This window comes from Gigantopelta aegis, chromosome 6 (genome assembly GCF_016097555.1).
Source record: "Gigantopelta aegis isolate Gae_Host chromosome 6, Gae_host_genome, whole genome shotgun sequence".
NCBI classification, from domain to species: domain Eukaryota; kingdom Metazoa; phylum Mollusca; class Gastropoda; order Neomphalida; family Peltospiridae; genus Gigantopelta; species Gigantopelta aegis.
This window is the reverse complement of record NC_054704.1, coordinates 73,937,269-74,009,357: the sequence shown is the minus strand read 5'-3', so window position 1 is coordinate 74,009,357 and position 72,089 is coordinate 73,937,269. Positions and strand designations below refer to the sequence as shown.

The following is a 72,089-nucleotide window of genomic DNA, read 5'->3' as shown; positions in this document are numbered from 1 at the left end:
AATAAGAAAGTCTATTAACAATTTCAAGTAGACAATCTCCATATTTAAAATGTATATCTTTAGACAGTCTTCCTCCTTTACGAAACACCATAATCTTAGTTTTCTCGATATTAACTTGAAGTTTCCAACGTATGCAGTAGTCATGAAGAGTATTTATACATAATTGTAAATCAGTTTTACTTTCAGCCATTAAAACTATGTCATCTGCGTACAAAAGTATAAATAGTTTCATCATTCCTATGTCAATTCCATCTACACCTTTAGTAATTAGTTCCTCTTCTAGGTCATTGATATACATTGCAAATAAAAACGGAGAAATACATTCCCCTTGTCTAACACCAGTTGCACATAGGAAAGGTTCTGACAATGAACCGTTGACCTTCACAAAGGATTTTGTACATCTATACATATCGCGTATTATATTTAGCATTTTTCCTCTAATTCCTAATTTTATTAATTTATACAACAAATTGTCTCTCACTACATAATCGAAAGCTTTAGAAAAGTCCACAAATGCACAGAAAAGCTGTTTTCCACTGTTCACGAAGTGTGTTATTAACGAATGCAATACAAATAAATTATCCGTCGTTCCCATGCCTGTGCGAATTCTCAGCCCAACAGGTAAGTCGATTGTTCAATATTTTTGTAAAAAGTTTACCCAGGCAATTAGGTAGGGTAATACCACGATAGTTATTAACATCATTTATGCTTCCTTTTTTATGTAGTGGTATTATGTAACCACCCGCCCATGACTGTGGGAAGTGGCCAGACTTGAAAACTGCATTAATAATAGAACACATATAAGAACATAGTATATCTTTTCCACTGTTTAGAAACTCGTTTATAACACGATCTGGTCCGCTGCTCTTTTGAGTATGTAACTGGTTAATAGCGTTCATGATTTCAGCGCAATCAATAGAAATATTCAGTTCTTCGAACATCACCTGAAATTCATTATTTGCATATCGTTCAATAAAATCAATCACATCTTCGTCTGGAGTAAACAAGTCACTTGACGGATTATTCACATGTTTGAAATACCTCCCAAATTCATTACTAGTTATATTAGGTGAGTTTATATATGACACGCCTTTCAATAATTTCCAATATTCTTTGACGTTATTACGTTTGGCTGCTAATAATCTATCTGTCTGCTTACAATCAAAGTCACGTTTACACTGTCTTACACTTGCTTTGAAATTAGTGCGCGCTTGTACCATCAATAATCTGTTTTCTTCAGAGTCATTTTGTCTGTACTCGTTCAGTAACCTGAGAAATTCACAGCGTTTAAATTCACAGACATCCGAATACCAGTCAGGTCTCTGTCTAGTTACTTGGGAACGCGGAGTAACACCGTATGACACGTTTGTAGAAAAAATGGGTTTTGCTACATCAAACGAAATTTTATCGACAAACTCAATTTCTTTTTCTGGCAACCATCTAAATTTAAAGTCCTTTACTGCTGTAGATAACTCGATATTATTAATATATACATTCACATTCAGTGACAATGACAACTGACATTGGTCAGAGTATGCGCTTGGGTCGTGCACTGCAAAGTCAACTAATGAATGGAACAACTCTTTGGACGCTATTGCATAATCGACCACGCTACGACCATTGTAATTAACGCAAGTGAATTGACCTATATTTTTATCTTTGCCAACTCGCCCATTCACGATGCGTACCCCACTTTCCCTGCATAGGTCGAGTAATTTCAGTCCGTTAGTGTTGTGAACAGTCTGGTCCATATATGAACAAGACATTTGTGTTACCTAACCGCTAGTGGTCAACCGCTAGTGGTCATCTAATCGCTAGTGGTCACCTAACCTCTAGTGTAAGAACAAAAACTGGAAATTGCAGTGTTGACCGTTAGTGTTCATATTGTTAAACTAACAGTTAACACTGAAACAGCTGGCGTCCATAGTAACACTAGCGGTTAGGTGAACACTAGCGGGCTCTACGGACATTATTACCTGAACATTTATACATTTTAATTTGTCTCCAGCTACGCGGTTATTATTCTATCCTATTCGTTAAACACGAAGATATCTTGGCATATGGCTGAATTATGGTGACTTAGCCACAGATATGAACACAGTTAACGTAATTCACTTTCACGAAACGACCAATGGACTCTCTGGCAAAGTCTGAGGTTGTGCCCACGACAGGCGTGCTTCAACAGTTCTCTGATGGAAACATGCCAACAATTACCCACACCCACACCCTGTATAATTCAAATAACATAATCCGCGTGACTGCCTTTAGTGGGGCACTGCTGCGTGACCTTGCTTTTAGTACAATTGGAATCGATACATCGATCAATCACTGACAGTGAGCGTGATGTAACTTCGCTGGGTCGACCTTCCTTTATAGACTTCTGTTGTTTTTTGCCCCATCAAATTTAGTGCCACACAACTGGTACACCAAATGCCGTGGTATATACTGTCCTGCATATATGTTGCTATTTGTTTAAGAGTAGCGGTATATGGTTTCTTCTCTTTACTTCTGTCGACCAAATGTCGATACAACCATGCTAGAGATAAGATTCACTGGCATAGCCACGGAAAACATTGGGCCTATGCTCCCTCCCTCAATCACACTCCCCCTTCAAACCATCTATATTTGCCTGTCATCCCATAACACGAATTATAGCGTACGGAAGCCGCTTAATATAAAACCCTGGCTAAGCCAGTGGAAATAGACGTAATTTAAAAAAAAAAAAATTCCTTTGCTATACATCAGCCATAATCTTAAATTAATAAGTCATGTAATTCCTTCTGAATTAGTATAATCAATTCCTTAAAGAATATTGAAATCTAAACCGTGTATGAATTTGAATATTGTTTTCACGATTCGTATGCTTATATTTAATTTTATCCAGATTTGGGCGGATGTAGCCATTGTTGAAAGAGGAAATATGGTTATATCGGCAGAGAAACTACAGAATCAATGATTTCAATTTCATATTATGCTATGTATTCGGTTGTCAAGATACGACTAATGTAATACATTTTGTAAATTACACTACAACATCTTGAATACAATGCCATTGTTGGGATTAAATTAATCCCTTTATACATGTATTGATTTAATTTATCTGTACACATTAGCTGCATATGAGAATACGTCGTCATTGATGCCAGTTAGAGCCGCCTGTCACCAAATAAGTTTTTATCTATTTATTGTTAATTTCTGGAAGGCGCAATCAATAAACAGTGCAACGACCAGAAACAAGAACATGTAATTTAATGGGTAATTTTAACAATTCAATATACTTTTAGCTAGAGACACGCATTACAGCGTTACGAATGACATCAACATGGTGATCATTTCAGTGTTACCACCTTTTCATCTCGTAGGATGTTTTAGCTCAATTTGAAAAGGAAAAAATATTTTTTTAACAACAAGTTGTTTTTTTTAAAATTTAATTCATCTAGCTAAAGGTCAATCACACAAACCTGAACACACAGCTGGTGTATTTAATTCAAATATCCAGCTTAGTAGTAACTGGTTAATGAGAGAGACGTCGGTGCAGTTTTTACAATACTGGGTGACAGAACTGAGGGGAAAATCCAGTATCATCATTTAGCCTCAAAGCCTGTTACCAATCATACATTCTAACTGAGCTAAATTACAGTGAGTTTCTCAATGTAAAGCCGTCATCCCCAACAGCTTAAAAGCCAGGCCAAATGACTTTCCTGATCACTTTCTCAGACTGGCCATCTATTTCCGTTTTTAATGACATATCAACGGTCTGGTAGTGGAGGACATTTTCAGGTGGGTGCGCGGGGAGGGGGGGGGGGGGGATTCGAATGGGAAGGATAGTCGTATGACTGTTTCCTGTGATGAAGATCGAAAGTTAGTCGGATACTAGTATATTGTAAAACAAAATAGTTGGATATGAAGTTAAAGTAACTCCGAATGACTTTATTTTGTTTCATCGATAGTTTAAAAAATACATGCCTCTGCTCCATTACCACTCCAGTTTGTTTTCAGAATTGACTATAAACTATGTTTTGCATTTCAATTAATAGTAGTACTTCTATGTTTAATCTATGACAGTGTTTTTGTCCGTTCAGATGTCGAAGCACTTTTGCTATTGTCTGTTTGATATAATTGTATTCCTGAGAGTATGGCAAACAAACGGAGGTATGCTTTCATTTTTGTTATTTCTTTTTCTTTTAACAAATACTTTATTTTGTGATCGCTTATGAAGTCCATTTCACCCCAGGTGAGTCCATTGGTAGGGACGAATTTTTTAAAAACTCTTTTAGAGTCATTTCTTTTCAAGTCTGTAGTTGATTTCGCATTCTGATGAATAAATATATATTAATTTAAATTTCACATAGTATAAAATGTGTTAACGTTTCATTACAGAGACGAAACAAGTCACTAACGTAGGGAAAGAGTTCGTCATAATATTCCCTCATCTGTTAGCAAAAGGGACAAGTCTTCATGTTGTGATTACACCAAAACAAGAACCTCTTTCTGGTGTCAATGTTTCTGCTCCACTTCTAATATATGTTGAAAAATTCACGAGACCCGACTCTTTGCATGGAGACATTGTCAACGTCAGGCTGAATTTTATACTGTCTAGGTTTAAAAAAAGAGTTCCGAATGAAGGAATCTTGATAAAAAAGTACCGGTGATATAAGAGTTCAGTTCTGCAGTCTGTATGTTGGAAGAACATTTGAGACTGCAGGTGGTTTCATGGCCTTCCCACTGGAGTCTCTTGGACAGGAATATATGTGGTGACGTACTGTATCAGGTGGTCTTTGTGCCAGTTTGGATTTGTTGCCACGGTCATCAACATGAAGGTATTCATCCACCTGATAGTAGGGGAGGGGGATAATCTAAGAAAATTTAAAACCCCCATTAAAAAGATGGTACATCATACCACAAAACATATCCCAAAAGGATTTTTGTTTATTCCCATCCTAACCCCCATGTACATGTGGTCTGAAGGCAAGTACATAAAATTAACCAAATATTCGAAATACCGAAAATATGATAAATCAGATACAATCCATAGTTATCAATGATTGTGTTTTTAATTTCTTTGACATGTAGCAATAATTATGTTTGTACGGTCCTGGGGCAATAACGTTATGTATTAATATATACAGGTAAGTTTAATTAGTAACTTTGTTAGAGTAAGACACACAAACAGGGTAGACGTTCTACCATCAGGTAAGTCTGGTATGCTTTCTACCGGTACACCTGGTATTTTATTGTAACAACTTTTCCAGCGCAGCTAGAAAGTCCACACGGGTAGCTGAAGCATTTGTTTCCACCTTCTCAAAATAAATTTTGAGGTTCGTGCAGTATTCCTCCAAACTCAAGTTTTTGTAGGCACGCTTGAGTCGAAATATGTCGCTGGACTTGGGTAGAGAAAGACAGCAGTCTCGAGAATACCGCACTTCGTAGTACAGCCGAGTATCTTTCTGCTTTCTATCAGTGATAGTGGATATGGACAAAGCAGTCAAGTTTAGTCGAAGTCTTTAACACGATGGTGATTTCATACAGGTAATCCTGGACAGATTCCAGACGTTCGAGATGCAAAGCCTGGGAGGCCTAACAGGTACTAGAATTGAATCGTCTGAGGCAATTGCCGTAGTTTCCTTTTTACCAATAAATGAATGAATGAATGAATGTTTAACGACACCCCAGCACAAAAATATTACCAATGAAGTATATGAACACACTAGATTCGAGGAACCTATGCGGGGTCAACTTCTGTATCAGTTACCATAAATCTACAGTTGGGGGTCCACATACATCATTGCTCCTTTTCCCCAACATATCCTATGAAGGCTTCACAAGAATAGTAGTGAATGACACTACGTATGTGAATGTTAATGAAATCAGCAACTACATTTCGAGAAACTATCGGTTCAAAGAGTTTCGTCTGAACCTCGACTGACACTCCATTGTTACGTCCAATAGACTGGTTTTAATAGCACATTTTCCACAAAGTGTCATAAAGGTAAACAACAGTACATCTTATACAGACGTTTCTGTTACCATAGTATCTCCAGTCAGTGGATGGCGCAAAGAATACACATTCAGCTTACCCAGACGTGTGTATGAGTCACGAATGCTTGTTTCTATAGTAACAACAAGTACGTGCAGATATGCTGTTCTTCTGCATAGTAAGCCATTTACAAAAGGGTGGACTTCTGATAACCAATATGCTCACACGTCATTTAAATTACGAGTGGAAAGCAAAACCTATACACTTTCTGAAAGCCTCTTTGGAATTTTTGTTTGAAAAACTTGGTCAATGCCTCTGGGCTGGTACCTATGGGGATGTTTGGGTAAGTATCAGTTAACTTGATTTCTGGTTTAAATGTTTAAACATGTAGACAGGGACAGAAGGACGGACGGGCAAACGGACTGATAGACTGAATAATGCATGAAGACACAGATCGACGGATGGACGGACGGACGAACAAAAACAAACTCATGGACGGACAGATGAAAGGAAGGACGGACGAATGGACGGACTGTCGGTAGGTAAGCAGTTGAGCTGGTAGCTGGGTTGACGGGTGGTGTGTGCATGCGCGGGTGAACAAGTAGTGGGGTTTTAGGTAAGCAGGTGAGTGTGTCAATAGGCATGTAATCCGGCGTATACGAAGGTAGTTGTTAGGTGTAGGTATGGAACGCCGCGAACAAGAGAGCGGGTGTACAAGTCTGTTAGTGGACATGCAAGTTAACATGTGATCAGCTTATCATTTGGGCAATTTGCTTAGCATTCTGGCACGCAGGTTAGACTTCAGGCAAGACGGTTACCATTCAGACAAGCAGGTTACCATTCAGACAAGCAGGTTACCATTCGGGCAAACAGATTATAAACTGGACAAAAACGTTAGCACATAGGCAAGAAGGTTAGTTATCGGAAAACCAAATTAGAATTTGTGCAAGCTGGTTAGAATTCAGTCACGCAGGTTAGAATTCAGACAGGTGCGAGTGTTTCAGATGAAAAAAATTACCAGACAATGATCATAATGAGTAGGTATTGGGTAGTCTGTTGTTTTATGTTAGAGTTGAGATTTAACCATGTCGTGACACCAAGATGGTTTTAAGAGTTGATTCCAAAGGTTGCTGGATGTTTGTGTATGTTGTAGGTGCCCGATACTACAAGTAAATCACCCCAAGAAACTATTACCACCTCGTCGTCCTTAAATGAGATCACCTCGTCAGTAAAGAGCCCAGCTACAATACAGCTATTAGTTTGATCTCACATCGGTACGAGACAGTCCGACCATAGCACAGCTACCAGACCTGGTGCTTATAAAACTTTTAGAGTCAAGACTCGAGACTCTAATAGAGTCTGAGACTCTAATGTCATAACAACGCCGTACAAACTGTATGCGTGTGACGTCATTTGAGATTGAGTCTGGACTCTAAAAGGTTGATAAACACGGGCCCTGGTGAGATCACCCCGTCAACAAAGAGTCTAGTTATAATACAACTACCAGTTGATCTCACATTGGCACCAGACGTTCAGACCATAGCACCGCTACGAAGTGAGATTAAAGAGTCCATCTAAAACACAGCTATCAGTTGATATCACTTCATCACAAGAACGTCCAGATACAACACAATTATTATCAAATGACATCACCTCGTCATTGGAAAGTCCAACTACAACACAGCTGTCAATGGGGAGTGCAACTATAACACATGTATCAGATGGTATTATCTCATCTACAACACAGCTGTCAATGGGGAGTGCAACTATAACACATGTGTCAGATGGTATTATCTCATCTACAACACAGCTGTCAATGGAGAGTGCAACTATAACACATGTATCAGATGGTATTATGTCATCCACAACACAGATGTCAATGGGGAGTGTAACTGTAACACATGTATCAGATGGTATTATGTCATCTACAACACAGCTGTCAATGGAGAGTGCAACTATAACACATGTATCAGATGGTATTATGTCATCTACAACACAGCTGTCAATGGGGAGTGCAACTATAACACATGTATCAGATGGTATTATCTCATCTACAACACAGCTGTCAATGGAGAGTGCAACTATAACACATGTATCAGATGGTATTATTTCATCTACAACATCTACAACACAGCTGTCAATGTGGAGTGCAACTATAACACATGTATCAGATGGTATTATCTCATCTACAACACAGCTGTCAATGGAGAGTGCAACTATAACACGTGTATCAGATGGTATTATCTCATCTACAACACAGCTGTCAATGGAGAGTGCAACTATAACACATGTATCAGATGGTATTATCTCATCTACAACACAGCTGTCAATGGGGAGTGCAACTATAACACATGTATCAGATGGTATTATTTCATCAGCAGATATTGGAACTCTAACAAAGCTATCGAACGACATCACCTCATTGGCAGAAAGTCAAGCAACTATAGAGCATAACTATATTGCAATTAGCACCCCGGGAGACAATGTATTCGCAACACAGCGATTAGAGGTTTGTTTTGTTTAACGACACCACTAGAGCACATTCATTTATTAATCATCGGCTATTGGATGTCAAACATATGGTTATTTTGATACAGTCATAGAGAAGAAACCGGTACATTCGTTTCCATTAGTAGAAAGGGATCTTTTATATGCACCATCCCACAGACAGGATAGCACATACCACGGTCTTTGATATACCAGTCGTGGTGCACTGGTTGGAACGAGAAGTAGCCTAATGGGGCCTACCGACGGGGATCGATCCTAGACTGACTGCGCATCGAGCGAGTGCTTTACCACTGGGCTACGTCCTGCCCCTCACAGCGCTCAGATAACCTCGCCACATCAGTGGAGCGTCCACGTACAGCAGGACTCTCATATATGCCTGTGGTATCTCTCTTTGAGATGAGGTGTCGTGGTTAAGCCATTGGACATAAGGCTGGTAGGTACATGGTTCGCAGCCCAGTACCAGCTCCCTCCCAGAGCGGAGTTTTAACGACTCAGTGGGTAGGTGTAAGACCACTATGTACATCCTCTTCTCTCTCACTAACAACTAACCAACTAACCCACTGTCCTGGACAGACAGCCCTGATAGCTGAGGTGTGTGCCCAGGACAGCGTGTTTGAACCTTAATTGGATATAAGCACAAAAAATACGTTGAAATGAAATGAAATGAAATGAAACACAACTGTTTCACGTGTCCAGCGCAATATCATTTACCATGGTTGAGAGTAACAGTCAAGCCATTCTGTCGACATCAGTTGTTACACGTGAGTTCTCAGAGGCCCTTTTCTGAACTTGTTTGCTATGATGTCAACAAATGAGAAGACTGTACCACCTGATGCAACGACGCTTCTATATACATCATCAAATTACTTAAGTAACTGTCACATATTTTCAGATACTTATGTTCAGTTATATTCGACTGTTACAGATACCGCCAATACTGTTGAAACTGGACTGACAGCGGTAACATATACGGTAAGGTTAAATGGTTCTTTGAATACACTGCAACTACTTCCCTACAAACAATGACTAGATACTTGGGCATTAGTGATATATTTTCCGTAGGGGTAACTGAGGTTTTGAGAACAACTGAGGCAACCGCAATATTCTCACTAGAAACCGACAGTGTAGGAGTAAATAGATGCTTGGGTACAAATGAAAAAAAATACAATATCTTCAGTACACACAGACAGTGTAGGGGCTACCGGAGGTTCGAGTACAGCCGATGCCACCACAATATCTTCAGTACACACAGACAGTGTAGGGGCTACCGGAGGTTCGAGTACAGCCGATGCCACCACAATATCTTCAGTACACACAGACAGTGTAGGGGCTACCGGAGGTTTGAGTACAGTCGATGCCACCACAATATCTTCAGTACACACAGACAGTGTAGGGGCTACCGGAGGTTCGAGTACAGCCGATGCCACCACAATATCTTCACTACAAACCGTCAATGTATGGGGGTAACTGATGCTTTTAGTACAGCTGAAGCGACTGCAATGTCTTCAATACAAACAGACGGTGAAGGGGTAACTTGAGGTTTGAGTACAGCCAATGCCACAACAATATATTCACTACAAACTGTCAATGTAGGGGTAACTGATGTTTTAGTACAGCTGAAGCGACTACAATGTCTTCAGTACACACAGACAGTGTAGGGGCTACCGGAGGTTTGAGTACAGCCGATGCCACCACAATATCTTCAGTACAAACCGTCAATGTAGGGGTAACTGATGCTTTTAGTACAGCTGAAGCGACTGCAATGTCTTCAGTACACACAGACAGTGTAGGGGCTACCGTAGGTTTGAGTACAGCCGATGCCACCACAATATATTCACTACAAACCGTCAATGTAGGGGTAACTGATGTTTTTAGTACAGCTGAAGCGACTGCAATGTCTTCAATACAAACAGACGGTGAAGGGGTAACTTGAGGTTTGAGTACAGCCAATGCCACCATAATATCTTCACTACAAACCGTCAATGTAGGGGTAACTGATGCTTTTAGTACAGCTGAAGCGACTACAATATCTTCAGTACACACAGACAGTGTAGGGGCTACCGGAGGTTCGAGTACAGCCGTGCCACCACAATATCTTCACTACAAACCGTCAATGTATGGGGGTAACTGATGCTTTTAGTACAGCTGAAGCGACTGCAATGTCTTCAATACAAACAGACGGTGAAGGGGTAACTTGAGGTTTGAGTACAGCCGATGCCACCACAATATCTTCAGTACAAACCGTCAATGTAGGGGTAACTGATGCTTTTAGTACAGCTGAAGCGACTACAATATCTTCAGTACACACAGACAGTGTAGGGGCTACCGGAGGTTCGAGTACAGCCGTGCCACCACAATATCTTCACTACAAACCGTCAATGTATGGGGGTAACTGATGCTTTTAGTACAGCTGAAGCGACTGCAATGTCTTCAATACAAACAGACGGTGAAGGGGTAACTTGAGGTTTGAGTACAGCCAATGCCACTACAATATATTCACTACAAACTGTCAATGTATGGGGGTAACTGATGTTTTAGTACAGCTGAAGCGACTACAATGTCTTCAGTACACACAGACAGTGTAGGGGCTACCGGAGGTTTGAGTACAGCCGATGCCACCACAATATCTTCAGTACAAACCGTCAATGTAGGGGTAACTGATGCTTTTAGTACAGCTGAAGCGACTGCAATGTCTTCAGTACACACAGACAGTGTAGGGGCTACCGGAGGTTTGAGTACAGCCGATGCCACCACAATGTCTTCAGTACAAACTGTCAATGTATGGGGGTAACTGATGTTTTAGTACAGCTGAAGCGACTGCAATGTCTTCAATACACACAGACAGTGTAGGGGCTACCGGAGGTTTGAGTACAGCCGATGCCACCACAATATCTTCACTACAAACCGTCAATGTAGGGGTAACTGATGCTTTTAGTACAGCTGAAGCGACTGCAATGTCTTCAGTACACACAGTGTAGGGGCTACCGGAGGTTTGAGTACAGCCGATGCCACCACAATATCTTCACTACAAACCGTCAATGTAGGGGTAACTGATGCTTTTAGTACAGCTGAAGCGACTGCAATGTCTTCAGTACACACAGACAGTGTAGGGGCTACCGGAGGTTTGAGTACAGCCGATGCCACCACAATATCTTCACTACAAACCGTCAATGTAGGGGTAACTGGTGCTTTTAGTACAGCTGAAGCGACTGCAATGTCTTCAGTACACACAGACAGTGTAGGGGCTACCGGAGGTTTGAGTACAGCCGATGCCACCACAATATCTTCACTACAAACCGTCAATGTAGGGGTAACTGGTGCTTTTAGTACAGCTGAAGCGACTGCAATGTCTTCAGTACACACAGACAGTGTAGGGGCTACCGGAGGTTTGAGTACAGCCGATGCCACCACAATATCTTCACTACAAACCGTCAATGTAGGGGTAACTGATGCTTTTAGTACAGCTGAAGCGACTGCAATGTCTTCAGTACACACAGACAGTGTAGGGGCTACCGGAGGTTTGAGTACAGCCGATGCCACCACAATATCTTCACTACAAACCGTCAATGTAGGGGTAACTGATGCTTTTAGTACAGCTGAAGCGACTGCAATGTCTTCAGTACACACAGACAGTGTAGGGGCTACCGGAGGTTTGAGTACAGCCGATGCCACCACAATATCTTCACTACAAACCGTCAATGTAGGGGTAACTGATGCTTTTAGTACAGCTGAAGCGACTGCAATGTCTTCAGTACACACAGACAGTGTAGGGGCTACCGGAGGTTTGAGTACAGCTGATGTCACTATAATATCTCCACTACAAACCGTCAATGTAGGGGTAACTGATGCTTTCAGCATAGCTGAAGTGACAACTAGAATAACTATAATACCTTCACTACAAACAATTTCTCCCATTCCTAGCCATGCAAAACAGGCATATCCCATGACGTCAGCCCATGCGGAATAAATCGGTCTTGTATGACCACGTGACTTCTGTTGTTTGAGCTGATATTAACATTGGGTGACGTCACGTAAACGGCAAAATAACGCAGGAAATGCTTTTTATATTTCATAAAAACAAAGAAACTTGCTGTCATAATGAAATTATGCTATCATTTTCGGTTTATACTTTTAGTATAAACCATTTTTGGGTACGATCAATGGTTCTGATTATTTTATTGTAAGATAAAAAATAAAACTTTTTATCAAGATGCTTGTTTTTCATCTACTGGATGGGAGAAAAATAATCCTCCATTATGTATCCATGTGGGACAGGGCTATTCCACCCTCGGGTACATAATATGATGTCAGAGACGAGGCTTACACATTATGTACCCTCGGGTGGAATAGCCCTGTCCCACATGGACACATATGAAGGATTCTTTTAATCTAGCATTCAGAAAGTTTGTTCCATCTGTGTATGCATAAACTCCACATAGCACGAATCCTCTGCATTTCTGCGAGTTTTAAAAGAATACCTGACAGTCAATAAACGAACTCTATCAGCAAGCACTGAAATGTGCATCAGAATAAAAGACAATCACCCATCGGCCATAGCTGTTGGATGCAGCGGAATCGTGCTCCTCTGTCTGGCTCGACTCTTGCTCTGTTTCACCGGCCTCGGTGGCGTTGTGGTAGGCCATCGGTCTACAGGCTGGTAGGTACTGGGTTCGGATCGCAGTCGAGGCATGGGATTTTTTAATCCAGATACCGACTCCAAACCCGCAAGGCTCAATGGGTAGGTGTAAACCACTTGCACCGACCAGTGATCCATAACTGGTTCAACAAAGGCCATGGTTTGTGCTATCCTGCCTGTGGGAAGCGCAAATAAAAGATCCCTTGCTGCTAATCGGAAAGAGTAGCCCATGTAGTGGTGACAGCGGGTTTCCTCTCAAAATCTGTGTGGTCCTTAACCATATGTCTGACGCCATATAACCGTAAATAAAATGTGTTGAGTGCGTCGTTAAATAAAACATTTCTTTCTTTCTTGCTCTGTTTCATTGACTTCAGTACACTATGGATATATCTGTGCTCTGGTGTAGGAAAATGGACTTGGGGTTTAAATAACGAACGAGAGTAGAAAAGTATGTAACTAGTATGGGTTCGATAGATTAATTTGTAGTTGTTTACCATAAATGAAAGAAGGAGATGCTTGACATTTGTAAACAAGACAATACACTATTGATTGTAAAGATTATTGGTTGGATGGATTAATTTGTAGCTATTTATTATAAATCAATGGAGGATATGTGTAACCCTTGCAAACACGACAATGCACCTTTAACACTGTTGATATTCACATTATACAGAAGAGCGAGAGTTTGATCTGGTCATTTATTGACATAAATCAGCTAAATAATAAAAAAGAAGATTATGGACAATTTTAAATAGCCCTAAAATACATTTATAAATGACATTAGAAGCAAACATTGTCCAAATTTTAGATCGGGTAGTCTCCCTTTATATGTTGAAACGAAAATCTATTACAGACCTGGCTGTGCTTTTGAAACGCATTACCCTACCAAATAAAATGTGGCCTGGTCAAAGTTTGAGGTGACGGTGCACTCCACTTTTGGCAACGCCGTTAATACTACCAGTCATGACATTAGTGATAAATGTGACAGTTGTTAGTTATCTTTTTTTTTTTTGGGCAATAAATGTATGAGATTTTATTTCATCCAGTGCCTCTGTGTTAAGTACCCTTGTGCTTAAAACATGTATGGAAAGAAAAGAAAGAAATGTTTTATTTAACGACGCACTCAACACATTTTATTTACGGTTATATGGCGTCAGACATATGGTTAAGGACCACACAGATTTTGAGAGGAAACCCGCTGTCGCCACTACATGGGCTACTCTTCCGATTAACAGCAAGGGATAGCTTCCCACAGGCAGGATAGCACAAACCATGGCCTTTGTTGAACCAGTTATGGATCACTGATCGGTGAAAGTGGTTTACACCTACCCATTGAGCCTTGCGGAGCACTCACTCAGGGTTTGGAGTCGGTATCTGGATTAAAAATCCCATGCCTCGACTGGGATCCGAACCCAGTACCTACCAGCCTGTAGACCGATGGCCTACCACGACGCCACCGAGGCCGGTCAAAACATGTATGGGGTACCTGAAAAATTAATTACTATATGCGAAACTATGGGTTATAATGAGCAATAGAAATTTCTACTTTCTTCGGTTCATATTTTGTGGTATTCACATTTATGGATCATAATTTGATTGATATATTGCATATAGTATTTTATCTGCATATTTTATATTTATCGCCAATGTGGTTCGTATAGTGCAACACATGGGTCCTTTGATGGTGTTGTCTTTCATGGGAATACTTTGGTTTTACCTTTTATTTGTACATATTGTTCTGTTACTGTTCGTTAATAACAGTGCACCGTTGTCATGCGTAGCCTATATTGAATGACTGATTTTAAGGATCTAGGTCCTTCGCAGGCCCGTAGGAACCGGAGGCGGACCAAGTAAAAAGTCCGGTTTTAATAGGTATCCGGTCTGGAGATGTTATGCTCTGTACTGGTATCTAAAAGGAGACCATGAAAAACGTTCGGTTTTTTAAGGAATTTCGTGTATATAGAGGTTCGTGTTTTGAGAGGTTTATATATATATACATAAACAAAAGAGAAACATAGCTTATGACAACGTATAGAAAAATAAATGAATTTATGTAACTATACTTGTCTCATGTTTGGAGTATAATGTTAAATTGATGAGTTTGTTGATCGAAGTTTGTGTACAATATATTTCTTTAAATATTTACTTTACTAAAGTGTAGGGGTACCTGGAATCTTGGGTACAACTGAATCAATTACAATAGCTTCAGTGCGAACAGACCGTGATGGTGTAACTGGAATCTTGGGTACAACTGAATCAGTTACAATATCTTCCGTGCAGCCAGACAGTGTAGGGGTAACTGGAATCTTGAGTACAACTACAGTATCTAATGTATGGATGACTGATGCTCTGCGTACAGCTAAAGTAATTACACCACTCTCACTACAAACGTCTAGCAGTCAGAGAGTTTGTTCCATTTGTGTTTGTAAAAACTCAACACTGCAAGTATCGGCTGAATCTCTGCGAGTTTTAAAAGAATTCTTGACACTCGATAAACGAACTCTATCCTCAACCACTCGAAAGTACATCAGCTTAGAAGACAACCGCCCATTGACCATAGCTGTTGGATGCAGCGGAATCGTGCTCCTCTGTCTGGCTAGACTCTTGCTCCGTTTCAATGATTTCATTGCACTGTGGTTATATTTGAACTCCTGTTTTAGGAAAAACAATTCTGGTCTTAAGGAAAGAAAGAAAGAAATGTTTTATTTAACGACGCACTCAACACATTTTATTTACGGTTATATGGCGTCAGACATATGGTTACGGAGAACACATATACTGAGAGAGGAAACCCGCTGTCGCCACACACATGGGCTACTCTTTTCAATTAGCAGCAATGGATTTTTTATGTGCATCATCCCACAAACAGGGTAGTACGTACCACGGCCTTTGATATACCAGTCGTGGTGCACTGGCTTGGACGAGAAATAGCCCAATGGGCCAAACGACGGGAGTCGATCCCAGACCGACCGCGCATCGAGCGAGCGCTTTACCACTGGGCTACGTACCGCCCCTCTGGTCTTAAGGAAGACAGACGTGAGTGGTAACACTAAACTCTATTTTAAGGGATACTATGATGTTCTCGAAATATTTATCTAATTCGTAGTTGTTTATCACAAATCGATGTAGAAAGTGTTTAACATTTGCAAACAAGATAATGTACCTTTAATATTAGTTACATTAAATAGAAATGATAGTTTGGTGAACATTACAAATCAGTTAAATGTTGTTTGGGTTTTTTAAATGAAGAATTATAAACCATTTCAAAAGGTCCCAAAATATATATCAGATATTTACCTCTCTAGATATCTCACCAGTATTGTTGTTTGGTTGGGTTTTTTGTTTGGTTTTAACACAGTCGAGCATCCAAACTGTATCTCATGTAGATCGTAAACTTGGAAAACAATGTTTACTTTAAAGAATAATAATTTCGCCAACTAGAGTTTAAAATATCATCACTTTTTACTTTTAAGGGAAAGTAACTCTAATTAATCCTCTGTAAACTGGCAACAGCCTACATGTTGTGGCATTCTAGGTACAGGATTCAGTTCAATTTTATACCATAGCTATTACAGTTGGACCTTTTTTCAACAGTCCAATCGGTTCTAATTCCAACAAAATAAAGACAAGGGACCTTATTTTCAGTGCAATTATATTCCATTCCATGTAGAAGTATGCTATCTCCAGAGGCAAAAAAATTTCTAAGTTCAAACTTGGTAGTCTATGGGATGGTGCATATAAAATATCTCGTATTATAAATGGAAGAACCTACTTTTATTGACAGTTCCAGACTTTAAACAAAATAGCTTGTTTTGGAAATTCCTACCCAAAAGTAAATAACATCACTGTTATAATATCACTGTATTTTAGTTACAGTGAAAATATAGAAATGATATTTGCTTTTTATTATTTTGTTTTGCTTTGGTTTTGGTCGGGGATTTATTTTTATTTTTTTTGCCGGAACTTGTAGGTGGAACAGATTTATTATTAATTTAACTGTCATCAAATAGGGAATAATACATGAGTGGCCGTTAGATACCATTTATCTCACAACGAGTTGTTTTAAAATTTATCTAAAGAGTGAAAGCGAGTTTGATACGTTTTTAAACAACGAGTTGTGAGATCATTTGAAAATTAACAATGAAAATGTCAAGGTTGATTCTTCTGGTTTAGAATGCTTCGTTCTACAACTACACACTAAAAAAAAGATATTTCAAAAGGTTAAAAATTTAGAATTTTGGTTGAGCTTGAATAACTTAAATTGGAACTTTATATTGGAATTAAAAACAAAAGATTCCTCATGAAATTTCGATTCTGGAGCTCTTTAAACCGACAGGCCTCTTTACTTGTTGAAGGGACTTTCCCGAGTTTGCTGTCATCCCTATTAATGACTACAATTGTATATTACACAGATTTTCCTGTTTCGAATATCAATATTTATATAAACAAGGAGTCTGTTGTCGTCCAAATGTTCGTAGTCGACCCAAATCAGATTTTACCTTTCAATAATTTCGTACGTAATAAAATAAAATAAAAATATATATATATCACGCAGAAAAAAACCATGACTGCTATAAACCGTAGTACACAACCATAAACACATTGGTTGTGCAGACACTGGTATTATAAACAAAAAGGCTCTGTTAGTCGGACATTCAAATTGGCCGCCATATTTGATAACGTCATTATGACGCCTTGTCCGAAAATACAACACTGGCATCAACAATTTTCTTCACCTGTGAGGTATAATAAATCGATTTATAATGATCGTTTGCTTTCTTCAAAAAATTCCCACGGGACCTCAGAATTGGACATATGACAGTGTGTAACTTTAATTTAAGGTATAAGAAATAGAGAAAAAGGTACTTAAAATCTGGCAATTTCTCTCTCCTACTCAACATTATGACCACCTCTCGCACTTGTTTAGCGTTAGGCAATTAATTGTTAAAATACGTTTTTAAATATTAATGTTTTTTAAGTTGTAATCATAAAACACATTGTGCCGTGTATTACATTTCACTATGAAAAGAAGTAGTGAAGTAGTTGTCACTGGGATTTTTTAAAACGGTTGTCTGATAATCATAAAACACATTTTACTATGAATTAAAGTTGATGTTACTGTCTTTTTCAGTTGTTATTGTAATACATATTGTGTTACGTAGTGCATTTCACTTTGAAATAAAGAAATTGATGTGTTTTTGTGTTTTTCATATTGCATATTGCGTTGCGAACTACTTTTCCCTAATTTATACTATGAAATACTAAACTATTTTTTTAGATATCATAATAGGCCTAAACATAGTGTTGTGAACAACATTTACCTACACTGGTGTCCATCCATCCACGATAAATGGCGGAATGTAGTTCAAAGTTAAAGTTTGTTTTTAACGACATCACTAGAGCACATTGATTAATTAATCATCGGCTATTTAGTAATTCTGACTCATAGTCATTAGTCCAGCCAGTGCACCACGACTGGTATATCAAAGGCCGTGGTATGTGCTACCCACTCTGTGGGGTGGTGCATATAAAAGATGCCTTGCTGCTTATCGAAAAGAGTAGTCCATGAAGTGGCGACAGCGGGTTTCCTCTCTCAATATCTGTGTGGTCCTTAACCATATGTCTGACGCCATATAACCGTAAATAAAATGTGTTGAGTGCGTCGTTAAATAAAACATTTCCTTCCATAGTCATCAGAGGAAATCCGCTACATTTTTACTAATGCAACAAGGCTTGTTTATATACACTTTCCCACAGATAGGAAATCACGTACCACGGCCTTTGACCAGTTGTGGTGCAGTGGTTGGAACGATAAAATTAAATCAGTTCGATCCTGCGAAGCAAGCACCTCAAGCGAGCACTTAATCGACTGAGCTAAATACCGCCCCAATTCTGACAGACAGGACATCACATACCATTTGTGTGACACTGGTTGGATGGGATGTGAAAACACCAAATGGGTCCGCCTAGGATGCTCGATGCTAAGACTTTTAGTCGAGCCCTCTCGTATGAATAAATTAATTAGTGTATACTATACGGTTATTTCAACACTTGACAGAGAGAGAGAGAGAGAGAGAGAGAGAGAGAGAGAGAGAGAGAGAGAGAGAGAGAGAGAGAGAGAGAGAGAGAGAGAGAGAGAGAGAGAGAGAGAGAGACAGACAGAGATACAGAAAGACAGACAAACAGACAGAGAGAGAGAGAGAAAAAGAGAGAGAGAGAGAGAGAGAGAGAGAGAGAGAGAGAGAGAGAGAGAGAGAGAGAGTGAGAGATAGAGAAGGGAGAGAGAGAGGGGAGAGAGAGAGGGGGGGGGGGGACTGCAGGTATCTCGCCTTTTTTCACAGACGAGCATACAAACATTATCCTATGTAACAATTAAACCGGAAAAATGGTTTACCATTCTACCTTAGAAGAGAGCCCCAGTGACGTCATTCTTTTAATATATAAAAAAAGGTTCGCCACCTGGAGTTTGAAATAGTATGACCCTTTACTTCGAGGTATCCGAAAAGGGAAGCAACTCTCATTAAAGTTAAAGTTAAAGTTTGCTTTTGTTTTACAGTACCACTAGAGCACATTTATGTATTAATCATCAGCTATTGGATGTCAAACATTTGGTAATTTTGACATATAGTCTTAGAAAGGAAAACTGCTACATTTTTCCATTAGTAGCAAGGGATCATTTATATGCACCATCCCATAGGCAGGATAGCACATACCACTGCCTTTGACATACCAGTCGTGGTGCACTGGCTGGAGCGAGATAGGCCCATCAATGGGGATCGATTCTGAACTGACCGAGCATCAAGCGAGCGCCAACTCTCTTTAAACCTCAGTAGACACGAAAAACAGAACATAGTATGGCATTCAATTCTTGGGGCAGAAATGGACTCTGTTTTCTACACCGTGATTACGGGAACTGGATTTCCTCCTTTCAGCACAGCCTAACCTAACAGTTAAATCGGTTCTGACTTCAACAGAATAAAATAAAGAAAAGCGACAGCTTTTTCAATGGAACTATATTCGGCTCATTGGCTTAAAATATAAAAGTGGTGTAATTATAGGGTATTAAACAAACTTCCATTTCGTATTATGTTTATGTCCCGAGTTAAATCGTTTTCAGTTGTCACCAGCTTTATCGAGTGACAGTGAAATGTTTTTTAACAAGGGACATAAACATGATACGAAATGGTAGCGAGTTTAATATTCTATTTATTACCCATACTCGATCTTAAGTTTTATCACTCAACTCGTTCGATTAACGTTCATGTAAGGTTGGAGTGCACCAATCTATGACGTCATCGTGTGACGTCGAAATGATACGTCCCACTTGGCGTTCTAGTGAAATGTATCACTGATATAATTAAATTTCTGTTACTTTCATTGCCACACAACGTCATCCCATTGGTCCAGACGTAGCAACGGGAGTTTGTTCAATTCTCGGTGAACGTAGAAATTATGTCGTCAGAGAACGTCATATCTGATGACGTCATTTTATATGGGCAAGTTGTCTTACTGAGCGTTATTGTTTATGGACCAAAAATAATTCAAAAATAAAGTATGAAGTTTAAGTGTTATTATTAGCAAGTATCATTCAGATTTAGTTATAAATATTGTCTGTTATTTCTTTTACGTTTATCTGGGTATTAATTAAAAAAAATCACCCGCTAACTTATGTGAGAACGGTTTTGCCGATTCACAGTTTGCGGATGATTTTTTTTTTCTTATTGTTCATACCCAGATGAACGTAAAAGAAATAACAGACAATAATTAAATGTACCAATATAGTTTTAATCATATGGGTAATAATCCCTGTTATGTATTATTAGTACTTACCAGGGCCGCACCTAGTCTAAAATAATTAAAATGGCAGTAAAACAATAATATAGGGTCTTCCCCAAATAAATAAAAGATTGCAAAAATATATTAATTAATGGATGGATGGATGGGATGGATGGATTAATAAATGGTGGCTGGGTGGTGGTTTTAATTCAGGAATGAATGAATTAATCAACCAATCAACCAACTGACCGATCAATCAACCAGCCAATTAGGTACAGATAAATATAGAATATCAGGTTACTACGTTTTGATATCGTGGTTATTTGCCTAGATTTAGATAACGGTGTAACAGGCAAACCAAATAACCACGATATCAAAACGTAGTAACCTGATATTTTATTATCATGCAACCCCTTTCAAGTTATATTTTTGTAATGTGTTTCAGTCAGAAGCGGTATAGAAACTATTAGTTTTATCGTGTAGAAACTACTTCCGGAAGTCGGACAATAGCAGGTGGCCAAAAGCATCTTGGGAATGGCATAGCCATCCTAAAAGTTACGTGTTTCCAAATTTTAAATAAAATACTTTGATTATATTTCAAAGTCTGTTGTGGCATATTTATAGGATATTAAACGAGCTTCCATTTCGTATCATGTTTATGTCCCGAGTGAAATAATTTTCAATTGTCACAAGCTTTAGCGAATTGGTAGCGAGTTTAATATCCTATTTATTACCCATAATCGATCTTAATTTGTATCATTCATCTCGTTTCGTTGACGTTCCTGTCTTTGTTTCAAAATATTTAATTAAAAATGCTGGCTAGTTCCGAATTGAAAAATAAGAGGTAATTTTATGTTACAGGAAGTGTAAATGTTATATTTATTTATATGCAGTTCAACAATTATTGCTGTAAATGGATGTTTGAAAATTCTGAAAAGTGAGAAAACCATCTACCTGAAAATTGAGCAAACATTCGTCATGCGCACAACGCAATTCCTAGTAACATGATAACACTTCTTAGTAACATGATAACACTTCGAATTATCAGTTAGGGATTATCAGGTCAGTAGGAAGCATGGTTGCATGATAACTCTATTTATTAACTTATGTATATCCAACACAAGTTCAGGCTCGTTGATCATTTTAATTAATTCTTTAATGCATTATTTAATGCGATAACCTACACAAGATGTCATCGAGGTTGGTGCTTTCGACTCAGCTATTGAAACGTACTCCGGGCGGGTGCCGGTACTGTGACGCAAACCCAGTACCCACCAGACCAGTGATACAGCGCTCGTTTGATGCGCGGTCTGTCTAGGATCGATCCTCGTCGGTGGGCCCATTGAGCTATTTCTCGTTCCAGTCAGTGCACCACGACTGGTATATTAAAGGCCGTGGTATGTGCTATCCTGTCTGTTGGATGATGCATATAAAAGATCCCTTGCTACTAATGAAAAACAAAATGTAGCGGGTTTCCTCTCTAAGACTATATGTCAGAATTAACAACTGTTTGACATTCAATAGCCGATGATTAATAAATAATTGTGCTCTAGTGGTGTTGTTAAACAAAAATGATTTTTTTTTTTTCACTGTGGCCCAAACCCAGTACCTACCAGACTATAAGGTGATGAGCTAAACATGGAGTCATCGAGGTCGGTTTATACATTTTTAAAAAGCTGTACGGCGTTATTGATCATCCTGACAATACACGTAGATCACCATGGCGCACAGTTCTTTATCCGCGTTTACGTCAACGCAAGTCGTCTGCTAATAAAAAAAACAATACACTCCGAAAACAAAATTCATATGTCAATGACTTGTATATCAGAATCCTGGCAACGGGCATATTTAATTCATGTGATCCGGAAAGGGTAATTCCAAAACCTTCTTTGTCGTGTAAATGGATCTTCTCCAAAGATCTCAGACAAAACGTTCAAAGAAGTATATAAATTGATTTTGTATTTAGCTCTGCCTCAGGTCACAATACAATATTTTGCTTTACCATAGTTGTATTGATTTTGTTTTCTGTCAGAACAATGTAGATACGATAATAACGACTTGAAATATATTATATCTCCAATTAAAGAAATCCGTTTTCAGTCTGCATAAAATCATTCTTTTTGTGGTCAACCTTGATTTATGTTATGGCAAACATTTTTTTTGGGGGGAATGGGTTTTATTATATATTTATTGTATGTGTTGATTTGGCACCAAGGTGATGATATTCTGGAACCATTGGCCACCATTGTATATTTTGGCTTTAAAATATTGTATCTACAGAAGAGATTGTTAATCCCCTATTTTCAGACAGGATTTATGAATCAGTTTCTGTGTATGATAAACAAACGTTTCAGATAATTGTGTCAGTCATTTGTTTTTTGAAATATAATAAGATTAAAAATAAGCAAGAATGAACAAGTAGCTTACAGAACACAACAACAAACAAAACAAAACAAAACAAAACAAACAAAACAAAACCCCCAAAACGGGAGCGTAAATACTGAAGACGGCGGTACAAAGCAAAACTATACCATGTCCAAATGTTACTTTTAGCTTTTAGTACGTATAGTCCTATATATCTCATACCATTCTCATGTACTTGTGTTAAAAACATTACTATGCTGAAATGTTTCTTAACAAAGATTTTCTGATTCAAGATACTCCCCCCACCCCCCAGTCCTGGAGAAAATCCTTAAATTCGGGCATAAACAATAGAGAAATTGAAAAAAAATTATCTGGCCTGAACACTTTTCGCCATGTATTTCCACTATTCTGTCCAAAATATTAATTGTAATCCATGTAAAAATGCGTGGAGATTCGTTTGCAGCCCTATATAGCTGTTTGACAGTAATGCTAATATGAATAAACGTTATAGATTTGGGCACTTTAGTTTAATTCGGACAAAAGTCAGCATGCCCCCCCCCCCCCCCCCCACACCCTACAAAAATGGGAGCCCGTAAGTCTATGCCCGTGCCCAGAAGAACAACATACTATTGGTAATTTTGTTGGAGTACTCAAATCCACATTGTGCTATTTGAAATATCTGTCATTTTATTTAACCCTGGTCATGTTTTGCACAACAGCGTATAGGTAACACTAAACCAAATAATTTCCGGCTGGGTCAAAGTTCGATGTGCACGGAAGTTTTGATAGAGAAGTGAACACCACAGGTCCTGTGACTGGTTATAAATGTGAGTGTGTTGGTTTTTTAAAAACAATAGTTTCATCTGGGCTGAAAATGTATGCAATTTTTCTGTGTCAAATAGTCTTGTGCTTGGGACAGGTATTGGGTACCTGTCAAAAAAGTACTCAGATTTTGTGCGAAACTAGGGGTGTTGTAAAACCTTCTGGTTATTCCGAAAATGAGCCATGAAAGGTACCATTTTCTTCAGTTAATATTTTGAGGTTGGGGTTGTAGTACTGATATTTTGGGGTCATAGTTTAGTTGATATATTGCATATAGTGTTTTTATGCACAAAACGTTAACATGGTCGCCTATGGGATTTTATTTGGTATAGTACAACCTTTACATGACATATTTGCTTATGGGGTATATTTACCTCCAGGGGTAACGGTGTTTACATTACACAATTTACGCCCTAACGGTTATTTTACCTCATGAGCAGGTTTTCTACCAGAAAATAATTTGAGGGTACGTAATGAAAACAAAACAGGTCAAAAGTGCCCCGGTTATGGGTTCATAATGCTTTGTTAATGGACATTGCATTTCATGTGCTTTGACAAATTTTAAACAGCAGGTCTCTCATTGTCATCTGTCTAAGAATTATAAAATATATCCACTAATTTCCATGACTATAGTGTGCGCAATTTTACACTCCGTATCCTCCGTCTGAAACCATGCTACGGGTAAAGTTACACCAGGGTTAAATAGATGCATGTAAATGTGGCGTTATTATCAATTCTTAATAGACTTCTTAAACGATATATAATGATCAATACATGAATGTTTGACAGAATGTTACGGACGGCAATACAGGAACTTTTTTCTAGTTAAATTAATTGTCTCTATTGATCCTTCATCAACACGTATCATTTTTCTTAACCCTAATACCATTCCACGTCACGCTTTGGTGCCTACCACCGCCCTGCTTATTCGACCACGAATGCAATTAACGACTTTTCCTCTCATAACTGTACATTTAAAAACGTATATATTGGTGTATACTGAATTCTTTGGGATTTATTTGTTATTGTGTATGAAGCAATGAAAATCCATATTGAATATCTGGTGATCGATGTTTCTATAGAACCATTTCGTACTGGTGCCTGTGGTATTTTCACTGATGATAATATCAATGAATAATTTAAGTTTCAGCTTCTATTTTGTCAAGCGTTCTGTGACACGTTCGTTTGCCATTGGCTACCTGTTATCTTGTAACGTAGAAGCGAGAGAGAGAAAGGGCTAGAGAAGGGAGAGAGGCGTTAATATTGGGGAGCTATTTGGTGTGTTGTGGGAAACTATTGTGACAAACAAAATATGGAGATATCCACAGGGATAAAAGTGAATTTAGGGATATATCATGTAAGTTTGGTATTGTTATTATTGGTTCGTTTTTCTGTTGTCGTCGTTGTTGTAGTTTGTACTATTATCGTTTTTGATGTTCGTTGTTTTTGTTGTAGTTTTTTTTTTAATTAGGGTTTGCAATTGTTTGTTTTGTTGCTGTTTTTTTTGTTTCGTATTTGTTGTTTTGTTTTTTCTTTGTTTGTTTGTGATTTGTTTTGTATTTTGTATTTTTTGTTGTGTCTGGGGGATTTTGTGTTGTTGTTTTTCTTTCTTTCTTGTTTTATTTTGGGGTTTGTGTTTGTTTGTTTTGGTGGTATTTTAAATATATATATATATATATATGCATTACCTTTGTTTGCATTTTATTTGAAGTTAAAACCTGTTTCTTCATTTATTTGATTGTCTTCTCTGTTTGAAATGGTTCTTACTGAACTAAGATGATAAAACAAACAAAAGGATAGAAAGAAAGGAATATTTGTTTAATGACACCCCAGCACATGTTTTGAACTATGTCGTCTTGACATCTAACAAAGTTATTTAGAAACATGGTCGAGATAGTGAGAGAGGATGTGTGTAATCACAAATGCTACTCTTACTGAATCGAAATATGATAGTTTGTATGTACTCTTTACCAAAGACAGGAATGCACACACCATGGACTTTGATATTCCTGTATGGGACATTGGTATATTACTGACAGGTCTTCAGAGGGAAATGAATCATATGATCCATTACACCTGGAACAAGTACTCTCTATATATACTTCTCAGCTATATCCCAACTCCAATACAGGAAGAGCGGGCAAACTCACCCGCACAAGACAGCAATTAGTTGGTATAAAGACAATTGAGACAGTATGCACTCACGATTCACTATGATATCATGTGTTTGTGGAAGGAACGCATTTTCTACCCCATCGGTAGTACATGTCATAAGCACAGTCATTAGTTGTCAACTCATATAAACAATAAATAAAGACAATTTTCATCGAAAAGATGAAAAACATATACAAGGTCGAAATAAAGTATAGCATTAGACATAAATGTCTGTCAGTCATACGTCATATTAATAAATAGCCTCAAAATGTCCATCCTGAAACTTTCTGAAATCCTCAAGAGTCCTGTAATGTCATAACCATGATGGAACAAATGCTGTGCCAGAATGATATAACGTTATTTCAAAGATATAATGTCCATGTCCAAAGGTATCTCAAAAGATGTGATCTGCAGATTAAAAAAAGTTGGAGCACAAGGAACATTGCTGAACTTTAAGGAAAAACCGACTATTGGAAAATTGAAGTTGTCCCTTTTGTTATACACAGTGTGGGTGTCTAGCAAAGTGAACGCAGTAGTCATACTGTTTGTTATGTGTCAGTTCAGACTCTGTGCGATGTACGTATTCCTTTAAGTTGGTTTTATATGGTACCCCTATGTTTGAGCATAACCAGTTAGGGACCCAGGTGTTATATGTTGAGGTGGAGTGTCAACACTGGGTCCAAATCGCCTGTCATACGCCATCTCAAACTGTGTGACATACATGTTTATTTTAAGCTAGTTTTATCTCGTACCAAATATTTCAAAATATAATCAAATTGCACTTATGGGTTAGGTATTGCGGGTGTCAGGCATGACCAAATTGGCATAGCCCAGACTGTGTTATTTACCTTTTCAGTGAAAGTTGGTTTTATCTTACACCTCCAAGTATAATCTAATTTGGGGTCACATTTTTGGATTTGGTTTTGATTGTTTACATGACCCATTTTGAAGGCCATATTGTGGGTCCCCATATTTGCAGGGTGTGGTCACCAGCAGAAATCACTGTGCATCTTATGCCACTGACTGAGTGTCCATATACTCAGATATTGGTACATGTTCCTTGTTCATTTGAGTTCAGGGGCCTGGGCTCTTGGTCTAAACAATACAGATTAATTTGGAGAATAGCGTCAGTTTGAATCTGTATGCATACAATGTATATAGATCGAGGTTTGAAACTTTCAGTAGTTTTTGCATTTTCAATTCTGGTGTGTAAATAAATGTAAAGTAATACCTGTTTGTAATTTTGGTTGCCAATTTTAAATGATATAAGATCAACATAGCTAGACTCATTTTGTTTCGATTTAACCAAATTAATTAGAAATTGTGATTCATATTCATAGAGAGAGAGAAAGAGTTTAAAAGTCTTATTCCCCCAATTCGACATACATGTCCAACGTTTCACATATATCTGTTTCTGTGTGTTTTTGTCTGGGCCAACTTGTAGTGTTTTCAAACTGTCAAGACAAAGAGTAACAAATGCGGCAGCTCGAAGATCGTTATACATCCGGGAAACTCATCTGCAAAATCGCTTTCAAGCAGCATGTTGAACGGCAGCTAGTGTCCATGGATTTCATGGTCCCATCTCATCAGAAACAGCGCGACGGTCTTCGAGAGCAGCAATTATTAGCTGCAGACATCCTCATATTGGACACGACAGGACCATCAGTATCGCGTACAGTGGACCCAGCAACATCTCAACTGGAGAAGACCACCTTGGCAAAGTGTTCTGTATTCTGAAGAAAAATTATTTCATTCATCAAATGCGGATGGTAGGCTTCGCATATGGCGGTGCAGGGGTGAATAATTTGCAGGCTGTTGTGTTCTTGGGTCCAACAGATGAGGTCTGCATGTCATAGTGTACATGTCAGAGACTATGCTTTATCAATACTTAGAGCTAATCCAAGATTGCAGTTTTTACAATATGACAATGCACGTCCCCACTCAGCTAGGGTCACAATTGCTTTCTTGGCACAGCACAGCGTCCAAATACTGCCATGTCCATCCCGTTCAACCAACATTGCATCTATTTAGCAGCACGTATGAGATGAGATAGGACATGTTCAGAGTGGAATACAGCCACACACACTACAAAAATTGGAAGCAGTCTTGGTGGATGTCTGGAACAATCTGCCACGAATGTTTTCTCAGAGACTTGTTAATTCAACAAGGTGACGCTATACATCGTGTATTACCTCAAATAGGGGACACACGCGTTACTAGTGAAAAACTGAAATTTATCAGTTTTAGTGACCTGACATTTTCAGTTTTTAACGCCCCCCCCCCCCCCCCCACACACACACACACACCCTCCACAATCATATAAGTGTATTTTAGATATCTTCACCTTATAACTGATCTTTGCTGCTATGAGTTTTGTTATAATCAGTATTTACATTACATAAAATAGAACGTATTGAATTTCTGTGTTATTTAAGATGAAATATCATGGTGCGTTTTTTATGCGGGTCAGCATATAAAGGCTACAGCCATTACCAATAATTAAAAAAAAAAACTGTTTTATTTGACAAGGGTTTTTTTTGCCAAGGATTCTTTTTTAGCAGGGCCGACAACGTAACAGTTAAAATACCCTGTTTTTATTTTATTAATATATTTCTACCTGATTTTCATCTTTAAGACTGGTTTCGATACACGTCGGCGACCTATACAGATCGATACAGACCAAAAACATTTTATGGTTCCCGTCGATCTGCGTCGGTAGCAGACCTCCTACATATTTTATGGCAACCAGACTTTATATTTAATTAATTTTCAAACAAGGTATCCTATTAGTCCAGTCAGAATACAGGACCCCGTACGTTTTTTGAGGGGACCTTTTTTTTATGATTGAAATTCATTAATGAGGTCCCTGTGATGAAATTTAGCCTGGGAGTCTTTTTTGTTTTACCGTCGTTTGGCGGCCATAATGGTAAATGGCCGCCATTTTGCGATTCATTGAATAAATAGTGATATCTCGGTAACAAGTGAACAGATTTTCATTTTTTAAACGGTGTTGGATAGATAATTAAAACGTCTATAAATAATTCTATTGTTACGTTTAAATATATCTAATAGTGTTTTTGCAATAAATGTTTTAATGAAAAAAGGGCATTATTTAAATATTTCTACCATTACATTTCACGGTAAGTACCTTGTGGGGTTTTTTAGGGGACCTTTGTTTTTTTTTATTAGAATTCATTACTGAGATGCCCGTGATAAAAATTAGCCTAGTAGTCTTTTTTCTTCTTTTGCTGTTTGGCGGCCATTTTGGAAAATGGCAACCGTTTTTTCATTTCATTGAATAATTTGCGATATCTTGATAACTAATGGACAGATTTTGATTACTTAAATGGCACTGGATAGGTATTTAAAAGCTCAATAAATTAATCCATTATTGCATTAGATAAACCCAATATATTTTTTGCAATAAACATTTTAATGCCAAAAAAGGTATACTGTAAATGTTTGTACCATTGCATCCGAAATTGTGTTGGGTTTATAACATAATTCAGTTATAGTTTGTATGGCAAAACAAAATGGGTGTACTGTTATTAACATTAAATAGCATGCTTTTGTAAGAAAACTTGTACTAAACTGTTATACAGTTTTAACACTGCGTCTCATTCATTCACTGAGAATTATATGTGAAACATTGTGTTTTTCTCATACATATTTTTATAAAAAATATTTCTATCAATTATTTCTACAATGTTACAGTAAAATATGTAATTCACAGTGAGTTTATATTTAGTAGCATTTAGTCAATATATTACTTTCAAAAAATTATGGATGAAACCATGGCAGGGACGTCTAAGCTTACAAAGAGATCTTCACTCTTACTTGTAGAGCCACCAGAGTTGGCGAGGAAAAAATCTAAAACATGTTCTGATGTTATGTGTGTGATTTGTGAGGAAAGTACAACTTCAAAACAAAATCCTTTGCAACAACAATCTCAAGATTCGTGGAATAATTTAGCAAAAAAAAGTAAGCAGTGGAAAGGTTTAGGTACTGCTTTTGATAATCTTCACGAACGAATAATAATTGATGAAACTCCTAAAAAGGTGCACAGAATCTGTAAATTAGATATCACTGGTATCAAGTTAAAAAGAGCACAAGAGGCTCGTTGTGTGCCTGTGACAAGTGATGCACAAGAAACTGAAGTTACTGATCAGTCTGTCGAATCACGAGTACGAAGTATTCGTGGAAGTTCTGAGTTGATATTAGTGTGCATATTTTGTGAGGAATCCCTGGAAGGCAAAATTAATAGAAATATCTTTGGTGAAAATGTTCCTATAAAGACCCACAGAATAGAAACAGAGATAGCTTGGAATACATCCCCTACATTGAGAATAAAGTCAAACGGGATCGTTTGCAAGCACTTGTAACTTACTGTGATAATGCTGGTGGCATATTAAAAGCTGCTGCCTTGGACATTCGTTATCACAAAAACTGTTGGAAATCACACTGTAGACCTGTATACAACACACGTGCAAATGATATGAGAGGAGAACGTCGTCTTAGAGAACAATGGGATATTGAAAAACAGAATGAAGGATTTCAACATCTTTGCACATATCTGGTTGACTGTCTAGATACCCGGAAACAAATTTACACCCTCAGAGATATACTTTCTGAATATGAGCAAATACAAAGGGATTTGTTGATCACTAATGATGAGATCAGAAATACTTGTGATGACAGGCATGCATTACGTTCACTACGCCAAAAATTTGAAAAACATTTTGGGCAGAATATTGGGTTTCAATCAAGGTACCGCAAAAATGAATCCTCAATAGTTTTTTTCCCAAAGCATGGAGGAGCATATGATGAAAGTGCCATAAATTGTTGGGGCGTTGAAAGTTCACAACTGATAAGCAATGTAACCAAGATTATACACTGTAAGTTTCGAAACGAAGGAGGAATCCCATGGCCATGTGCAATCAATGAACTTGATAAGGATAATACACCCAATGACATTCACAACCTAGTTGCACTTCTAGCTGATCCTCGGTCAAAATTTGTAGATGGTCGTGCAGTTGTTGCAGAACGCTTGCAGCCATCTATTCGTTTTCTGTCTGAAAGCTTGATGCATCTCATCACTGGTAAGCGACAGCCATTGCATGTAAGTGTATGTTTGTTTGTTCACAACTTGACAGGAAATAAAGAGCTCATTAAAATTTTGAGACAACTGAGAATTGGAATTTCATATAATGATGTTCTAGACCAACTATCAGCATGGGCACTACATGAAAGCAATAAGTCAGAGCACAATTCAGTGTGTCCAACTGACAGGCCCCACTTGATTAAGCATGTCCATTTTTGCCCAAATGAAATTGCACCACATCAGCCCTGTACTGTCGTGATGGACAATGATGATTTTAATGAAGATGGACTGACAGGGTCTGAGACGAGTCATTACACAAATGTCATTATGGCACAACCAATATCTTCCCGTTATGAAGGGACTTTGGAAAAAACAACATTGGTTGTACCAACTCGTGAAGTTAAAAACAATCTGGTCTACCCAACAGTTGCCAAACAATCTTACACTTCCAGTTCCAGTGCAGAACCTAAACCAAAGAAAATAGAATGCAAAGATCAGTCAATGATAGCATATCGAGTAACTGCCCATGCATTTCTTCGTGTGATGCAATCAAAAGACAATGTTCCGGCTTTCACAGGATATCATACTTCTCTCGCTTGCAATGTTGAGAAGTGGGAAACGTACAATGTGAAGTGTTATGCGCAGCCTCCATGTAAAGAAGTTGTTTTAGATGTGATGGACTGGTGCCAGAAAGTTGCTGAAATGAAGGAAATGCCATTAATTCAACTCGTTTCTGATCAAGCTATGTATAAATATGTTGAAGAGGCACTTTTTGAAGATGGGGAGAGATGGTCTCGTGTTAAGTCTGTAATTGGCGGTTTTCACACAGAAATGTCTTTCCTTCATGCAATTGGAAAGCGATATGCTGGTAGTGGTCTTGAAGAATTGGCAGTTTTTGAAGGAATTGTGGCTGCTGGCAGTGCACACAGGACATTAGCTGGAAAACACTACAATAGGGGAATGCGTTTACACAAACTAGTAGCTGAAGGCTTGTTACGCATGCTGATTCAGGAATGCATCCAGAAGAACTGTAAAATAACAGGTTGTTTGAAACACTTGGTTGATATCACCACTGAAGAAGAACATGAGACATTCATCAAATCAACTGACTTCACTGATTTTGTACATGAACTATTGGATTTCTTACATTCTTGATGTGGAGATTCTTTATCAGCACTACCATTGTCTGAGGAGTGGAAAATTTGTTGATGAATACCTAAGCAGCTGCCGTAAAATGTTGCCGTTGATGGCAGCATATGGAAACATCAACTATCTTCGGTATCTGTCCATCTATTACTGGCGCATGTCCACACTGAGTGACGAAGAGAAGAAGAACATGGCTGCGATTTATTCTTGTTCACTGAGTGGCAGAAGCTACAGCAGATTATCCCCCGATCAGGTTATTGAGATGACTATGAACAAACAATCCAAGAACCGAAGAAGTGGGGGCTGGGTTGGATTTACCAAAAACTTGTCGATGGTTGCAATTAGCATCCTCAGCAGGCCAGTTGTTATGCAAATAAGAGAACAACTGCAAAAAGTGACACAATTCAAGAAACCGCTATATCACCATCCTGAAATAGGTCCATCAAGACAGTCCAAAGACAGCCAGGTACTTGATGCTGTGAATGTAGCTCTGGAGGAATGGTGCACAAACCCATGGGATCTAAGCCGACCAACTCTTCGATCACTTTGTACTGGACAACCGGCATCAGAAGAGGTGAAACATAGTCTTGAAACAGCTCACGATGAAGGCAATCAAATGGTTGAAAATGTACTAGAACGTCTATCTTCTGGTACTCGATCAATACACAACACAATTACTAAAAGGAAAAGCAAAACATTTGTAACAAAGACAGCTGCTGTCAAAAGCAAACAAGAAAGTAGAGCCATCATTGACCACACTGCAACAAAAAAGATAATTGATCTTCTAACCAGTGGAGATGAGTCCAGTATGACTCTGGAGGATCTGATGCAGTATAGAATAACTTCCGTGAGCTTGTCTCTATTTACAGCAGATGGAATTTTCCACAAAACTGTGAAATCAAAGTTCATGACAATGCTGACCCTCACAGCTGCACAACCACCATCAGATTACCACGTAATGGTAGACATGGGAATGGCTTGGAACAAAATACCTGCAAACAAAACATGGTCTGACTGTGGTTTTAGTCTCTTCAACTACATAGTGGGTCGTCATCCAAAAGCTATTGCATTCCATTTCATAAATGATATTTATGATGAAACCATGTTGATGCATAGCCCAAAGCAACACGAACAACAACGTCGTGCAAAGGCGTATGGGTTTGTTGCTAATGGATTTCCTGTTGCTGACCAACAAATTCCAACAGGGTCATCTTGGCGTTCATTCCTGTCAAAGCCATCTAACAACCAAAGATTGCAGCATTTTCTCCTGAAGGAATGGCATTCCTACAATCATCATGCTGATCTGTATTTTACTATCAACCTTGTCTGCTACAATGTGAAAACAGGAGAATGTGAATCTCTCTTTGAATCCAAGTCGTCATGCGAGGCAGACACTAGAGCTTTCTTCCATGCAGCTCAAATGGATAACTCTTGCACAGTTATTTTTGACTTTGGAGATACAGATGTTTGGATTTTTGCATCATACATTACTCATGTAACTGGACAGTGCATGTACATGTACAAGAAGAAATCAGGAGAGGCTCCTACATACTACAGCTGCACTTCATTCTTTCCGGACACCAATGTGGCATCAGTTGCTCTTGGAGTTTATGCATTTACAGGTGTAGACACAGTTGGTGGCCTTTTTGGCTGCGGGAAGGTCACGGCCATGAAACGGATTCTAAAGTCAACTGATTTGTCATACAGGAAGACGATGGAGTCACTTGGTATAGATGATGAACTATCTGATGAACTCTTCTCTCAACTTGAGTTGTGTACAATCAGGATGCTCTACAATGACCCAGTTAGCACAACTCTGTCCAGTGCTCGTGCGCGCAAATGGCAACAAATGTCCCACTACGATTCAGCGAGATTGCCTCCAGACCAGGATTCCTTCAAACAGCACTGCCTCCGAGCTCACCTGCAGGTATATGAGTGGAAAAACTCAAGATGTATTAAAACACTTATTCCAAATAACTTTGGATGGGAAAAGAAGGATGACATATTACAACCAGTCACAGACACTATCAACGCTCTTCCTGATGACACACACTTCTCTGTACTTGAAGAGGATGAATATGATGAGGAAACTGATGACATCGTTTACCAGTCTTCAGATGAAGACAGCGATGCAGATGATGATGAGTAAATGATTTCAAACATGTGAGTGACAATTAAGTCTAATATAGAAAAAGTGCAGTGTTGTTAATGTCTAAAATCTTCCTTACATTCCGTCTAAAGTATTAACCCATTTTTCAGTCTTTATTTTGCATTAAAACTGTTATAGCAAAAATACTATTAGATATATTTAAAACTATCAATGAAATGATTTATAGAGTATTTAAAAATCTATGCAATAGTGTTTTAAAAATTAAAATCTGTCCACTGGTTATCAAGATATCACTGTTTATTCAATGAAATTAAAATCGGTAGCCATTTTCCAAGATGGCCGCCAAATGACAAAAGTACAAAAAAAAAAAGACTCCCAGGTTAATTTTCATCATAGGCACCTCAGCAATGAATTCCAGTCACAAAAATGATCCCCTAACAAAAACCCACAAGGTTGTGTATTGTGAAATGAAATGGTAGAACAATTTACATAATGCCTATTTTTTAAATTAAAACGTTTATTGCAAAAAAACTATTAGATATATTTAAATGCAACAATGGAATTATTTATAGACGTTTTAATTACCTATCCAACACCGTTTAAAAAATGAAAATCTGTTCACTTGTTACCAAGATGTCACTATTTATTCAATGAATCGCAAAATGGCGGCCATTTTCCAATATGGCCGCCAAAAGAAGGTAAAACAAAAAAGACTCCCAGGCTAAATTTCATCACAGGGACCTCATCAGTGAATTTCAATCATGAAAAAAAGGTCCCCTCAAAAAAACGCACGGGCCCTGGAATTCTGACTGGACTATATATGGGTGTTTGTCAAGTACAGTAGGTTAACGGCTAGTTATTAGTGTTTAGTAAGAGAGTAATCGGTGTAGTTGTTGTAGTAGGCCTACACCATGTTAAGCCAGTAAAACTGAATCAGAATGTGAGCTGGTACCAGGACACGAACCCAGTACCTATCAGCATTAATTGCGATGCATAAAATATAATTCACCAACGAAGGCCATATTGTATATAGACATTGATTACAATTATACCATCGTCATTCTGTACGAGGTGATGCTACTGAAGGTGTACAGATCAGTTTATTATTGAACTTGATAGAAATGTGGGATGGGGGGGGGGGGGGGGGGGGGGGTAATTATGGTTTGGGGTTATGTGGTCCCTGGATTACTGATTGACCAGGGTAGATAGGTAGGTAAGTACATTTATTTAATTTTAAAGTTTGTTTAAATTTAATTTAATTTATAAGCTAGGAAGTGGGGGTTTTGTGGGTTTTTTTGTTAAACATGACATTATTGTACACCTATTCATTTTAAGTCTTTACATTGCAAAAACCAATGTGTTTACTTAAGTATTTTTTCTTTAGCTTTTGCCTGATGGAATAACTGTCACGATGTACATTATGTAAATAATTCCGATTGGTTATAAAGTGTTATAGGATTCTAAAAGGTATGTTATTGATGTAGCGGGCTCTGAGTTGCGTTGCTCTAGATACCGGCTTTTAGCTGATCTCGCCTTTGTTCCGTTAACAGTTACTTTTTATCGATCTGTTTGTCGTGTAGGTTCAGAACAAGGGGAGGATTCACCGAACACAATGAGTATGTCAGAAACAGCAGTTTTACAAACATTGGCCTCAGTTTGCTGCCATTGTAAGAAGATAGTTTCCGACCGAGGGTCGTGCTTTTTTTTTGTGCGCGGGGTTTGGGATTTAGGTCAGTCGGTAGAGCGCTCGGCAAAGGTGATTGAGTAGAAGGATCGAATCCCCTAGATGGGCACATTTTCTGGTTCTTGTTGGGGTTTGTTTTATCGATCGAACCAGTGCCCCACAACTGGTGCAGCAAATACCGTGGTATGTGTTGTCCTGTCTGTTTGAAAGCACATATGAAAGATGCTTTTGCTGGTAAAGCAAAAATGTACCGGGTTTTATATCAGATAATAAATCAATGTGCTCTAGTGGTGTCGTTAAACAAGATGTTTCCGATTGGTAGAGCCTTTTTAACAACTGAAATTACTGATTAAAGGTACTTTCTTGCTGAGAATAGGGCGGGACGTAGCCCAGTGGTAAAGCGCTCGCTTGATGCGCGGTTGGTCTCGGGTCGATCCATGTTGGTGGACCCATTGGGCTATTTCTCGTTCCAGCCAGTGCGTCACGACTGGTATATCAAAGACCGTAGTGTGTATTGTCCTTTGCTACTAACGGGAAAATGTAGCAGGTTTCCTTTCTAAGACTATATGTCAAAATTACCAAATGTTTGACATCCAACAGCCGCTTATTAATAAATCAATGTGTTCTAGTGGTGTTAAGCAAACTTTAACTGATCGTAATGTTTGCAGCAGCTCAAACTTTATTTTATTTCCTAATACAGTGTATATATATTTTTTCGAACATACAAAATTATTTGATGATAAAATCCATGAAGGGCCATTGCAAAGAAAAACAATTTGATTGAAATGTATTCGATAATTATTTTATCTGTTTGAATGGTTCTAATAGTTACAAACGTGTTGTAATGGCAGCCAACTCTGGAAAGGTATTTTGTTTAAACTATTAATGAAGCACATATAAGAGCGTTAGACCGAATCTGCGTGTTTGTTGATAGCTTTATTTCTCATGAAGCGGCTAGGGATGAAAGCAGATACAATGAATTACGAAGGCGTGTTAAAGTGTTTAAGTGTCACAGTATATATATGGCTGAGTGCCCGTATATATACCAGTCGTGGAGCACTGGTTTGGAACGGAAAATAACACATCGCAATTTAAGCGTGTATGTTAACCACTAAACTACTAAACTAATGTGACAGCAACATATCACTGTATCACTAGCCGATAAATAATTAATCAATGCGCTCTAGTGGTGTTGTTAAACAAACTTTAACTTGAATAATGAAGGATCTTTGTAAGATGTTTGCGACTAGTAAAATATCTTTACGACCAAAATTACATATTAGATATAGTTTTTTCTTGTGTAGAATATCAGTGTCTAGATATATACAGTGTTTCTAATTCTCTTAATTTTTGTAGGTAGACCAAACTGGATTAGGTCTCCAAATAATGTTTACCGGCCTCGGTGGCGTCGCGGTTAGGCCATCAGTCTACAGGCTGATAGGTACTGGGTTAGGATTCCAGTCGAGGCATGGGATTTTTAATCCAGATACCGACTCCAAACCCTGAGTGAGTGCTCCGCAAAGCTTAATGGGTAGGTGTAAACCACTTGCACCGACCAGTGATCCATAACTGGCTTAACAAAGACCATGGTTTCTGCTATCCTGACTGTGGGAAGCGCAAATAAAAGATCCCTTGCTGCTAATCGGAAAGAGTAGCCCATGTAGTAGCGACAGCGGGTTTCCTCTCAAAATCTGTGTGGTCCTTAACCATATGTCTGACGCCATATAACCGTAAATTAAATGTGTTGAGTGCGTCGTTAAATAAAACAATTTTATTTTTTTCAAAATAATGTTGTACTTATATATACATGTATAAAAATGTATACATGTATTATCAAATAAAATGAAGATTGACCTAGTACAAACTACATAAAGTGGAACAATCAGAAACACATTTAATATAGAAATACTAATAATTTATGAAAACAACAACATAATAATAATATGGACACCAGGGAATTACGTGATACTAACTTTTACTCTAAATTTTAATTTTATATATCTGTGATATTTGTATTTTTTGCACAGTTCTTTACACTGTGTTTTAATTTAAACTGTTGAATTTTTATATTGATGTTGATCATCAGTTTTTGGGTTTTTTTTGCATTTACCATAGTTTGACACCCAATAGCCGATGTATTTTTCGTGCTGGGGTGTCGTTAAACATTCATTCATTCATTCATTCAATCACAGGACACTGGTTTGGAATGGGAAATGCCATCGCTATTAAAGCGGGTACGTTAAAGACTAAATAACATATCGCTGTTTATAACTCAACTAATGTAATAACAACATATCACTGTATGTGTCAGAATAATGAAGGATTTTTGTATGATGTTTGCGACTAATAACATTTAAAATTACATATTACATTTATTTTCTTGTTTTGAATATCAGTGTCTGTATATAATACAGTGTTTCTGATTGTTGTAATATTTGTAAATAACCAGAACGGGATTTTGTCTCCAAATAATCTCACCCGTACGAAAACTATATACAATGTATTATGAAATAAAATGAAGCTTGACCTTAAGTTCGTCCCACAGGGAACGCCTTTTTTTTCATATTATGGAATTTACTACAAGTTATTTATGTCTAAGCCAATTGAATTGTAAATTGCACACAAAAAAAGTATTATTTGTTATTTCCAAAACACTTGTTTTTCTTCTCACGTCAAACCAAACTGAAATTATTTACAAAAAAAATATGTTTTTAGATACAAACACTAGGACGGCCAGAAACATATTTAATGTAGACGGACAGACAGACAGACAGACAGACAGATGGACAATCGTTTTAGTTACGTCTCACCTTGTGTACAGATTAAAATAAAAACCAGAGTTCAACAGTAATAATACAATAATACAGCAATAAAAATACACAAGCCACTCCTATGGACTTATGAGAGACTTTAAAACTATTAAAAGGCTATCAAAATTATTTATAAAGTATTGTATTTACACGAAGTAAAACTAAAACCCTAAAATATGTATATTTCTATATGTATAAAAATCTTTGACGACGTAATAAAATAAGATGGCAACTTTTGGCTGTAATTTTAACAATATCCGGTTGGCTTAAAAGTAATGACATTTTTTCTTTATCTAAAATGTTATTAAAATTTACTACAGCAGCTACTGCCTTTTTAAAAAGATCTACTCTAATGTCATCAAAAAGAGGAGAGTGAATAAGAACAATCATGTTCTTAAGACTGGTAAAACAGGTTATTTTGCGAATTTCCAAATTTTCACATCTATCCGTTTCTGACCTTAAAAGCGCGGTACCACTACGAAACATTGATGACGCACGTCTATATGACCATGTTTAAACAGTTCTATAAGTACGGAGTTTATTTCCTCTAAAAAAAAATTCTAGTAGACTTGTCAAATTCTAAAACATGTGTCCATTTAATTTTGAAACCGTCTAATACTTTTCTTTCCGTTTCTGTTGTTGAAATTGGATTATTAAAATCTAGAGATACTAATATTTATGCACAACAAAAACCCGCATAATAATAATAATAATAATAATAATAAATTAATTAAAGTCGTTAAAAAGTCAGTATTTCTTCTACACAAAGACCATGTAGCCTTTATTGCAAAGCTGTTCGTGTATCCGTTTGTTAGTTTGCTTACTTGTTTGGGCTTTAAAACACGTATTTACGTCTTTAGCGTTTTCTTAATACAGGATATATGCCTTTGTGCATCAATTGTTTGCATGTGCATTAAAATAACATAAAACGCTGAATTGATCGTAAATTGATTTTATGATCCCAATGAGGTTTTTTCTTCCTTTTTCTCTTCATATATTTACATTGGACAGACATCTTTGTGACTTAATTATTATTATGACTTGGACAAAAGATACTTGCATAAGAGACTTTTATAGTTTTATGCACCTACGGCAGTATTATTTTCTCCTGTATTTACAAATGCTATTTTAACATGTCTGATGTAATTCTGTAAAAAATAACTTAAATATTTTATTATGTTTGAATGAATGAATGAATGAATGAATGAATGTTTAACGACACCCCAGCACGAAACATGCATCGGCTATTGGGTGTCAAACTATGGTAATGAAAATAAATAAAGTGATGATCAACATCAATATAAAAATTCAAAACTTAAACAAAAACAGTGTAAAGAACTGTGCAAAAACACAAATATCACAGAATTTTACGGATACTGAATCTTACTCAAAACTTCAATTTTGTGCTGTATTGGCCATTCTCAAAGAGAATGTTACACCCCTGCACCACGGTGAGGTTACAGCACACGCAGGGGCTTATTATGTTTGTATACAGTGTATGTTAGTGTCATATTTAAATACTAAATGTGATTATTGAAGCTTTTATATAATGAAATTACTTTCTTAACATTTGTGGACTTTTCTCATCGTTTCTCTTTAATTATTTGTATATTTATTTTTAAATAATTTGTTTTCTCATTCATTCATTCATTCATTCATTCAATTATTCATTAATTCATTTATTTATTCATTAAAATGTTCGTCCTTTCGCTTTTACCTTCTTTCATTATTTGTTTATTTTTAATTGTTTTCTCGTTCATTCATTATATTTTTTCTTTTCTTTCGATATTTTATTTTATTTTATTTTTATTATTTATTTATTTATTTAACATGACAAAAATTCCACGCATATGGTCATCAACAGACAGCCATGGTATGTGCTATCCTGTCTGTGGGATGTGCATATAAAAGATCCTTTGCTGCTAATGGGAAATAATGTAGTGGGTTTTCACTGATGACTACGAGTCATAATTACTAAATGGTTGGCATCCCATTACCGATGATTAATTAATCAATGTGTTCTAGTGTTGTTGTTAAACAAAACAAATAAACGTTTATGTAACAGCAAAGGATTTCCTCTCTTACTCCAGAAATAACCATATGTTAATAACCAGTCACCGTCCTCGGTGGTGTCGTGGTTAAGCTATCGGACATACGGCTGATAGGTACAAGGTTCGCAGCCCGGTTACAGGCTCCCACCCAGTGTGAGTTTTAACGACTCAATGGGTAGGTGTTAGACCACTATACCCTCTACTCTCTCACTAACCACTAACAATTAACCCACTGTCCGTCCTGGACAGACAGCTGAGGCGTGTGCCCAGGGCAGCGTGCTTCAACCTTAATTGGATATAAGCACGAAAATAAGTTGAAATGAAATGAAATAACCATATATAAGACTGTAAATAGCAATAGCTTAAAATGAGATGAGAGTCATTAAACCATATACATATTTCATTTCATTTCATATCATATCATTTTACATGTATAGCTGGAACATCGCAGATCAGGTTGGCATAGACATAACTTGTAATATATTTTTGTCTTCTGGGTTTTTTTCAGAAATTATTTAGAGGCATTTTGCTGATCCTGTTTCACAGTAAGTGTTTATTTCTGGTTTTATTAAAATCACTCGGTTATCCAATGGTTTAAAAAGGTGTGAAAGACGTTACATATTTTAAACATAAAACAAAGGATTATTAAAAGGACCCCCCCCCCCCCCCCCCCAGTTATTATGTAAAACACGCGCAAAACACATACACACACACACACACGCGCGCGCATGAGCACACGCACACACGCCCCTCACATACAGACACCCACACACACACACCCTCCGCCACACACTCAGACACACACGAACACGCACGCACGCACACACACATATACAGACAGACACACACATACACACCACAGACATCCACACACACATTCACATTCACACACACAAACATACGCGCGCGCACACACACGCACACAAACAAACACACACACACACACACACACACACACACACACACACACAAACATAAACACACACACACACACAATCACAAACACAAACACAACCACAAGCATCCTTAAGTAACAAACCAACTGTGTAGTGGGTTTTGTATTCAACCATTTTATGCTTGGCTTCTGGACTAAAGCATTTTGGCATAAAAGCTAGTCGTTAGACGATATATATATATATATATATATATATATATATATCCTAGTTTCCGTAAACTCTGTAACGGATGCAGATATACAAAGTGGAAAAGGTTTCAATTTCGCCCGATTCGACGTTGAGCTTCTGTGGCCTTGTTCTGCTTGGTTTCATGTTGTTTATGACGGGTTGGTTTGTTTTTCTTGTTTTTGCCCAAACACGTTTTTAGTAGGTTGGACATAATTTTAATTCCGCAGATTCTTTGTCAGTGAAACCGGTTCGTGAACCCTACAGTAATGCGATTTGTGTTGCGTAGCACTGAAAGTGAAACACAGGCATTGTGTAGACAATCGATAGCGGATGTTCTCCGTGCCAGGATATCTGGTAATCATAATTCCTTTTTAGATCATTGTTTGATAATACAGCACAGCGCCAGAGGAAAAATATGGACATTTCGAAATTGTCATTTAAATATTAATACCTTTGATCATTTACGTTTGGGGTTTTATTTATTTTCGGTCTTCGCTCTACGATTTAGAAATAAAGTGCAAAGACCAGCAAGACAATAGTATTCCTATCGATCAAGTTTTTATTACATAAATAATAAATACATGTGTATATATGTAATATATAAAAAAATAAAAAATATTACAGTCTACCAGGGATCATGACGTACACGTGGAAAATCGATTACAAAATCGACTATACAAACCGATTTTGACAGGGTTATATGGAACACCTTTGCGAAACTCTAAAGTAAAGTGAATATTATAGAGAATAATACATGAGTGGTCGTTAGATACCATTTATCTCACAATGAGTTGTTTTAAAATGTATCTAACGAGCGAAAGCGAGTTCGATTTCTTACATATCCTCAAAACCGGCCTCGGTGGCGTCGTGGCAGGCCATCGGTCTACAGGCTGGTAGGTACTGGGTTCGGATCCCAGTCGAGGCATGGGATTTTTAATCCAGATACCGACTCCAATCCCTGAGTGAGTGCTCTGCAAGGCTCAATGGGTAGGTGTAAACCACTTGCACCGACCAGTGATCCATAACTGGTTCAACAAAGGCCATGGTTTGTGCTATCCTGCCTGTGGGAAGCGCAAATAAAAGATCCCTGTCGTAAAAAGAGTAGCCTATGTGGCGACAGCGGGTTTCCTCTAAAAACAGTGTCAGAATGACCATATGTTTGACGTCCAATAGCCGATGATAAGATAAAAAATCAATGTGCTCTAGCGGCGTCGTTAAATAAAACAAACTTTACTTTATATCCTCAAAAAAAAGAGGTCAGGACGTAGCCCAGTGGTACAGCGTTCGCTCATTGCGCGGTTGGTGTGGGATCGATCCCCGTCGGTGGACCCATTGGGCTATTTCTCGTTCCAGCCAGTGCATCACGACTGGTATATCAAAGGCCGTGGTATGTACTACCCTGTCTGTGGAATGGTGCACATAAAAGATACGTTGCTGCTAATCGGAAAGAGTAGCCCATGAAGTGGCGACAGCGGGTTTCCTCTCTCAATATCTGCGTGGTCCTAAAAGATCCCTTGCTGCTAATCGAAAAGAGTAGCCCATGACGTGGCGACAGCGGGTTTCCTCCCTCAATATCTGTGTGGTCCTTAACCATATGTCCGACGCCATATAACCGTAAATAAAATGTGTTGAGTGCGTCGTTAAATAAAACATTTTCTTCCTTAACCATATGTCTGACGCCATATAACCGTAAATAAAGTGTGTTGAGTGCATCGTTAAATAAAGCATGTTTTTCTTTTTTCCTAAAAAACCAACAGATGTTAAGCAAATTTTAACATCTTATTCGACTAAAATTTATTTACAGCCGTTACACTTGTAGTTGACTTACGCGTTACAGACACATGAATGTAATATTAAATATACGTCACAGTGTAATCGATTTCCAACGTGCTGTTTTTTATTGGACGTATGGCATTGGTGATCTGGTCATCACCTAGGAGCAGCCAGTCGTATGTCTTGAAATTGTTAACACACGTATGTGTGTAAACAATAGTGTGTTATCAAAATAACGCATGTTGTTCTCACCAATGGGTGTGTAAGAAAGTCATATATGTGCTGGAATGTTGAGAAAAAAAATATAGGCCCGTAGAAACGATATCTGGAGAAAGACCAGCATCGATGGTGTTGTGGTTAAGCCATCGGACATAAAGCTGGTGGGTACAGGGTTCGTAGCCCAGTACCGGCGCCCACCCAGAGCGAGTTTTAACGACTCAGTGGTTAGGTGTAAAACCTCTATACCCTCTTCTCTCTCACTAACCACTAACAACTAACCCACTGTCCTGGACAGACAGCCCAGATAACTGAAGTGTGTGTGCCTAGGACAGCGTGCTTGAACCTTAATTAGATGTAAGCACGAAAATAAGTTAAAATGAATTGAGGAGGAGTACAATCTCCAATGAGGGGAGATCAAGACATATTTTTATCTTTATTTGTATAGAGTAGGACCAAAAAACGTGCATTTCCGTCCTCGACTAACAGAGACTTTTTAGCGACTGTAATTACATATCAAATATATTTTTCTGCATAAAATATTAGTGACTGTATATAACACGTGTTTCTGATCGTGCTAATATTTGTACTAGGTTAAATTTCATTTTATTTCCTAATATTATTTTTTTCGTACGTACGAAATTATTTGAAGACATAATCCAGTTTGGGCTTCTTACAAATATTAAGACGACCAGAAACACATTAAATATACAGAAACTGATATTCTAAACAAGAAAATATATTTAATATGTAAGTTTAATCGTAGAAATATTTTATTAGTCGGAAACATCTTACAATGCAACAAACTCAGGAATGTCCCTTTAAACTCTGTAGTATTTAAATGACCCATTGATTTGACGTTACTTGTTATATGTAATACTAATTGATAATAACTGTTCAAGTGGTATATAGTGCCAATTGTACAACAGCAATACGAGGCGGTGCACTGGCATAAGGGTGACTAACTGTAAAATATCGTGGTCGACCTATGTTGATTTTGTACACTGTTCTTGTCAGTTGAGATTAAAAGAGTTATTCACATTACCCTCTGACCGGCCTCGGTGTCGTCGTGGTTAGGTCATCGGTCTACAGGCTGGTAGGTAATGGGTTCGGATCCCAGTCAAGGCATGGGATTTTTAATCCAGATACCGACTCCAAACCCTGAGTGAGTGCTACGCATGGCTCAATGGGTAGGTGTAAACCACTTGCACCGACCAGTGATCCATAACTGGTTCAACAAAGGTCATGGTTTGTGCTATCCTGCCTGTGGGAAGCGCAAATAAAAGATCCCTTGCTGCTAATTAGAAAGAGTAGCCATGTAGTGGCGACAGCGGGTTTCCTCTCAAAATCTATGTGGTCTTTAACCATATGTCTGACGCCATATAACCGTAAATAAAATGTGTTGAGTGCGTCGTTAAATAAAACATTTCTGTCTTTCTTTTTTTCACATTACCCTCTCGACAGTGTTGTATTTTTTTACAGAATATATTCTGACAGAAATTGTATTAAACTATTCAATGGTGGTGTGAAACATTAATATTCTTCAATTAAATATGTAAAGTTTACCGGCCTCGGGTGTGTCTGGTAGGTACTGGGTTCGCAGCCCGGTACCGGCTCCCACCCAGAACTGGTTTTTACGACTCAGTAGGTAGGTGTAAGATCACCACACCCTCTTCTCTCTCACTAACCACTAACAACTAACAACTAACCACTAACCACTAACCACTAACAACTAACCACTAACCACTAACCACTAACCACTAACCACTAACCACTAACCACTAACCACTAACAACTAACCACTAACCACTAACCACTAACCACTAACCACTAACCACTAACAACTAACAACTAACCCAATGTCCTGCACAGACAGCCCAGATAGCTAAGGTGTGTGCCCAGGATATAAGCACGAAAATAATTTGAAAAAAAAAAAAAAATCGATAATCATCCTTGAACACAAATGGGGTTACAAGCATGAAAATAATTTGAACTGAAAATTAAATAAAGGAACCTTTTACATGTAGGATCGATTAATGTTTCGTTATTGATCACAAATAGGTGTAACACTATCGAAATACAACACTTGGCACATTGATAATGCACGTTTAATCTGTTGATTGTGCTGACATTGATGGCTGTATTAATTTCGTCTAGTAACCACGTCGTCTGGAGTCGGCTTCCGTTACGAGTACCACAAAGGGGAGCACATAGCCAACTGGACCGAAGCCCGGAGGATATGTTCAGAAAACGCCGGCAAACTGGCCGGGGATATCGACATCGATGACTGGGAGCTCATGTATGGCAAGAGCAAGTAAGTGGGCTTTACCCGCCAGGTCGCGCTCTAAAACTGTTTGCAATCTCATTTTTGATTGTAAGTTAACATGATAACCATTCAGGGGAGGACCCAAAAATTTCTTCTCTCTGTTTTTTGGGGGTTTTTTTTTTTCTTGTTTCTTTGTTTGTTGTTGGGTTTTTTTGTGGGGGGTTTTGTGTGGGGTTTTTTTTTTTTTTTTTTTTGGGGGGGTGTTGTTTTTTGTTGCTGTTGGGGGTTTTTTGGGGGGTGGGGGTTGTTTGTTGTTTTTTGTTTTGTTGTTTTTTTAGGGTTTTTTGGGGGGGTTCGTGGAGGGGGGGTTGGCTAGGGAGATTAAGGAGAAAAGTGCATATGAACCAACTCTTGATAATCACAACCCAATGAATGTTTTTTTAAAAAAGCCAGAAAAAAAGTGAAATTTAAATATATTTAGTCTCCTCTCCATTTATTACACTCAGGCCGTTCCACAACAGCATTAGAAAAGCATACATAATAAATAGAATAAACATGACAAGATGACTTACAGGAGGATTAAATACTAACATATAATAATACATAATACATGCTACAATAAATACAACTATGATACGCATTCTCTCTCTCTCTCTCTCTCTCTCTCTCTCTCTCTCTCTCTCTCTCTCTCTCTCTCTCTCTCTCTCTCTCTCTCTCTCTCTCTCTCCCCTAATCTCTGTCTCTCTTTCTATCTCTCTCTATTTATCTCTCTCTTCTCTTTCCGTCTCTGTCTGTCTGTGTCTCTCTCAGTCTCCATCTCTCTCTCTCTCTCTCTCTCTCTCTCTCTCTCTCTCTCTCTCTCTCTCTCTCTCTCTCTCCTAATCTCTGTCTCTCTTTCTATCTCTCTATTTATCTCTCTCTCCTCTTTCCGTCTCTGTCTGTCTGTGTCTCTCTCAGTCTCCATCCATCCATCCATCTCTCTAATTCTCGATCTATCTCTCTGTATAGAGGGGCATCTGTGTGAGTTCTCTGTAGTATTCTCTCTCTCTCTCTCTCTCTCTCTCTCTCTCTCCTCTCTCTCTCTCTCTCTCTCTGTCGAAGCCCATCTCTGTCTCTGTCTCTCTTTCTCTGATCTCTCTCTCTCTCTCTCTATCTCTCTCTCTCTCTACTCTCTCTCTCTCTCTCTCTCTCATCTCTCTCTGTCTGTCTCTCTGTCTATTTCTCTCTATTTATCTGTCTATATCTCTATCCCTCTCTCCCCTCTCTCTCCTATATCTATCTCTTCTGCGCTATATCTCTTCTCTCTGTCTCTATCTCTCTCTCTCTCTCTCTCTCTCTCTATCTCTCTCTCTCTCTCTCTCTCTTCTCCTCTGTTTCGTATGTCTCTCTCTCTCTCTGTCCTCTCTCCTCTCTCTCTATGTCTCTCTCTCTCCTCTGTCTATTCTGTCTGTCTCTCTCTCTCTCTCTCGCGCCTCTCTCTCTCTGTCTCTCTCTCTCCTCGTCTATCTCTCTCTCTCTCTCTCTCTCTCTCTCTATCGATAGTCTCTCTATTTCAATCTGGATGGTCTCTGTCGCGTGTTCTCTGTCTCTCTCTCTCTATCTCTCTCATCTCTCTCTGTCTCTACTGTCTCTCTCTCTCTCTCTCTCTCCTCTCTCTCTCTCTCTCTCTCTATCCTCTCTTTCTCTCTCTCTCTCTGTCTCTCTCCCTCTCTCTCTCTGTCTCTCTCTCTCTCTCTCTCTCTCTCTCTCTCTCTCTCTCTCTCTCTCTCTCTCTCTCTCTCTCTCTCTCTCTCTCTATCTCTCTCTTGCTACTAATGGTTTCCTCTGATGACAACGAGTCAGAAACCCGCTACACTTTTTCCATTAGCAGCAAGGGATGTTTTATATACACTTTCCTACACACAGGAAAACACATACCACTGGCTTTTGACCAGTTGTGTTTGCCCAGACGTAAAGCGATCGCCTGATGCTTTTAAGTTGTTTAGGGAGGGAAGGTGGATTTTTTTTTTTTTTTTGGGGGGGGGGATGGGCTTTGTTTTGTAAGTGGCTTTTAAAAGTACTCATTCTGTTTCAACTACTACTAGTGTTATATCGTTGTTGTTGTTGTTTCAGTGTATTTCTGGACGACACGTACTACTGGATCGGGCTTCAGAGACAACCTAATAAGCAGTGGATGTGGCTTAATGGCAGCCCTCTGGATTTAAATGCAACGACGTCATTTCCGCTGCGACCGGAATATGAAAACAATATCACGTGGGACTGTGTTTTGTGGGACGTCAAGCAGCCCTTTTTTGTGCCTCAGGATTGCAGCACACCTTCGCCTTTCATCTGCAAGTTGACTCAAGGTAGAACATGTCCGCTGTAGTTTAAGATTTGCATCATTCAAACATTGTTTTGAAATGGCTCCATATGATATTAAGGTTAAAGAATAATAAATAAAAGTTTAAAAAGAGGACGAACAAAGAAACATTTAGGGCCGAATTTACATAGCCTGTTTTTGTCTTACAAACGTGTAACTGCGTATATTTACAATGCTTAAACATCCTGATTACAAAAAACAGGGCCCAGTTTCACAAAACTTCGTAAATATATGTTTTTCTTAACCTGTATATAACGCAACTTTGCGTAAGTCCCATGTCTGAGCCCAATTTCACGAAACATCGTAAGTCTAGTTTTGCACGTAAACGTAAATCTTCGACTAAAACAGTTTTTATTACTATTATAGTACAAAAACATATAGTTAAAAGTACACATATTTCATTTTCTTTTGTCTTTAAAATGCTCCATCTTCTGTAATGATGTAATTTTCTTCATGAAATAGATGTCAAACACTTGTAAATGTATGCCCGGTGTAACTGCTAGTTGTAGACGTAAACTTATGAATGTTTTATTAAATACGCCCCAGTTCCTTTGTAAATTCGCCTTTTGGTATTTTGAATTGATGGTTGTCGTCTTTATTTAAAGATAAACAGCTATATCTTGGCATGTGGTTTGGGAATTGTCATTTAGGAGAATCTATAACTTCGTCAGTTAGTTAATCCTCGGATATATTATTAGAGTGGAAGCTGCAATCTCAAAATGGATTAACTTGCTTATAATACATATTAAATTTCCAATAAAAGTAACCAGCAATCAAACGAGTAATAACTGTAACTGTTCATTATTAGCACCAACTACCATTGTTATAGAAACATAATGCAACATCGGGTAACAGAGCATATTGCATATATTTATCTACCTACCTATCTACCTACCTACCTACCTACATACATATATATATATATATATATATATATATATATATATATATATATATATGTATGTATGTATGTATGTATGTATGTATGTATTTGTGTGTATGTATGTGTGTGTGTGTGTGTGTGTGTGTGTGTGTGTGTATTTGTGTGTGTATGTGTGTGTGTAGTATGTGTGTGTGTATAGTATGTGTGTGTGTGTGTGGTCTGTGTGTGTGTGTATAGTCTGTGTGTGTGTGTGTGTGTGTGTGTGTGTGTGTGTGTGTGTCCGTTTGTCTACCTGTTATCTATATATTTATCTATCTATCTATCTATCCATCAACCGACCGATCGATCTAGCCATCTGTATGTCCGTCCATCCATCCACCTATCTGTCCATACTCAATACCAGTAATTCTCTTGAACTGTTATCCCTGTCGGAGGTCGGACTCGGGATCGGCGTGTTCAAAACCCGAGTGGTATATGAGCTTGTTAAACTAAATTTGTTACCTACCTAGCTACCTTGAATTGTTTGCTGGACGCTTAGATGAAATTGGAAATGACTGCCTCGATATATTTTTAAATATAATTGCATTAAACTGTTAACATTTAATTTGTTTTACAGTGTCACCATAGCCGATGTATTTTTCGTGCTGGGGTGTCATCTAATCTATTATATTCTATTTACAGTGAAAACTGTCAAAATCGGATTCTGAAGAAAAAATAATTCTGTCAAAACCGGACAGATTTCATGGTCCCGAATTGTCTATTATTAAAACCTGATAAAACCGGAACCTGTTAATTTTGGAAACCGGATTATTGTTTTGTTCAGAAATGTATAATTATTATATGTTTGATTTTCAGCTTTCAACTGTGACTATAACAACAAAGGCAACAAGGTTCTGAATGAAACGGGTATCGTGACCTACAGTAAGTATTTGTCGGTGGGGGATACTAATACAGGTAAACCTGCCTAAACCGGCCACAGATAATAAGAGACCTCCTTACTATTTTCTAGAGCTCGTAAACTATAATATATTTGTAGTATTATTAAAGGGACATACCCCAGTTTTTAAACTATTTTTGACTATTATAGCCTTTTTTTGATAACTGAAATCATACTGTACTTAGATTTTACGTTTTAAATAATCAATTTCCGTACATTCGAAGTGTTTTTGGTCATCCTGGTGTTTTTAATATCACAAAATGCATTTATCATATTTGTAAAAACGCACGTGCGTCTGAGAAGTAACAGTTATGGAGTCGATTTTTAGTCGATTTTTAGAGGGTATTTCACCATTTCAAAGTCACAGACTTTCACTCAATTGTAACTTTATCCAAATGTGTTACAGGCTTGTAGATTAAAGCCCCAGTCACACTGTCAAGACTCGTCTGGCCGGATCCAGGACGGATGAAAACCTCACGGATGCATCACGGTTTAACTACGGTTTTCGACGGATAAACCAAAGATTATTAAGGATAGGGGTTAGTTGACAACGGGGAGCGCTACGGATCGCTAAGGATCGGTACAGTTTTGTACGGATCACAACGGATTGTCACGAATGATGGCGGGTCGTATCCGTGGCTAACCCGGCGTCCTGATCCTTGACAGTGTGACCGGGGCTTGAGGCCGGGAATTACTACGATTAAGTACGAATAAGTACGGTTTAAGTACGGTTTAAGTACGGTTTATTGTGGATTAGAACGGATCATTACGGATGTACTACGGTTGTTCGATCCGTGATGAATTTTTGGACATGTTCAAAATGTTCACGGACATACAAGTACTACTACGACAGATCAGGGATTTAATACGGACAGCTACGGACCTAATCCTTGACAGTGTGACCGGGGCTTAACTAAACTTAGTGTTAATTTTCACGGTTTGAAACTAGGATCTGTCCCTTTAACATCTAGTTGTTGAATGGCAGCTATTTAGTGGTATTATACGTACATGTATATATTTGAATGCATGTTTGTTGATTTCCAATTTGATCATTGTCCCGTAGCTATATTCATTATGTATCACACAATGGTTTGATAATCGTTTTCAGTGGCGGATCCATAGAATCCATTTAGTGAGGGAGTGGGGTGAGAGGGCAATGAAATGTTGCCGAAAGCCACAAAAGTTCTCAAAGGGGCTACTCGGATTCTCCAACGTAAAAAAAAAAAAATATATATATATATATATATATCGCAAAATGTAAGGGGTCCTTAGATCCGCCACTGGTAATGTCATCCACGAATTATTGTTCTTTTAACTTAGAATGCCGGTGGGCGGGGCTTGAGCTCACATTTAACAGAACCTGATGTGTTTTTTTAGACACAGTTGCGCAGGTTTTCTGTGAATGTGACATGCACATTATTCAATGAGTTTGCTTTGTTTAACGACACCACTAGAGCATTTTGATTTATTAAGCATTGGCTAATGGATGTCAAACAGTTGGTAATTTTGATGTATAGTTTTACAGATGAAACCCACTACATTTTTCCGCAAGGGATCTTTTATATGCATCATCCCATAGACAGGATAGCACATAACACGGTCTTTGATATACCAGTCGTGGTGCACTGGCTGGAACGAGAAATAGCGCAATGGGCACACCGACGGGGATCGATCCTATACCGAGCGCGCATCAAGCGACATTAAAAGATATCGTTAAAAAAAGTTACCATTCTAGGAATTGACCGATATAAGTTTAGCGAATGGGAGTCTGGTTGGTTTTTTATCGATCTTTCGTTTCCTAACATACACCTAGAAACTCCTAACAGGACCTGAACGCCCATGATTAACTCATCCTTTAATCACTGATGATGCTGACCAAAGACATGCATTTAGTGGCATTCCCAGTCTGGAGATCGTCGCGATAAGACGTGTTTGTGCACACTGCACGTGCTTTCGCGGGTCGACTTGGGGATCCTTCACTTTTGTTGTTTTTGTCAGCGAAGTGAAGTTTTCTACTGGGATGTATGCGGCCATTGGAACTGATTGAACGCTGGAACGCTTCTCGTTTCGACAGTCTGCACCACCAGGTTGGATTCTTTTTTAGCGAGATTCCTTACCTGCACGTCATTTCTCCGTCTGACTATGTTGACTTGTTTTTTTTCGTGACTCGTATGACGGTCATTCTGCAGAACGCCACGGTTGTTCGCGTTTAGTCTCTACATGTCCGAGCCTGTCCTAGCAGCACTGGAAGATTGACCGCCCCACTCTAAGAAGAAATAGGAAGCGGGGTCGGCCCCTGGTTTTATTGTGATACCATCTCGTATCCTCCGGAGTCGGGCCCGTCCGCACCACTATACCAACCCATGACGACTGGACTATACCCTAGTCTGATTCTCTCTCTCGTTCAGACGGATCCGGCTTCTCAAGATCTGTATTTCAGCACAGCACTACAACTTCAACGTCTATTGACTGTCAATCTAGGGGTTTTCTTGACGGGATGCAACCCATCTCGTCCCTACAAGCTGTGCACCCTAACGGCCTTAACGAGGCCAATCACGTGGACATGTAGATCGGACTTTAAACTTTTAGACCTTCGTTCAAAAGTTTATGTCGAAATTACTTACTTTTTTTTAATATTATTAAATAGTCCGATCCTCTCTTCTTTCTTTTATTTATTTTTGGACTGTCTTTCTAAAATGCTCCAAATTATATAAATATTCGACCGAGCAGTCAATTCTTTTTATTTTTGGCTTGCAACTTCTTCATTTTTTTTCTTCTTTTTTAATTCTATTAACTTTTTTACTAATTGCTATTTTCAAAATTCTGCCCATTTTCAACTCTACCCCACCCCCACCCCCCACCCCCCACCCCCACCCCCCTCCCCTCCATCTCAAGTCAGGCCACCGATCTTATCTAATTTCTTTTTGACCACCCGATCTAATCTAGCGACCAAATTTAATGAGTAGAATTTTCTTTATTCATTATATTAGAGATGCGCATCAAAATTTTAAAGGCCCACAATTTAATTTTTGGATGTAAATTTCAAAATTGTCCGCTTAATGTTTTTTCTGTCCCGAGACAAACCCCTGGCTATCCAGAGACAGGCCCCGGGACGGACATGCTCGAAACTCTAGTGGTATATGAGCATGTAAAAATTATTCGCATTCGCATTCGCATTTAGTGGGCCGGGACCTAGCCCAGTGGTAAAGCGCTCGCTTGATGCGCGGTCGGGTTGGGATCGATGCCCGTCGGTGGACCCTTTGGGTTATTTCTCGTTCCAGCCAGTGCACCACGACTGGTATATCAAAGGCCGTGGTATGTGCTATCCTGTCTGTGGGATTGTGCATATAAAACATCCGTCTACTAATGGAACAATGTAGCGGGATTCCTCTGTAAGACTGTATTTCAAAATTATTAAATGTTTGACATTCAATAACCGATGCTTAATAAACCGATGTGCTCTAGTGGTGTCGTTAAACAAAACAAAATTTAGCATTTTGGTGATCGTGGACGAGCTAATATTGGCGCCTATCATTAAAGGCATACTGTCACAGACCACTGACCTATTTAATGGTCTAACAGAGTATTACCTGAACAAAAATAATTTGATTTGTCCCTAAATGTACTTTATTCAACCATCTTCATAACCACCATACTCTATTTATTAATGACATTTTGTAAAAATAATTGAATTATGGCAATAGTCCATAATTCAAAAACTAAAATTGCCGAGAGGGATGACATGGGTTTCACTTCATCATGGTTCAGTTAAGGTGATGCGATAGCTAGATTTGGTTTCCAACAATTAATGTAATTTTTATTTATTATCCATTTTTAGAGAAATAAGGTCCTTAAATCCGTGACAGTATGCCTTTAAATAAATGTGATACCATAGACATGACGGTAGTAGTCAAATTGTTTGCGAGCGCTCGACCTCTTGAACATGCCTCGGCTTCACAGCAGTAGATTAGTATGCATTTTTCTCGTTCCAACCAGTGCACCACAACTGGTCAAAGGCCGTGGCATGTGCTTTCCTGTATGTCGGAAAGTGCATACAAAAGATCCCTTGCTGCATTAGGACAATGTAGCGGGTTTCCTCTGATGCCTACGTGTCAGAATTACCAAATGTTTGACATCCAATAGCCGATGATTAATAAATCAATGTGCTCTCGTTAAACAAAACAAACAAACAAACAAAATAAAATAAAATGTTGTGGGTTTTTTCAGCTGATACGAACCATGTGTTGCAAGCCAAGACCAACAGTAACCTCGCAAACATCGCCTATGTTGCGTACAGCAACATCATTGCTGACCAATGCAAACAGAAGTGCGACAACTTCGACGCGGCAGCAACAGGGCGAGAGTGCTGGATGTACGAGTACCACGTGACCCTAACCGTCACGCTGTGTCGTCTGGTGATATCGGATTGGAAACCGGTTCTCGTTAACCTCCAGGATAGCTCGAACGCCATCCTCTACGCCAAGTATTGCGTTGAAGGTACCTCTTTATAGACTTTCTGTCTTTCTTCTTTTCTTTTTTTTCTTTTTTAAATCCCTCTCGCTCTCCGTCTCTCCTCTGAGATCAAAAGAGTTGAAGAAGAGTAATTTGAGAACATATAACCTCAGCAGGTTTCGAATTGTTGTCAGACTGGTTTATTTTACCCGCACACGGCAGACTTTTGTTGGCTGTGTGGGGGTAAATAAAACATTATTGACGTGACGTAATCGTTAAAATGGCCAACTACAGGAATAAATATCAATGATGTCGCGTCGTAGATGAATGGCCCTGGTCACTGAACTGAACTGAACTTTATTTACACTCAGGCCGTAGTATACGGCATATGAGGATATATATACATACAGCAGTCAATATAATTGTAACAAGATTATGGGTGTACATAAATGTACATAAATACAATAAATACATATTAAAAATACAAAAAAAATACACAGAATATCAGCCAGAAGATTTGAAAGTATTCATAATTAGATTACAAAATATAGAAAGTTTTCTAAGGACACCAGCTTTCTTAGAGTTGAATAATTTATAAAATTTATATATATTTGGTTTAGACTGACAGAAAGATGGTAAGTAACGCTTTCTTTCATTCTTAAAAAACAAACATGTAAATATATAATGAAACTCATCTCCGATATCGTAATTATTACACAAAGGACATATTCTATTTTGTAGTGGTACATTTTTCCATCTGCCCGTTTCAATTGGAATATTAGTGTTTGATAATAGGAAGCGTAATAGGACGCGAAATAAGCGTATCGCATCGCAAAATGCGTCACAAATAACGTGGTTCGCTAGGCAAATGCCTTTTTGTGTAGCAAAGGATTGCATTGTAATTAAAATTATATATTATTATGAAAATGTGCATGGCATTCAAGCATGGACTAAATTCGGTCTGTAATTTTGAAAGAAGCACAGCAGGTCGGAGGTCACATATTCCGTAAATATTCTGCATACCGAGGAGTACCGAATGCCCGACTCGGAACGCTTTGGCCGATACGAATTATTTTTTCGATTGACAAATCATATTCGTTAATATTCTTCGGAATTATCCGCGTTTGGGTTTTTTTTAATTATTATTATTATTATTTATTTATTTTTAATTAATAAATGAAATAGTTTCATTGTTTTTCATCGGTAATGTGGTACAACGAAAGCCAGTTAAACTTCAAAATAATTATTAGTGAATTATAGTTACACATAACTACATGTATCAAGTTTTAGAAATATTAAATCAAAACTGTACAAAGGTTAGACTTCAAAGGAAAAGTTGACGGCTGGATACCGCGCAAATCGACATTAGAAATGCTTCGCTGACGAATGTCATAACAGAACTAAAAAAGGATATGAAATTTTAAAGATTTAAAAAAAAAGTGATACCAAGAATTTGTTTTAGTCGAAAAACATTTTTAAATGTAAATTTTTTTATTCAGATGTGGAAAACATTGCGTTTCAAGTCATCTATATTTCAAAACACTTCCCGGAATAGCATGCAGATTAGTCCCATCGCCCCATCCCCCTCGCTAACTCCTGGGTCCACAAAATCATTTTAGATATCTTGAAATGTATTTTAACATTAAAGTGAACACGTTTGTATGTTTGTTGTTGTTGTTTGTTTGTTTTCTTTTCTTTCTTCTTTTTTACCCCTTTTTGTGGGTTTTTTTAATTAATTTTTTTTTTCCATTGGGTTGTCCTCTCCACAAGTGGGTCCATGAGCTCTTTTTACCTTACCCCCCCAAGAAAAAAATATTTGACATATAGTCTTAGAGAGGAAACCCACTACATTTTCTCCATTAGTAGCAAGGGACCTTTTATATGCACCATCCCACAGACAGGGGGTAGTACATACCAATGCCTTTGATATAACGGTCGTGGTGCACTGGCTGGAACGAGAAATAGCCCAATAGGTCTACCGACGGGAATCGATCCCAAACTGACAACGCATCAAGCGAACGCTTTACCACTTGGCTACGTCCTGTCCCGGCTAATAATAATGATAAATGCCTAATAATAATAATACTAATATGCCTAATAATAATGATAATAAGTTTATATAGCACTCTCCCATACATTCCGCCATTATATGAGGCATATCACATGACAACATATTTCACGCTGATTGGTCAGTGCAGTAGTTTTGTCGCCAACATTGTTGCAGTTTGCCGCACACGGACGATTTTTATTGTAGATGGTGATTTTGTTGCCAACAAAATTGAACATGTTCGATCTCTCCAATAATTGTGGGCAACATTTTTGTTTTTGTTACAAATTTCCGCACACGACCAACATTTGTCGAAAAACATTGTTGACAACAATGTTGGCCGACAAATGTTGGCCGTGTGCGCTAGGCTTTACTTGCCGTTATGCCCCTAAAATCTTACGTTGTCACAGGCAAGAAAAATGCCGCGCTGCCTTACCTGGTATGCCACCATGCCATTCGGAATTTTTTTGTTTTTAAAAAAAACAGCATTTTATTATTTAGAAATGACAAAGAATGTAACATGAAAAATCACATTTAGCAAAGTCGGGCTACTTGTTAACACAAAGTGACAGATTAGTTATACCAAGATGTAAAACAAATGTGTTAAAATGCCCATAAAAATAACGTTATTTACATCAGTTTAAGTTGACAACATTTATAAATACACATGTATATTCTTTGTGACTTACACATTAGTAATTTCAAATATCATATAAAACAATATATCTTTTTGACTTGGCAAGATGATTGGGACGTTGCAGTCACAAACACGCTTCATTCTGTCAATGGCAGTCCTCCTGCAAGTGGTGCAGGAAGGATGAAGTAGTCTTGTGTCGTGCCCGTATATTTGATGCATTCATTTATTTTAACCCTCTAGTGCACAAGTACTCAAAATAAATACCAACAATTATCATATCCATTCAACTTACAGGTCTTAGTGTACATTGAACACTTCCATGTTGATTTTTTAAATTTTCATAAATTTGTATACACTTTTAATAATGTAGCATATCTGCTACATTTGGGCATCTAAGGAAAATGCAGCATATATGCTACATGTTATTAACCTTGTAAAATACATTATTATGGCATATATCTGTATAAAAATATCCAAGACCATAAGGTGAAATAAATTTTGTCTCAGAAACTTGATAGAAAGTAAGCTGCCTTCATGCCCTTCTTTTGAAGGAAACGTTTGCCTTCGTGTCCCTCCAACTTGTCTTGGTGCCCTAATTTTTGTTATTAAACTGAAGGCAACACTTATCGTGCCCACCCCCCCCCCCCCCCCCCCACCACCACCCCCAAAAACATTTGAAATTCGACCCCTGAACCTCAGGACTCAGGACATAGCTAGCGGTCTTGACGTTTTAAGTATGTAACGTCCCTTGCCCCCCCCCCCCCCCCACCCCCCCCCCCCCCCCCCCCCCCCCCCCCCCCCCCCCCCCCCCCCCACTTTCCAAAAAAAAAAATCCTAGCTACGGCCGTGAACTTTATCTGAAATGGCTCCCCATAAGCTAACTTAATGACGGAATTAACCACTTATCTCAGTTTGGTTTTTACGTCGAGGTCTAGTTAAAATGCAATCTGTATAACGACACCACTAGTGCACATTGATTAATAAAGCATTGGTTCTTGATCATTCTGACATACAGTCTTCAGTCACATATTTCTATTAGGAGCAAAGACTCTTTTTACATGATCCCCACAGACAGGCTATTCCAAGTATAGTATGTATCTATAGACTTTGTATTTCCCGTACTCTGCTGAAAGTACTACCGGCCTCGGTGGCGTCGTGGTTAGGCCATCGGGCTACAGGCTGGTAGATAATGGGTACGGATCCCAGTCGAGGCATGGGATTTTTAATCCAGATCCCGACTTCAAACCCTGAGTGAGTGCTCTGCAAGGCTCAATGGGTAGGTGTAAACCACTTGCACCAACCAGTGATCCATAACTGGTTCAACAAAGGTCATGGTTTGTGCTATCCTGCCTGTGGGAAGCCCTTGCTGCTAATCGGAAAGAGTAGCCCATGTAGTGGCGACAGTGGGTTTCCTCTCAAAATCTGTGTGGTCCTTAACTATATGTCTGACGCCATATAACCGTAAATAAAATGTGTTGAGTGCGTCGTTAAATAAAACATTTCTTTCTTATGAAAGTACTTGACAGGCCTGTAGGAATACTATCTCGAATTGGGGGAGGGGGACACAATCTCTAACTAGGGGGACTCGGTCTTTAGTGGGAAGGGCACAAGCTAGATATTTATTAATATTGTTATATAGGCTATGGTACATTATCGTCATCCGCCCGTCAACATATACTTGTTATTGTAACCCAAGTGCTATATTTTGACTTTTTACATCAATGCATTTTGTTTGGGGGGGGGGGGGGGGGGGGCGTGGGGGGGGGGGGGGGGGGGGGGGGGGGGGGGGGGGGGGGGGGGGGGGGGGGGGGGGGGGGGGATACACTAATAGTTTTAAAAAGCAGAGGCAGCAACAACAACAACAACAACAAAATACAATATTTTTAGTTTTCCGTTCTTATTTTTCCGTTTAGGGCGGGATTTAGCCCAGTGGTAAAGCGCTCGCGTGGTCGGTCTTGGATCAATTCCCGTCGGTGGGCTCATTGGGCTATTTCTTGTTCTAGCCAGTGCACCACGACTGGTATATCAAAGGCCGTGGTATATGCTATCGTGTCTGTGGGATGGTGCATATAAAAGATCCCTTGCTTCTAAATGAAACGTGTAACGGGTTTCCTCTCTAAGACTATAATATGTTAAAATTACTAATGGTTTTACCCCGAAATAGCCGATGATTAATGAATCAATGTGCTCTAGTGGTGCCGTTAAACAAACCAAACTTTTTAACTCGTATATCAAAGGCCGTGGTATGTGCTATCATGTCTGTGCATATAAAAGATCCCTTGCTTCTAATGGAAACATGTAACGGGTTTCCTCTCTAAGACTATAATATGTCAAAATTACTCATGGTTTTACCCCCAAATAGCCGATGGTTAATGAATCAATGTGCTCTAGTGGTGCCGTTAAACAAACCAAACTTTTTAACTCGTATATCAAAGGCCGTGGTATGTGCTATCATGTCTGTGCATATAAAAGATCCCTTGCTTCTAATGGAAACATGTAACGGGTTTCCTCTCTAAGACTATAATATGTCAAAATTACTAATGGTTTTACCCCGAAATAGCCGATGATTAATGAATTAATGTGCTCTAATTTTAACATTATTTTTTCGCGTTTCTCCAGTTGAAAAGTTCACCAACTGTCCGATGGGAGAGGAGTGCATGTGCGGAAACGTGACATCGCCACCTACCGTGCAGCAGCTGATGGCGATAGTGGAAGAGACGAAGAAGCAACTGACCGTGGTCAAGACCAACCTCTCGGCCACTGTCCGGAGGAAGACCAGCGCGCCGGACCCCCGCCCCACGTCGATGACCATGGGTTACTTCGGAGTGTCGATGATGACCATCACGTTCGGTGGCCTCGTTCTCTTGGACTGCTCCTCGCTCATATCGGACTTCAAGATGATGTTTTACAACGTCCAGTGCAAAGGCGGGGACTGAGCATGTGATTAAAGCATGGTTCGACAAATCTAGTTAGCCCCCAGTCCTTGCCAGTGAATTTTTGGTCTGGGCTAGTTGAAATTATCTGCTGTTTTACTGTATTACACAGGGCACTAGTCAAAAGCTTCTGCATGCACTGGCGTGCCCGGGGGGGGGGGGGGGGGAATCCCCCCAGTCACATTTCTTTTTTCCCCCACCATGTCATATATTTTCCTGTCGCAACACAACATGCTTATAACTCATACTCAGTGTCGTTGCCAACCCTCAAAATCTGGGTGCCCCCTCAAATATAAAATCCTCGCTACGCCAGTGTCTGCGAGGGCTAGTGACTTTCGCAAACATTTGTCGAACACTGTAGGATGAATATTTTAAGTGTGTTGGTGGCGGGGGGTGGGGGTGGGGGAGGACTAATGGACAATTCCACAATATCTGTATGCACATTTTCAGGCAACTTTGAATTGCAAATACTTGTATTTTTTGGTTACATTTGTATCCAATGAATGAATGGATGAATGTTTAACGACACCCCAGCACGAAAAATACATCGGCTATTGGGTGTCAAACTATGGTAATGCAAATAAATAAAGTGATGATCAACATCAATATAAAAATTCAAGGTTTAAACAAAAACAGTGTAAAGAACTGTGCAAAAATACAAATACAAATATCACAGAATTTTACGGATACTGAATTTTACTCTAAACTTCAATGTTGTGCTGTATTGGCCATTCTCAAAGAGAATGTTACACCCCTGCACCACGGTGAGGTTACAGCACGCGCAGTGCATTTGTATCCAAGCATGTCTTGCGGTCAGGTTGATATCTGAAGACCATAAGCTACGCAATGCTGCAATAAAAATTAAGCAACATTTAGTGATCTTTGGTGGCCTTTTCATTAATAAGTGACTGACGTTAAAACATGTAACCTTATTGTAAGTAGTATCGTCAGTTAAGACCCATTAAATGACTACCAAAGGCTATGAATTTGTATGTGTGCAGCCTATTGAGTAGCTTATTGTGAAAGTAACATCAAGCAATGTGACGAAATTACAGGTATTTGAAATGAATTTTTTTACTAAAAATGTAACGTCAGTCATCATGGAATTACCCAATAGTTTTGAAAATAATAATCATAACATGTCAGAAATTAAGGAGGTGCATAAGGCGAACTCGTAATGAAGTGGGGATTTTGGGGGGGGGGGCTAATAGTTCTTAATGGGCCGTATTTAGAAAGCCTGTTTATGTCTTACACGCGTTAACTACATACATTTACAAGGCTAAAACACCTGTTTATATCTTACACACGTGTAACTACATACATTTACAAGGCTAGAACACCTGTTTATATCTTACACACGTGTAACTACATACATTCACAAGGCTAAAACACCTGCGTTTAACAAAAACAGGCTTTGTAAATCCGGCCCAATGTCGTTGTTGCTATTTCTGGTTTTTAGATATTTAATAATTGTCAATAATTGTAATACAAACAAAAGGTCTGACGCTTAAGGGCTCTTTCAGTAATTACGTAATAACTTTCCTGTGGTAATTCGACACGTAAATATTGATTATTACTCAATTATAAACGCTTTACACTCACCTTAGGTCAATGATAAAATCATTAACGCAACTCATCCATGAAAGATCAATGGAAAAACAATTTGTTTGGGGAAAATATATATGTTCTTCATAGTTGCTAAAATGAGATAGCTAGAATGACAAAGACTTTTTTTTAAAGATTTATGAAAAAAAAAAATTAAAAATCAATATCCAGTTATGGTTGAAGCATGTTGCCTTTGGTACACATCTCGAGATATATGGATTGTCTGTCCGGGCTATGGGTGAATGAGAGAACTCAGTGCAGTGACATTAAACCTTCCCACATAGCTGTTATAATTCAGCTGAGGAACTTAACGCCAGGGGCGTAGACTGGGAGGATTGGGGGTGGAGTGTTCGGACAAATTGCACCCTCACTCTCGCTAGATTAAAACAATTTTACAGTGCAATGTTAGGCTATTAATATAGATGTCCAGGAAAAATGTAGACAAAAAAAGGTCCTCTCGGTTCATATTCTAGCCCCCCTCTCTCCCTCCCCCATCCCCCACATACACACACACAAACATAGATACCCCGGTCTGGACGAAGCTACGCCCTTGAACCTAACTTTTTTTGTTTTCTTTCTTTCTGTGTACATCCTTTTTAACAGTGGGTAAATAAATTTACCGTTTGGGTTACTAGTATGTGGCATTACTTTATAATAGAAAGGAAATGTTTTATTTAACGACGCACTCAACACATTTTTATTTACGGTTATATGGCGTCAGACACATGGTTAAGGACTACACAGATATAGAGAGAGGAAACCCGCTGTCGCCACTTTATGGGCTACTCTTTTTCGATTAGCAGCAAGGGATTTTTTATATTCACCATCCCACAGACAGGATATGTATGTCACACCATTGCCTTTTTGTTGTTTATCCTGTGTCACTGTTATCCATCTAATGAGTTTGTATATAATATTTTTATTTACACATTTGCGTCCGTATGGTTATGAAAGTCAAATCTGTTTTTATGGAAGAGTGCATAATCAAAGACCCCATTCTCTCTCTCTCTCTCTCTCTCTCTCTCTCTCTCTCTCTCTCTCTCTCTCTCTCTCTCTCTCTCTCTCTCTCTCTCTCTCTCTCTCTCTCTCTCTCTCCCTCCCCCTTGTGTTAAAAATATAATAGTGAGTTGTGTTTATTCATTTTTCTAACATGCAGCAAATGTATTTTTCTTTAGTCTTTTATAAAATGCAACTGTTTTGTCTCAGTATTAAAAATTCATTATTTTTACAAAGGCATTGAAACATGCACAATTCATTTGAGCTTACTTTCTACTTATATCCTGTACTTTTAATAGAGGTCAGCGAAGCTTTGACATTTTAACGTGTATGTTACTAATAATACAATGTGTAAACACATACTTTATGGTATTGGCGTATCCAGGATTTTATAGTGGTGAGGCCATTCACATTGACGGGTCCCTCACACCATTTTTGGGTGATATTATGGGGCGACACACAAATATAAAAGGTGGTGGGGAAGATATATATACTACACTGAACCAAGGCACCCCATCCTTGGCATTGCCAGCTTTTTGGGAGATAATACATTTTTTTTTTTTTTTAAACCGCGTCTATTTATCAAATTAGAAAATAATTATCCTGATTTTTCATTAATTTTAGATGTAAGATGTAAGCAGGCTCATAGTAACAGAGTAGGTGTCTATGCACACATACCAACCCCCCAACCTCCACCCCTCTAGATAGTGTGTCGTTCCCGCCTCCAACTCCAGATGTTGTTTCTACCGGCCTTGTAAGCACTGCATCTAAACTTTTCCCATGTTCTGTCCTCAAAAAGGTCACAGTAACCTCATACTTTTCAAGATCCTGCAACGTGTTCTGGCTCTTTTTTGCTCTCTTGTTTTTTTCTTTTCATCAAAGTCAGTGTAATCCCTGATTTATGTAAAGATGTAATTACGAGAATTGATTATCATGGGGTTTTTGTTTTGTTATTTGGAATGTTTGAACGTTTCCTATCGTTGTTACATAATTATCATGTTAGCTCTTTTACACTGCATAATATATTATGTTATGTGTTTTCCCCCAGAGTGAGCTTTTGTGATTTTATTTTTCGATATTTTTGGCCTGACTACAACGATATACAGACGTTAACGAACTGATATTTTATCGCGTTACCTGGATATGTATTGAATTGGTTAAAACCTTAAAATAATTCAGTGAGTACTAATGTAATATTTATTATTATTATTATTATTATTATTATTATTATTATTAATTGCATTGTTGTAATTGTTCATTTTGTATTATTTGTGTTCATTTATTTTCATTTTCTTTGACGATCATTTATCCCTTTTCAAACCCGTTCCTGCAATCTGTATTATGGTCTACATTCAATTTTAGAGTCTTTTTTTTTTTTTTTTTTAAATCTCAGAATTAAATCAATGTCGATTCAATTATTTTGTATTATTTATGAATAAGGATCAACAGTATTCAACAGTTTGTTCTGTAATATTATAGAGTTGTGTGCCTTGGATTTGTAAGTCGCGGTTGAAGTACATGTAGCCGTACACAGTTACTTCCCTTGTTCGCTTGTTGGTTTTGCACAGATCCATGTTTGATTTCGTTCGTTATGTTATTAACATGCTCCTATACCACTAAGGTTTCGAGCATGTCCATCCCGGGTTCGACCTCTGGAGGCCAGGGGCCCAATCCGGGGCAGAAATTACTTAGGATAATTTTGAATTTACGCCAATGGGGGTAGGGGGATTTTACTAATATATTTTTGAAGCGTCTTTTCTAATATAAAATTTAATAATAAAATAAAAAATTTGTAATTATACTTTTTGATCGCATTTTTGATCGGGCTTTTCTAAACTTAAAAAAATATATACTATCAGAGTTCTCTAAGTTAGCCCTAAATTTTGGAGGAGGCAATTTCCCAGGAGATTGGGCCTAGGCCACAGGAAGTGTAGTTAGTGGGGAGATAGAGTGTTATAAGGGGCACCCATCGTATCGGGAACTTCAATGTGGCCGGAACCGGGGGGGGGGGGGGGGGGGGGGGGCGAGTGGGAGGGATTCAGTCCCCCGGACATTCCTATCTCCCCCTACGGCCGAAACCGCCTACGCCCTATGGCACTAACCTACTTCCGGTGGCATGCTCCCCCCCCCCCCCCCGCGAACTCCCCCCAGTCAACCCAACTATCGTGCCCTCCAGTCTCGGTGCCCCTTGGACGTTAAGATCCAGCGGCTGGGTCACTAGGAGAGTGACCCAGTGTATCCGCTGGTAAACTGGCGGAGGAAAAGGAAGGTTTGCGTCCGGTGAGTCCCGGCAGAATGAAAACGTATCCTGATGATCCTGAAGTCCAGAGGCGACTCTCGGTTGACCACGGGAAACAAAACGTTATGTCATTCATCAGACGCTGTGATCCTTTAATTTAGAATACTAGAGGATGAAATCAAGGTATGTTTGAAGGCTAATTATTTGGAATAGGAAGTATATTATTATGCTTAGTGATAGCCAAGGAGTTATTTTTAAAAGTGGCAATTGGTTTGTCACCAGCATGGCAAACGGTTTAGCTGTAATGAGGCTTGGTATTCATACACCGGGTTTTCCTTGTGACAAAAGTGGGGCGTGATCATTTGGGGTAATTTCAAACAAGCTGATTTTATTTGAAAAATTTAATAGCTAAACCTTTATTCAAATGAGAATTTTTGTAAGGTTTGATAAGCAAAGTTTCCATAAATATATGTGTGATATCCGCCAACTCCCGCTTGGGTGTGGTTTGTATTGGTGTGAACATTGTCAAAAATACACCCAAAAGCATGCAGTTTGGACATATCATGATACAAGTAACACAACTATTTAGATAAAAATATTTAAAATAAGTCCTCTTTATAATTATGACCCTTTTTGTTATTTCCTTGAGACTAAAAATACCTGTGTCTGTCTTTATTTTTAAACCATAGGTGGGCATTTAGGATGCTATGTGTTGGTATGCATAAATCACTGCTGAAGATTCACAAATAACTGTGGTCTTCTACCTCAATAAAACGTTGGCACGGGTTGTCTCCCAGGAATAGATAAGGTCTTGTTTTAATTTCAAAATTATTAAAACCAGAATATCCCCTGTCCGCATTTCAGTTACGAATTCTAACCTCATGTTTTAATTCTGAGAAACAATGAATAACAGGGCCCGTGCTTATAAAACTTTTAGAATCCAGACTCGATCTCTAATGACGTCACACGCATACAGTTTGTATGGCGTTGTCATGACATTAGTGTCTCAGACGCTATTAGTCTCGAGTCTAGACTAAAAGTTGTATAAGCGCCAGGCCTTGTAGTCTTTGTATTTGTACATAGAGTTAGAAATTAGTGTTTGTTGTGTGTCACGAAATTAAACGAGAAAATATCTAAAGAAAAAAATAAACTGCACTTGAATATTTATTACTTGATATTGTTTGCTCTATCATCAAGCACAAAAAAGAACACACTGTTATGGATATGTTGCACCCCGATTTAAAGGCGAGATCGCTCAGCAACTGGTCAGCAAATGGAACAACAAAATGTCTGAAAATATATACATTTAATTTGTCATAAAAAGTGTTTTATTCAACCAGCTGCATAAACACCATAACTCACTTGTTATTTATATATTTATATATTCTTAAGCATATATATTTAGCCCACGTAACCATAAATCAAAAGTATATATATTTTGTCCCTTTTTTTAGCCGACTGAGATTAATTCCGCCCAGTCATTATTCACACTTAAACTTTAAACTAGTTTAACTAAACTGATATAACTAAACCAGTTTAAAGACCTACCTGAACAAAAATAATTCGATTTGTTCCTAAATGTATTTTATTCAACCATCTTCATAACCACCATACTCCATTTATTAATGATATTTTGTAAAAATAATTGAATTATGGCAATGCTCCATAATTCAAGAACTAAAATTGCTGAGAGGGTTGGCATGGATTTCACACCATCATGGTTCAGTTAAGGTGGTGCGATAGCTAGATTTGGTTTCCAACAATTAATGTAATTTTTATTTATTATCCATTTTTTTTAGAGAAATAAGGTCCTTAAATCCGTGACAGTATGCCTTTAAAATGTAAGACTGAACGCGATCTTTTAATTATATCGGTATAGCTGAAACACTTTGGTACGTGGTTTATTTAAACTGATATATCTAAAACAGTTTAAAATGTAAGTTTAGAAGCAAACTGTTTTAGATAAACCAGTATAAGGCGAAAGTGACAGTGACGTCAGAATAAATTGTAAGTGTGTTAGCAACAACCTAATAGACTCGTAGACCATTGTTGTTATAGCGTCTGGCACATGTGTAGATAACTATACTTCCGCTTTATACCGCTATAGCTGTTACACGTGTGAACATTCGTCATTTCCAACCAAGAGCGTTTTAGCTAAACCAGGGCCCGTGCTTATAAAACGTTTAGAATCCAGACTCAATCTCTAATGACGTCATATGCATACAATTTGCATGGCGTTGTTATAATATTAGTGTCTCCGATTCTATTAGAGTCTCGAGTCTAGACTAAAATGTTATAAGCACCGGGCCAGTATAGGTAAACCATTTTAGGTTTTTCAATTGTGAATACAGCTAATGTAGTCTTGTAAATACACCGATTAGCGCTTGTATCGAACTGTTTTTAAAATATATATGCAGACCTCAGTTTTTAAACAACACGACGTATTTTTCACCATTAGAGCCGTTTTTTATCTCTAAAATCAAGCATTATTTAGAAGTGTTTCTGGTCATCCTGGTGTTTTTGATACCACAAAATGTATTTTTCATAATTCTAAAAACGCACGTTTAATAGTTATCGAGACAAGCTCTAGTTATTTTAAGACTGTATTTCCCGTTTAAACATCACATACGTTAGTTTTAAAGGGACATTCCCGAGTTTACTGCATTGTAAGATGTTTCCGACCAATAAAATATTTCTACGATTAAACTTACATATTAAACATATTTTCTTGTTTAGAATATCAATGTCTGTATATTCAATGTGTTTCTGGTCGTCTTAATATTTGTAAGAAGCCCAAACTGGATTTCGTACGTACGAAAAAACTATATTTTAGGAAATAAAATGAAATTTAACCTAATACAAATATAAGAATGATCAGAAACACGTTTAATATACAGCCAGTAATATTTTATGCAAAAAAAAAAAAAAATATTTGATATGTAGTTACAGTCGTTAAAAAGTCTCTGTTAGTTGATAACATCTTAAAAATTGCAGCAAACTCAGGAATGTTCCTTTAACCGTATCCATATATGTTACAGGTTTGTCGATTAACTAAACTTATAGCGTCTTTTTTTCACGGGCTGAAACTAGGGTCTGCGCCGTTAATGAGCAATACTACAATTTGTGCTACAAAAGTTGAAATGCTATAAGCAATGCATTTATTTGTGCTACAAAAGTTGAAATGCTATAAGCAATGCATTTATTTTCGGCCATTTGTGTGGTTATTATACTGATGTTATTAGGCTGTACATAAGTTACATATTATGTATTTATAATAAGTACATGACTACAATCGTATATATTGTTATTAAATTTGTACAATCATATGTGTTGTTAATTCGTGTTTCTTTGAGTGTGAATAAATTGTTGTCTTGTTATAGGTAAGTGTTTGTTTTCTTCTTTTATCAGAGTGAATAAGGGAGAGCAGTTGGAGGCTAACGGTAAAATCATTGATTAGTTGGACGAAAGTGTTTTGAAATGTTTGGTCAGTGTAGACAGGCAACCAGCATAAATAAACATTAGACTAAAACAAAAAATAAAGAAGGAAAAAGGTAAAACAAAGCAAAACAAAATAAGCAAATAAAAAAGGAGAAAAATAAACAAACAAACAAACAAACAAACAACAACAAAAAACATAACATAACAAAAAACTATTTTAAAAAATACCAAAAGAAAGAAAGAAACGAATCGAATGAAATAAAACGAAACTATACTAAAACAAAATAAAATGATCCACCACGTATAAGGAATATATATATATATAAGTAGGGGAACTCCAATAAGAATATACAATTGTCAAAATTGTAAGGTATATTAGCTGTAGGGAATGGTTATATGATAATAGTGAATTAATTGGGCAAACATTACAACCGGTAGTTCAGTAGTACAGTAGGTTTTATGACCACCAACGATCTTGAAGAACGATTGGGGTCAGAAGTGAAATTTGAAAGTTGACAGTTTTTTTATCAGTAAATCGCAAATTCAAACAATACAAATGACTAAAAACAAAACAATAACAATTGTTTGATCAACAGAATGAAAACGATTGACAGAAATAATGTTCCACAGTGATTAATCGACCTTCCTGGAAATTGTCAAAATCGAGAATGACACCCCACGCACGTGTACGGGGCAACTGCGTGATGCACGTGCAAACTATGGAATGTGTTTCGGTGTGTTGATAAACAGACCTGAACATTCTTTACTAGGATGGCTGTGGTCAAAACATATGTTCGGTCTAATAGTTGATATTAAGATTAATATTTCAGGTTCCCCTACTTTTTTGAAGAGTATATATATATATATATATATATATATATATATACTTTTTTTTTTTTTTTTTTTTTTTTTTTTTTTTCAAACGATTTGCAGAAGCTGATTGCTATAGGATGGTTCTGAAAATTAGGCGAGTAAATTCCGATATGCTGAATCGTACAAAGTGCATCTTTGGGATTTAATCCGAACAACACCTTCATGAAACGATGGATGACACGGTAAATAATTTACGGTTCAAAAGGCATCTTCTAAAGGGTGGATTTCATCATTCATAATTTCATTCCTGTTTAGAGCTTTTGACCGAAGGGAAAAATTTTCTTTGTGACGGGAATAAACATTCATCCAATCCCTTTAATATGCATTTTAAACATTTACTGAACAAACAAAACAAACGCGAACGTTAATTTTTTCCCCGTGGTCTAGTGGATAATCATCTATCACCCTCTGCCTAACATTCTTATTATCTTAAAGGGACATTCCTGAGTTTTCTGCAACTTTAAAGATGTTATCGACTAACAGAGACTTTTTAGCGACTGTAATTACATATCAAATATATTTTTCTGCATAAAATATTAATGACTGTATATTAAACGTTTTTCTGATCGTGCTAATATTTGTACTGCGTTAAATTTCATTTTATTTCCTAATATATATTTTTTTCGTACCTACGAAATTATTTGAAGACATAATCCAGTTTGGGCTTCTTACAAATATTAAGACGACCAGAAACACATTAAATATACAGAAACTGATATTCTAAACAAGTAAATATATTTAATATGTAAGTTTAATCGTAGAAATATTTTATTAGTCGGAAACATCTTACAATGCAGCAAACTCACGAATGTCACTTTAATATAAAAAAAAATTCCAATTTCTCCCACGATTTCAATCTGTTTCAACCCTTTCTGTCAGTTTCCTCCGACTCTGTCTTCTGAGCTGTCCACACCATCGCCTACCTGTCTCAACTTCCTCCACCGGTGCAGTCTCTGTGTATTTCCCTGCACCCACCTGGCATCCTCGTCCTCTGCCACTGATAAAGCTGGTTTGATCCACGGCACTAACTAACGACCGCCGGTAGTAGGGGTGCATAGTAGGTGGTTACAAGTGTCTCTTAACAATGCCAGAAGTAACTACTGAACACTCCTCGAAGTGGTCAGACTAAGCCCACAGCTAAAGGTTGATGGGGAATTGCAGTTGTGTGGCACAGAAATCTACAAGAGACAAGCACCTGTCGCAGTAGGAGAGACAAGGACTGGGATGTGGAGGTGGCCAGCGAAAGAAGTTGAAAGATAGGAGGAGATGCCAGATCGTGAAGAAATGAGAAGGAATTCAAAGGAGAGAAAGGAAAGGGGGCAGTGGAATAATATTTTTTTTTTTTTAAATGTTTAAATTAAAATTATTTTAAAATGAACTAATGTGAATCCCTCTAATTCTTCTGTTTGTTGAAATTTTCAATAACTTGTAGGTACATCTCGACAGTCTATTTACCGAGTTAATGTTTGTCATGAACAAAAAACCTTTCTTTTTTTTATTAAAGTATTCGCGTTTGTTTTGTTATTCAGTATATCGCGTGACCCGAAAACAACCCCGATAGTCGGAACCTTAATTGGACGTAGGCACGTTAATATGTTATCCAATCCAATCCTTGACGGGCCTCGGTGGCGTCGTGGTTAGGCCATCGGTCTACAGGCTGGTAGGTACTGGGTTCGGATCCCAGTCGAGGCATGTGATTTTTAATCCAGATACCGACTCCAAACCCTGAGTGAGTGCTACGCAAGGCTCAATGGGTAGGTGTAAACCACTTGCACCGACCAGTGATCCATAACTGGTTCAACAAAGGCCATGGTTTGTGCTATCCTGCCTGTGGGAAGCGCAAATAAAAGATCCCTTGCTGCTAATCGGAAAGAGTAGCCCATGTAGTGGCGACAGTGGGTTTCCTCTCAAAATCTGTGTGGTCCTTAACCATATGTCTGACGCCATGTAACCGTAAATAAAATGTGTTGAGTGCGTCGTTAAATAAAATATTTCTTTCTTTCCAATCCAATCCAAACTCCGATAACCCTACTGAATATGGAAATATTAATTTTAAAGTATTGCAAGTGTAACTTGTCACACCCATTAGTATATGGATATTTGCCACCTTCAGTGAAAATGGTAGGTCCATAGATCAAATATTGTTAAAATAGCAACAGATTCAAAATTATA

At 38.1% G+C, this 72,089-nt stretch overlaps 1 protein-coding gene across 1 annotated transcript; it reads left to right on the top strand.

Moving 5' to 3' along the window:
- The first annotated feature begins 25,199 nt into the window (after positions 1–25,199).
- Positions 25,200–61,361, top strand: LOC121375991. Its single transcript, XM_041503741.1, has 7 exons — positions 25,200–25,440; positions 41,648–41,684; positions 46,410–46,566; positions 48,631–48,863; positions 50,616–50,681; positions 54,925–55,194; positions 60,453–61,361. Exons 1-7 carry the CDS (start codon positions 25,396–25,398, stop codon positions 60,767–60,769), a joined length of 1,125 nt encoding a protein of 374 aa, XP_041359675.1. The 5' UTR covers positions 25,200–25,395; the 3' UTR covers positions 60,770–61,361.
- The last annotated feature ends 10,728 nt before the right edge of the window (positions 61,362–72,089 follow it).

Excerpts from the sequence above, each read along its gene's own strand:
- LOC121375991 (XM_041503741.1), top strand. The coding sequence starts at position 25,396 with ATGGAGATATCCACAGGGATAAAAGTGAATTTAGGGATATATCAT. Across the intron at positions 41,685-46,409 it reads TTTGCTGATCCTGTTTCACA|TAACCACGTCGTCTGGAGTC; the intron begins GTAAGTGTTTAT and ends AATTTCGTCTAG. Across the intron at positions 48,864-50,615 it reads CATCTGCAAGTTGACTCAAG|CTTTCAACTGTGACTATAAC; the intron begins GTAGAACATGTC and ends TTTGATTTTCAG.